General features: G+C 32.7%; 3 protein-coding genes across 5 annotated transcripts; 2 read left to right on the top strand and 1 right to left on the bottom strand.

Annotated features, from left to right (window-relative positions):
• Window positions 1-452: 452 nt before the first annotated feature.
• On the bottom strand, window positions 453-6943 carry LOC112716184 (NAC domain-containing protein 37). Of its 3 annotated transcripts, XM_025768047.3 has the most exons (5): window positions 6736-6943; window positions 3825-4209; window positions 3317-3548; window positions 2584-2855; window positions 453-1414 (listed from the first exon to the last, which is right to left on the bottom strand). In XM_025768047.3, exons 2-5 carry the CDS (start codon window positions 3828-3830, stop codon window positions 800-802), a joined length of 1125 nt encoding a protein of 374 aa, XP_025623832.1. In that variant the 5' UTR covers window positions 3831-4209; window positions 6736-6943; the 3' UTR covers window positions 453-799. The 3 variants fall into 3 exon arrangements, with proteins under 3 accessions (XP_025623832.1, XP_025623833.1, XP_072060132.1); XM_025768048.3 differs by lacking the exon at window positions 6736-6943 and having other exon boundaries at window positions 550-1411; window positions 3825-4095; XM_072204031.1 differs by lacking the exon at window positions 6736-6943 and having other exon boundaries at window positions 553-1414; window positions 3317-3545; window positions 3825-4095.
• Window positions 6944-37080: 30137 nt separating this feature from the next.
• LOC112716183 (uncharacterized) lies at window positions 37081-57898 on the top strand. The gene is made up of 6 exons (XM_072205239.1): window positions 37081-37264; window positions 48387-48517; window positions 49933-50006; window positions 52778-55373; window positions 55847-56839; window positions 56916-57898. The coding sequence occupies exons 4-6, from the start codon at window positions 54785-54787 to the stop codon at window positions 57440-57442; spliced, it is 2109 nt and encodes a 702-aa protein (XP_072061340.1). The 5' UTR covers window positions 37081-37264; window positions 48387-48517; window positions 49933-50006; window positions 52778-54784; the 3' UTR covers window positions 57443-57898.
• LOC140175729 (uncharacterized) lies at window positions 50361-54501 on the top strand. The gene is made up of 3 exons (XM_072204275.1): window positions 50361-52174; window positions 52782-52904; window positions 54384-54501. Exons 1-3 carry the CDS (start codon window positions 50361-50363, stop codon window positions 54499-54501), a joined length of 2055 nt encoding a protein of 684 aa, XP_072060376.1.
• Window positions 57899-72089: the final 14191 nt, after the last annotated feature.

The raw sequence follows: 72089 nt of genomic DNA, 5'->3' as shown, positions 1-72089 counted from the left end.
AAAAATTTTTAAATTTCAAAAAATGCACTCCAATAATATTTACTACATAGTCGTTTTTTTTTCTTTTTCATAGGTTTTAGATGATTCTTTTAATTAATTTTGGAAGTTTTTTTCTTAGATTTTAGATATATTTTTTATATATTTTAGATGTTACTTTTTTTATGTTTTGGATATTTTCTTTTTAGATTTTGGATTTTTTTTAATAGTTTTGGACGTTTCTTTTTTTAGTTTTAAATATTTTTTGAATATTTTGAATATTTCTTTTTATGACGTTTCAAATCTTTTTTTATTAAGTTTTTATATTTATTTTATAATAATTTTAAATGTTTTTTTCATTCAGTTTTAGATTTTTTTAAGATTTTAGATATTTTTTGCGGTTAATTTTAAATGTTTTTGATGATAATTTGAATTCATGTTCCATACAAAAAAAAATTAAAAAAGGTCCAATTCTATTTTTTTTATTTTTTTAATGCTTTTTTTTACTAATTGCCACCTTTAATTGGTTACTTAACAAAGTTATTTTTATTTATTGTTGTTGAATTTTTTGCTACGTAGCATTATTGACTAGCTAGATAAAAGCAATAACATTAAAGAAGTTTCTTAACTGCAAATAAGAACAAGATTCACTTTGATACTGCAAGGTCTCTTTACCTGCATTAAACTTAGAAACACGATAATTAAAAAAAAAAAGGAAAAAGGAAAAAAGTTTTACGTAGTTTAATTATCCAACTTAGCTTATAACACTAAATTATGTATAATAATTAATTAAACAAAATGAAGTAGGGTCTCTCTCCTTTATTTAGTAGGAAGGCCAGTAATTATCAAGATCCATGCAATGATCCATGCCCATAAACCTATTTCCATGACCACCATTTGTGTTGCTTATTTCATTGACGTAACCCACATTCTCAGCACCAAGGGAATTTGTTGAAATCATGTTGGAACTCACATCATGATGAACTTGATGATGAGGAACCATACCCAATGTTTGGGACGGAGGAGTCGGCTGCATGGGCCGCAAAACTGGTTGTGTTGTGGCCACTACTGTTTCGCCTCCTCCGCCTCCTAGATTTAAATTGAGTCCTGAAATTGTGAATCCAATTCCTGGAGACGCAGCCACTGGATAATTTATCTGAGGCTGCATCCCGGGCAGGTTGGTACTGGTTGATCCAGTACCAACACGCAAAACCCTAGCTACTTCTGCTAACTCTGCAGTATTCATATAGTTCCTTCCATAGAGGAAATGAGCGGCGGCGGGGTCTCCGAGTTGCATCATTGGCGGCGGCGGCACAATATTGTGGTGACCTATTTCAAGGTTGAAAGGGTTCATTGCCCTACTTGCATGGTTGGAAGAAGGGTACTTCTTTGCACCGGCACTCTTCTGGAACACACGGCAAACCACCCATTCATCCTGCTGTATATATCACAAAAGGGTGTTAGGGTTTGTTATGTTGAATATTAATGACAGTTAATCTATATCTCCATTAAATTGGTCACCTATAATAATCAAAGGTTGTTAATGTTCATCTAGAATTGTTAATATTGACTATTAAAGACGCTTTTGATGATTGTTAGAAAACATTTTTCTTCCTTCAATAAATAGTCTAAGTAAAGTCTTTGAGGAAATTGATCCATTAACATGGCATAAAGGTGATTAAAATTTAAATATTTAAGAGATAATTAAAAATTATTTTAAATTAGTCAAAAGTAATTTATTTTGTATTCATTAATTATCGTTAGAATAATTAGGAAATATTAGAGGTAATAAATGTGTAATTACAAATATTATATGTATAAAATTATAGATGTTAAGTTAAATAAAATAATTTTAGATTATTAACTCTGTAGCATTAAATTTAAAGCAAATAATTTACAATTTGGTTCTTGTTGATTAAATTCTTGTTTGTATACCGAAATAGGTAAACTCTTAATATATATTAGGAAAAATATGTTTGAGAAAAATTAGTAGATATTCTTAGTGTAAATTAAAACTCGTGTATTGATGTATTAATTGAATGATAAGCCATTAATGAATGTTTATAATAAAATTATTTGTTTATGTGATATAAATTGCTGAAGAGAATAAAACATTTTATCATAGCACCTAATAATGATTCTATGTTCGATTGGGATTAAAGAAAAATGAAACTGACATGGACAAATTTTAAAAGAAATAAAAGGTAGCCAAATAGTGCTACATATTTGAAAGAGACAAAGAATAAAAAAAAAAAAAAGAGAAATAAACCAAGGTAGCTTCCCCTTTGATTCTTCCAAATTTTAAGCCCGAAAAAACTTTAACATAAATAGCATGTTTAAGTAAATATAAAACCACTCGCCATCTTTTCTTAAGGATTAATTAACCCTTAAGTTATGGTTCTTGACTAATAATTGTTTGGTTTTTTGAATTTGCAATATATGATATGATATGCGGACACTTCTTGGAGTTTAGTGGAAGAAGAAGATGGGTAGGGTTTTGTCATAAAAGATACGTTATTTGTATTTGCATTTTACTACATGTTTGAAAGAAAAATCATTTACAGAAATATTAAGTAACTAATATTTTTTCATTATATTTATATATACCTTGGTTGTTCGAAAGGTGGATTTAGAATGAATGCGATATTCATGCATGACCCAATTACTCTTCTCTCCCCTGGGGGCTCTTCCTTTGTAGAAAACCAAAGTTTTCTTCATCCCAATTAGCTCCGATGTAACACTATTAAGGATCTCTTTGTCTTTTCCGGTGGTCTTCCAATACCCGGTGTTCGTGGCTCGGTTCGTTCGCACCCCAGTTGGGTACTTCCGGTCCCTCAGGCTGAAGAAGTACCATTCTTTTTCTCCCATCTTCGCCTTCCCTAATTCATGGAAATTTTTGTTAAATAACTATGAAAAAAAAATAAACATCCAAGGAACATAATATATTAGATTCAATGAGAATCTGTTGTGGTCCTTTTGTTTAATTAGAAAAGTAATAGAAGGTATTTAACAAATGTATATCATTCACTTAAATTAAATCTTATCCAAATCTCTTCTTAATGGACTAAAATATACGTTAGTTAGTAGAATGGGATTAAAATTTGGTGCATCAATTAATTAATTTCTCATAAAAACCTTAGATAGTGTTGAGTAATCTAAAAATAATGATAACATGGATATAAAAATAAGCACTATCTATTAAGAGAATAATTGAAGAAATAAATTAAGAAAATTAAATATCTTGAATTCGATGGATATTTATTTCTCAAATATAAATGAATATGCATATAAAAAAATCAAAGAAATTGAACTAATAATAATAGTTGCAAACTATATGCACCTGGAAGCTCCCATGGCTCACATTTATTGAGATCAACATCAGTTATTGCCCTGCCTGAAAAGTTTGAATCCGAGATCTTGTTTATGAGATAGCAAGTAATGAGTTCTTCGTCGGTTGGATGAAATCGAAACCCAGGTGGTAGGGTTTCCTCCTTTCCATTGCAACCTTCCATTATTTCTATGTCCTTCTTATTAATCCCCTCCTTATTGGTGGTGATTGCTTCCTTTTCCTTCTATAGCATACAAATTTGCACATCATAATGAACTTTCTTAGAGAAAAATTATAGCTAAGCAAAACATAGATTTGTCATTGAAGAAAAAATTAGACAAAGTTCAATTACACATCTAACTCTCCAATTTTCTAATTAAATATATCCACCTCTCAAAAAGAGTCATCAATACCCTTAGGAAAAAAATTTAAATTAAAGGAATTAACTTTGATTTCTTCTTCAAAGAAAAAGCTTAGACAAAAACCCTAAGAAGTAAATAATTAAAGAGATAGAGCTTACTTGCATGGAGAGACAAAACTCTTTGTTCAATTTTGGGTTGAATTTTTGTGATTCACTTTGAGAAGAAAAAACTTGACTTGAGGGTTACCACAAAATAATAAGATCAAATTAAAAGAGAAGGAAGAGTAGGGTGTTTCGTTATCACTGCTACTACTAATCAATCATGCATGAAAGAAACTAAAGTTAATTAGGGTTTAAGTATACAAAGGCAAATGAAGAAAGAAAAACCATGGATAAGTGTGTTTCTCAAGGTTCCACCAAATGTGGGTCTTCATCATCAAGTTGCCACAGGTTTATAGCAAGTTGTAAATTCTAAGGAGACACCTAGCAATGTTGAACTAACTGCAATGACGATTTTAACCCTCTTGATCTGCATGCATCACCACTACAACAATATATATTATTTTTGAGGGTTATAATGTGTAAAAGAAAATTAAAATTTGTCAAAAAAACAAATTTTGACACTATTTTAACTATGAAAACATGTTAATAAAAGTTTTGTCAAAAATAGTATTTTTAATATATAAGTGATTGTGGAAAAAATTTAAATCTTATTTTAATAAATATTGGTTGTCAAAAATAATTTGTTAGAAAATTTTGAGAACATATTTTCTGTGATACTTATTAATTGTCAAAAATACTATTTATTTTGACACTTATTAACTAAAAAATATTCTCAACAAAAAATTTTAACAAAGAATGAGATGTGATCTTGAAACTAAAGAATAAATTGAGATTTTGAAGATAAAGAATGAGTAGTATAATCCTAAACTGAGAGCAGTGTGATGTCAAAATTAATAGAGCCCAAAGAAGAAGAAAAATAGTGGAGTAAATTAAAAACAAATGAGTATTAAAATTGAGGAGTAATTTTCTACGGTCAAATTATTCGTCAAAAAAATATAAAAAATTTGACATTTGTGATATTTGTCAAAAATATATATTAATTTTGACATTTAATTATGGTGTTAAAAAATAAAGTGTTAAAATAACTCTATTTTCTTGTAGTGCACCATATAATGTTACCACATCTTGGTTTAAGAAATTATTTACCAAAAATATTAAACATAGATGGTAGCTATAATAATATAGAAATTATATTTATCAATTGAAAAAGTATAGGTAAACAATGAAAATAATAAATAATGTGAATAATAGATATATCAAATATTTATTTTATTAGGTGTACAGATGATTATTTTAATATTAAAATTTAGATGAATAATTTAAAGGTGTAGTGTGTTCTTATTTGATTGGTGGTTGTTCATGTTGTTTAAAAAAATCATTATTTATCTAACACTCTTCTTACCAATTAAATTTGTTCCTTCATAAATCAATATAATATATAATTACATTATTACTTTTAATAATAACTAAGTAAATTATATTATATAAATTTTTTTATTAAAAAAAATTATTCATTGTCAAAAGTTATAGCTAAATATGTATTCAATATATGTGTATTCAGTATTTATTTATTTGATATATATTGAGTACATACATATGTTTGCTTTATACAATAAAATAAGAGTTTTGTTAATCTATGTTTTTACAAATTGTACTGTTAAGATTTAGTTACAAATTTAAAATTAATCTAAAATTTCAATTAAAAGTTTTTACAAATATAAAAACTTAATTATTATAATTAAAAGAAATTATAAATACTAAGAGAATCTTAATTATTTTACTATTAAGCACAAATATATAATATATAATATCCACATTTATTTCAGCGCCAGAAACAAAAGGCGTCATGCATGTGAATCATTCATGCACACGTGATGCAGTGGGCTCCACTATATACCTAATATTGTTTATAAGCTTATTGTATTGTATAAATTATTGGTGCATTTTTAATTTTTATTCCATTTTATTTAATAATTTAAATTTTTAAAAATAATTTATGATATCATTTTAAATTTTTTACAATTAAAATACATAGAAATAGTTTTTTTATTATTTTAATTTATTTAAATAAAAATAAAAATAAAAATAAAATTTTATTATAAAATAAAATAAACATGCATATACATTACTCATCTAAAAAATATTGGTGGCTACTCCAATAAAAATTTAATAATTATCATTATGTAAAAATATATTATTTTAACCATTAAATAATAAATTATATGACTTAATTTTATTTGAAGTAAAAGTGTTATCTTTATTTAAAATGTTATAAAATAAATAAATTATATTTTTTAAACAAAAATCATCATGAAAAGATGATTTTGATATTTTCGTGGGAGTAACTGCCAAAAAACATTTACTTGATCATCACACATATACTTTTATATATATATATATATATATATATATATATATATATATATATATATATATATATATATATATATATATATATATAAGTCATGACAACAATAAGGTCAAAGGAAAGTAATGCACACAGAAAAATAGAAATTAAATTAAATGTATACGAGAATAGCTAGAAATAAAGAACAAATAATAACATGATATATAATGGTGTGTTTTTATGGATACCACCAACTATCATTAGAAAAAGAAACAAAGAAAATATTGTTTTATGGAAGACAGCTCCACTTTTCCCTGACCAATTTCCAGAAATCCACACCCCTTCATTCTTATTTTATTTCTCTTGATATTCCTATGTGATTATGATTTTACATATTTGTATTTCAGTAATTAAATAATGTGAGATGGTGGTCTGTAACAATATATATAACATTAAAATTTTTTGTTAATTAATGACAAGAAAAAAATTCGGATAATTCACCTTGATAAAATAAATAAAATTTAAAATTATGTAAATGTGTTGAAATAGAATTGGTTTCTTATCTTAAATATTTTTATGTAAATCGAAAACAAAAACGTTAATGTTTAAATCAACCCTACAGTTTCAAGACACCGAAAAAAATTAAATTTGAGAACAAACCTGGTGACCAGGATCCATCTCTTCACTTCCAACCTGGGAGAGATCCAAAAGCGGCATCTCCTATAATCGCAAAATAAACGAACAAATGTACATTCAAGATGGTTACTGTCCCAAGCATCATAATACAGGACGAAACTAAAATGCAAACCTCGTAACAAGTATCCATTTCTTCACTTCCAACCTCAGTAACATCCAATCTTGGCATGGCCTATAATCACAAAAAAAACACCGAAAACTAGATTCATGTAAACTATTTAAATAATCAACTAGCAAATGAGATTTAACAAAATCCTCACCAAACTCCATAGATAAGGATACAGATGTATAACTGGACCGCATTATTCTACCCATATTAATTAGGAAAAAAATGCATCGATATTGATAGAAACTGAATTTATTATTTTATTTAACCTATTATATCATTACCTAGTTTATGAATCTAATGTCACTAAATTAGCATTTTTAATGCATGTGGCATCTATGATTTATACTCATGCATGTATTCGGAATCTAATCATGAATAACTCTTATTATTCTATTCACCTTACATCTACAAGAAAAGACTTACCAATACCAATCCAGTTAGTTTTATGTTATTATATTTCACAATATAATGAACTAATAATATTATACTGTATACATCAAGCACTTCATGGGGGAAAGCCTCTAAACTAACCACTCATCTCGTGTACCAAATACATTGCCTATACATGCGTGTTCAATTTTGCATATTACTAATCCCTAACTAATTAACGCATTCATATCCTGTGCAAAGATGAACATCTAATACATATATAAATAAGCATCTATGGTGATATATTAAACAAACCATTCTCACCTTACACGCCATCAACTCACTGGCACGCGGTGGATGAACGTTCCAAAACAGAGACACTATTAACTCTTTTAACTTGTATGGTGAATAAACCGATTAGACGACGGGAGGAGCCACACGCAGGGAAGGACGTGATGCGGTGCCGCCAGCAGGAGTCACACGCTCGGAATGCGCTTATGGGCGTTCATCGGTGCGGAACTCGACTTCTCCGGGAGAGACTATAGTTGATCACACACGAGTCAGTGAGAAACTGAGATATTAACGTCGGCTGATATGGGTTGCGTCCTTGCTACTGACGGCGCCGCTCAAATAGGAATGATCATGGTTCATGTTATTGTCAAACTGAATCCTAATTTTTTAAACCATTCAAATGAGTAAATCTTCATAATTAATAATTGTAACCATAATTCAAATTTAATTTCAATTAAATCCTCGTAACCCATAACTAAATTTTAATTTCAATTACACCCCTATTGTATGCATTGTATAATAAGAGTATTGGTTCCTCATACTTTTCCTTTCTCCAATAGTCAAAATAGTCTCCAAACTCATTTCTCTATTTGAGGCTAACGGCAAAAGCTGGAGTGGCACGCTTAGTCTCCAACGTGTCTGATAACGTGTACGGACATCATAAAAGGACAATACAGTCTCCATCTTCGTAAGCAAAATTCCATTTTCTTAACCGTCATCGCTGCCATTTTTCCGGTGTCCATTCTCTTAGGATCAATCGCGAATCAAGAACTACTTTGTAAGTGGTCCCCATGCTCCCCTTCCCAAGAAGCTCTGTCGACGAACTCATCAGCTACTCCAACATGTACGGCTGCGCCTCACCGTAGCAGAATATCAACTTCTCACTCTTTTGTGTCTTCTCTATCTCCTCTGTCTTCTTCACCTTCATCATTGAAAGGACATCGTTTTTGTTTTTCCTTTTCCTCACCAATTGTGCATGGTTATTTCTTCTGATTTCAACCTCCAACGCCGTCGTTTTCTCCCTCTCGATTTCTTCCCCGAGCATTCCCACTTGTTGTTTCTATTCTTCTTTCTCGCCATAGCAACCGCCGCAATCCCGGCGCCGAATGACAATACACAGCCGAATCAGCTGCCGTGCCACTATCACTAACATCAAAATTCCCAAACAGTTCTAAATTCAAATCCCAAAAAAAGAAGAAAAAGCACAAAAACAAAGACAAACACAACCAAGAACAAAACAGAATCGCTAGTCCCCAAAGAAAGCTTGACAAGATCCACCCTCAAAACGATGTTGAATCCGATAGGGGAAGAAAAAGCACAAATGCGATTCGGAAGAGAATACAGAGAAAACTAAAGTTGAATTTGTTGATGGAGATGGCAGAGGCGGCCGAGTCATGACTCAGTATTGTTGTCTATGGAGTCCAATCTTTAGCTCTTGTTTCAATGGCGTCACAGGTGTTGACAAGAGAGTTCAATGAAAAGGATATATGAGTGGTGATCGGCGGGAAATGCGTGGGAGGTGGATGAAGGTGATGAAGGGTGGTGCGGCGGCGGAGAGGCATTGTTTTTGAATGGTGGTGGGTATGGGGAGTGGAGATGAGGAAGGTGAAGAGTGAAGGGTGATGAGTGGTGATGAAGGCCAGGAACTGTTTTGTTGGTTAACGCCAGAGACTGTTTTGTCCTCATTGTGCACGTGGACACTTAAGTGCCACGTGTGTGAGTTTACGTGCTAACTCAGCATTTTTCGCTAGTGAGTCATGACCAAAAATGGACGGAGAATTGTTATGTTTGAAGGAGAAAAATATTAGGGAGTGATCTGTATATTAATTTTTTTGAAACTAAAATATCTATTTTTAAAATTTTTGAAGACTAATTTGAATAATTACTCTTATTTTAATGAATACATTTAATATTTAAAAAATGAGAAAAAGATCATAAGATTTTAAAAAATGTAAAAGGGGTAATTATTTTATTAAAACAAAAGGAGAATGTTATAACAGGTTAAAATTTGGTAAATAGCTAAATAGTATATTAAGTATATTGGTTGAGAAAAATTAAATATAAAATTTTGACACTTCTAATATATTATTGATATATTCAATATATTAAAATTTAAAAATATATATTTGTTCGGTTTTGTTACAAAACTAATTTTTTAAGTCATTAATCAATCAATAAAATAGCAAATAAACAAATATTAAGAAGAAGAGAAAAAATTACCTACTAATTATTGGTTAAAAAAAGGTTAACTTTCAATATTTTTATATTTATTTAAATTTATTATTAATAAAATATATAAAAATATTTAATTATATTAAATGTATATAAAAAATTAATTATTTATATAAAATATATATTAAAATATAAAATATATATTAAAAATAAATTAAATAATATATATTCATATATAAATATATAATTATTACTGATTTAATAGTTATTTTTAGAATGTGTATAGCATTTTCGAAAGTATTTTTAGAGTAATTATATTTTAAAAATAATATTTATACACAAAAATTTATTATTAAAATTAATTACTAATATATTATTTGTGCATAATATATATGTAATTGAATATATTTTTATTATGTATTTATATTCTAATATATATTTTATACTAATAAATAATTTTAGTGACTAATATTAATATACATATATAATATATATTAGAATATAATTACGATAAATTTAATCAATTATATAATATTATTTAACATATTTAATATTTATTTTAAAATATCACATTTTTATTATTTAAATTCTCTTAATATCTATAAATACTCTTTCATATTATATCATCTCACAACAACTTGACCTTGACATTTTTTCATTTGGCAGTGTCTTTATCACACGCTTCTTTAAAGGAACCTTTATTTATTAGAAATAAAATCCACACATGCATCTACTACTGAATATTAAATAAACCATATGCATGCTGAATCAAAACCGAAACTTTTGCTGCTGGGTATATAGTAAAAAAGTACGGCTTCTTTATTATTTTATCCGAAGTATGAGTTTTTGAAATTAAAAATTAAAAATTTATGTTAATATCAGAGAGCTATAGCTACTATTATTTCTCGTGTGTGAATAACAAAAGCACGAGTTAGTATATTATTTCTTGTTTCTTGATTTATTTAATCAGTATTGATGAGAAGATATACCCCTTCATTCCACAATAATTTTTTGGTAATAAATTGTACAAAATTCTAAGTTTTAATAAATTTTTTACCTTGTATGTTGGTCTTTATAATTTTTGTTTATCCAGTAATATTTAAAATTTTTTTATTTTAGTTACTACTATTAGATTTTCTGCCAAATATTGTCGTCAGAAGTTAAATGCTAATATGGTGAATCTTTAATTTGCCAAAATTTTATGGATAGAGAAAATGACTATTGTATATAATTATTTTAAGAGTAATTAATTAAATTAGTTTTCTCTGAAAATTTTTAAATTAAAGTAGACATTTTAATTTTTGAAAAAAATTAATATACACATTAATTTTTATTATTTTTTTGACGGTCAAAATAGTCAACAAACTCATTTCTCTATTTGAGGCGAACGAAAAAAGTTAAAATGGCACGCTTAGTTTCTAACGTGTCTAATAACGTGTACAAACATCATAGAAGAACAACACAGTCTCCGTCCTCGTAAGCAAAATTCCATTTTCTTAATCGTCATTGCTACTGTCTTCTTGGTGTCCACTCTCTTAACCATCAGGATCAGTCGCGAATTAAGAACTACCTTGTAAGTGGTCCCCACACTCTCCCTCCCAAGAACCATCAGTTGCTCTAGCATGTACGGCTGCGCCTCATCCTAGCAAAATATCAACTTCTCACTCTTATATGCCTTCTAGATCTCTATCTCCTCTATCCTCTTCACCTTCATCATTGAAAGAACATTGTTTTCGTTTTTCTTTTTCCTCATTAACTGTGCAGGGTTATTTCTTCCGATTTCAACTTCCAATGCTATGGTTTTCTCCCTCTCGATTTCTTCCCTAAGCATTCCCCCTTGCTTGTTTCTATTCTTTTTCCTTGCCACAGCAACCGCCGCAAGCCTAGCACCAAAAGATAGCACACACCCGAATCAGTTGTTGTGCCATCACCAACAGCAAAAACTCCAACAGTTCCGAATTCAAATCCCATAAGAAGAAGAAAAAGCACAAAAACAAAGACAAACCAACCAAGAACAGAACGAAACTGCTAGTCTCAAAAAAAATCTTAACGAGATCTACCCTTAAAACGATGACGAATCCGATAGAAAAAAAGAAGAAGAAGCACAAGCGCGATTCAAAAGAGAATACGGAGAACCAAAGCTGAATCTGTTGATGGAGGAGACGAAGGCAGCCGAGTCATGACTTAGTATTGCTGTCTGCGAGCCCAATCCTTATCTCTTGCTTCAATGGTATTGCCAGTGTTGACGAGAGAATTTGATGCAGAGGATGTGTGGGTGGTGAACGGCAGGGAATGCGAGGGTGGTGGGGGAAGGTGATGGAGGGTGGTGCGGCAGTAGAGAGGCATTGTTTTTAAATGGTGGTGGGTACCGGCCAGGGGGGAGTGGAGATAAGGAAGGTGATTAAGAGTAAAGGGTGGTGAGTGACAATGAAGGCCAGGAACTGTTTTGTCGATTAACGCTATATACTGTTTTGTTTTCATCGCGCACATGGACACTTAACTGTCATGTGTGTGAGTTTACGTTCTAACTCAGCATTTGATTTCCGTTAGTGAGTCACAATAGAAAATAGAGAAAAATTGTTTTGTTTAAAGAAAAAAAGTATTAAAAATTAATTTGTATATTAATTTTTTTAAGAAACTAAAATATTTATTTTTAAAATTTTTGAAGACTGATTTGAGTAATTACTCTTATTTTAATGAATACATTTAATATTTAAAAAGTGAGAAACAGATCCTAAGATTTTAAAAAATGTAAAAGGGGTAATTATTTTAAAACAAAAGGAGAATGTTATAACAGATTAAAAGTTGGTAGATAGCTAAATAGTGTATTAAGTATATACTGGTTGAAAAAAATTAAAATATAAAATTTTGACACTTCTAATATATTATTAATATATTCAATATATTAAAATTTAAAAATATATATTTGTTCGGTTTTGTTAAAAAACTAAATTTTTAAGTCGTTAATCTATCAATAAAATAGCAAATAAACAAATATTAAAAAGAAGAGAAAAAAGTACCTACTAATTATTGGGTACAAAAAGGTTAACCTTCAATATTTTCATATTTATTTAGATTTATTATTAATAAAACATGTATATAAAAAATTAATTATTTATATAAAATATATATTAGAATATAAAATATATATTAAATAAATTAAATAATATATATTTATATATAAATATATAATAGTTGATTTAATATTTATTTTTGTAATGTGTATATCATTTTTGAAATTATTTTTAGAGTAATTATTATTTTAAAAATAATATTTGTATCAAAAATTTTATCAAAGATTTGCCACTAAAATCAATCATTAATGTAATTGTGCAAATGTGCATGCGTATAGGGGTGGTAATGGGGCGGATAAGGGCGGATTTTTGCTCTACCCGACCCCGCCCCGCCGTACAACAAACTGCCTAGAACCCGTCCCGTTTTTATCCGCGGGTAGTAAAACGTTGAACTCTAACCCGTCCCGTCCCTATAATTATTAAAATCCAATAAATAAAATAAAATTTTAAAATTTATATAATCATCATCACATACATAACATAAATTAAAGTAAAAATTTATATATGATCAATATTATTAACCATTTATTAATTATTTTACATGTATTATACATATTATATATTAAAATTATATATATTATATATATAACGTTGTGCGCGCGCGAGCGTTTGCCATCTCTTCGCATGAGAAACTATATATTTTTTATCACCTTCCGATAGTTTGCCATCTTTTCGCACTTTGTCACTTTTCATTAATTTTTCGGCAGTTCACAATCTTTTCAGCAGTTTTTTGGCAGTTGGCCACTCTTGTGGCAGTTCCGTTTACGTTTTTGTCTGCATTTTTTGTGGCAGTACCGTCTGTGTTTTTTTGTGACAATTTCGTCTGCACTTTCTTCCAATAATTTTTTCGGTGCTTCCTTCCGCCAGTTTCGTCTGCACTTTTTTTAGGTAGTTCCGTATGCACCCGTTCTATTAATTTAGAGAAAATTTCACTCTCCTTTTCTAAAAGATGCTAAAATGACACTCTCATCCCCTCTATTTGTAAAATGTACATTTTTTTTCTTATAATTTTTAAAAAACCTCCTCTTTAATCCATTTTAAATTTTGTGTTAACCAATTTTAACTATTCATTTTTTAAGAAAAAATAAATTACTTTTTACAAAAATATCCTTTAACAAAAATTTTATTTTTTGTCATTAAATTTTGTTTATTAAAATATTTTTAATAAATTTTTTTATTGATTAAATTGTAATTTTTACTAAAATATTTTTAAAAAATTAATAATTAAATTATTTTTTTTAAAATATCTTTTAATAATTTTTTAATTATTAAATTGTCATTTTACCAAAATTTTCGTTAACAATTATTTTTATATTTTACTATTAATTTTTCGATATCAATATATATTATTTTAATATTGAATAAAAAAATCTTATTACTGTTAATATTTATAACAATTAATATATATTGATATCGAAAAATAATCTTACCAAAATTTTTTATTTAATGTTAAAATAATATATATTGATATCAGAAAATTAATAGTAAAATATAAAAATAATTTTTAACAAAAATTTTGGTAAAATCACAATTTATAATTAAAAAATTATTGAAGGGTATTTTAAAAAATAATTTAATTATTAATTTTTTTAAAAATATTTTGATAAAAATATAATTTAATCAATAAAAAAATTTTTTAAAGAGTATTTTAGTAAATAAAATTTAATGACAAAAAATAAAATTTTTATTAAGGACATATTTGTAAAAAAAATTATTTTTTTAAAAATAGATAAAATAAAAAAAGAAAAGGTATATTTTACAAATAAACAAAAAGAAAGTGTCATTTTAACTTTTTTCAAAAAAAGAGTAAAATTTTTTCATTAATTTATGTAATTTTTTAATTTTATTTTTTAAATAAATTTTAAACACAAGTCAAGTTATAACTTGAGTTTAAAAAAATGTTAGACTATAATTAAAATTAATTAAATTAATTAATATTATTTAATATATTTAAATATTTATTATAAAATATTAAATTTTTATTATTTTAATTTTTTATATATATATAAATATTTTTTTTTATATTGTATAAATTTTACACCACCGAAATACATACAAATCCTTTTTCTTATGTTCTCCTTACCCTTTATAACGGTATAATTGTTATTATTTTGGTGCGGTAGAGTAAGATCAGGCTAAACAGGTAATTAAGAAAGTAACATCTGAAATGGCGAAAGTCAAAACCGTGCTATGAAGACTCCAAACAGTGTCTTCATTTCTTAGCGTGTATGGAAGAAGGGAACGGTTGGATGAATTAAAATCCCTCAGCCGATGCCAGCTCAGCCTCATTTATTAAAATGGCAGTTGCGTAATTTTGATTCAACAAGAATAAGAAGAAGAAAGAAGAAGAAGAAGCTTCTGACGCTACTCACTATATATATACACTTTATTTCATTCATTGTTGCACCAACACGCATTGTTCGGGTAAATAAATCTTAAGACTCTTCTTTTCTCTTATTATATCAGGTTTTGCTACAATGAGAGTTGTTATTTCGAAGGGCATTGTGGTTTCGTGTTGCTTGGGCGTTATTATTATTGTTGCACTTGCTGCTGATGCAAGGAAACTTGTTGACGATGACAAGCATTTGATCCGTCCAATTCCACCTCATTTGTTCAAGAAAGGGTTTAGGCATGGAAGGTTTGGAGGAGGTGGGATTGGTGGTGGTGCTGGATTTGGTGTCGGTGGAGGGTTGGGGGGAGGTGGTGGTTTTGGTGGTGGTGCTGGATTTGGTGGTGGAGGTGGACTAGGGAGTGGTGGTGGCTTAGGTGGCGGAGCCGGTGGAGGTTTTGGTGGCGGAGCTGGTGGTGGCGGTGGACTTGGCGGTGGTGGTGGCGGTGGTTTAGGTGGCGGTGGAGGTGGAGGTTTTGGAGGAGGTGCTGGTGGTGGGATTGGTCATGGTGGAGGTTTAGGTCATGGTGTTGGAGGTGGCATTGGTAGTGGTGGTGGTGGTGGTTTTGGAGGTGGTGGTGGACTTGGTGGTGGTGGCGGACTTGGGCATGGAGGAGGACTAGATCATGGCATTGGTGGTGGTGTAGGCGGTGGAGGTGGCTTTGGAGGTGGTGGTGGTGATGGACTTGGCGGTGGCGGTGGGCTTGGTCATGGAGGAGGACTAGGTCATGGCATTGGTGGTGGTGTAGGCGGTGGAGGTGGCTTTGGAGGAGGTGCTGGTGGTGGTGGACTTGGCGGTGGCGGTGGGCTTGGTCATGGAGGAGGACTGGGTCATGGCATTGGTGGTGGTGTAGGAGGTGGAGGTGGCCTTGGAGGTGGTGGTGGATTTGGTGGTGGCGGTGGTTTTGGTCATGGAGGAGGACTAGGTCATGGTGGTGGATTAGGTCATGGTATTGGTGGTGGCATTGGTGGTGGAGGTGGTGGTGGAATAGGAGGTGGTGCAGGTGGAGGAGGTGGAGTTGGTGGGGGAGCTGGTGGCGGCATTGGAGGTGGTGGTGGTGCAGGTGGAGGCGGCGGCTTTGGTGGCGGCGGTGGAGTTGGAGGTGGTGTAGGTGGAGGAGGAGGGTTTGGAGCTGGTGGAGGGTTTGGAAAAGGTGGAGGTGGTGGATTTGGCGGTGGTGGTGGTGGCGGCTTTGGAGGTGGTGGCGGTTTTGGGGCTGGTGGCGGTGCTGGATTTGGTGGTGGAGTTGCCGTTGGTGTTGGTGGTGGCCATTAGATATAAATCAAAGATGTTGCAATCAAGGGTATTTTCTTAGAGAAGTATGAGTACTCATTCAAATAATCACGTATATGTTTGTTTACTTATTTTTGTGTGAAGAAAAAACACTGTCAATTGTCAACCTATAATGCATTAATGCCTATCATCATAGTTTTTCTTTTTTTTTTTTAAATATAATCAAGCTAAAGTTGATGTTCTTCTATCGAATTTAATTTATTATATGTCCATATATATATATATATATATATATATATATATAGGTCTTGTTTAATTTTGTTCGTACTATATTGTATAAATATATCACCAGTTATGCATGTGAGAAGTTTGCATTTATATATGCATAGACTCACTCTATCTTCCTTTTATCTTTAAGACAAGTTTGCATTTCCTAATATGATGTGGTTATGACATAAACTTCAATTAAATGGATTAATAAATAACACCCATGCTCATATACTATGGGGCTATGGCTACTCTCTTTTTCTCTCTCGTGAGAAATAGTATGTGATGGCTCTAACATATCCTCTGTTGGTAAAATTTGTGTGTTCATTAATTCGAATTTGACTACTCATGTACGTTGCATTAATTTATGTTGCTACCACGCGACCAAACATATTAATGGAGGAAAAATAATTGACCGTACTCACGTAGTAACGTTAGCTATATAGCCAAACCAAAACTATTAAGACTATATCTTGCTTAGTAGCTTAGCTTGCCTTTAGTTTGGTAGAGACAAGATACATAGGGAGAATGTATATAAAATATAGAGTGTATTTATTGTAAAAAAGAAAAAAAAAAAAAGACTCACGTTGATTTGTCTTTCTCACACTGTATCTCTAGATATATAATAAAATGGTAGGTTTTTGGTGGCCAAGGTTATAGTGATTAAAAATGGCTAAATTTTGACTGATTAATGAACATATGACATATGGAGAGTTGGGTGAAAGTTGTTAGTTAGAGTAATAAGTCTTATTGTTAGTGAGTAGTAGGACAAAAGAGTAAATAAACTGATCAAAATGATGTATATGTTTTGAAGGAAAAAAAAATTTGTTAGTATTTTTTGAGTGGATAATTCCAAAACTTTAATGGTTAGATTTTAGTGTGAAAATTTATTATAATGCTAGATCAATAAAAGGTCATGAACTCGTCCACTTAAGCAAGTGTGGGGTTCGAATCCCGCCTTATACATGCAGCAATCTATTGGCCAGCAATAGACCCTTAAATGGAGTTCAAATCTGCGATGGATTAGTCCTTAACCTGTCAGGTAGAGGAATATCGTGGGAAACAAAAAAAAAAAATAAAAGGTCATGAACTATTAATAATGAGAGAAATAAAAAAAAAAGAACTAAATCATGTAATATTTATGTGAGCTCTAACTATTAATGTATTTGTGGCATGAATTATATGAGAATATAAATTTATAAAATGTTAAAATTTTATAAAAAAATTATTTTTATTTTGAATAAAAATAACTATTAAATAGTATTGTTGATATTGTCATAATTATTATTTTTGTTTTTGTTATTATTGATATTATTATTATTATTAAAGGAGAAATTTTTGAAAATTAGTAATTTTTAGTAGTTTTGTTTATCTTTTAATGAATATAAATACTAAATTATTTTTAACAGATAAATTTTATTAATTTATGTGTTCAAATTCTGAAAATTTTGAGTGCAAACAGTAATAATTCATATGTACAAAATTTTAATAAACATAGGTGTAAATTGTATATTTATTGTGTACAAAATCTCTATAAATATGGGAGTAAATACCCTTTTCGCTCCCTATCCTTTTTGAAAATTGACTAGCCGCACCCTAACCTTTAAAATTTGACGAATCGGCCCCCTGTCTATTCGCTCCATTAGACTCATCGACCTTTCTGTGGCCCCCTTGGTTGAAACTCGACGGAAAACGCTGACCTGTGACGGTGAGCAGGTGAACTGGCATGTACACATCAGCTGAATTTCTGAAGACAATTTGGCCCCTGCCTAGTAATCAAAACGTCGTTGTTTGAAGGAAAGGAGAGACGCGCGTTTTAGTGAACCTCTCCCCCTTTCTCCCCCTCTTCGAACCCTAACTCAAGTAGCAACCATGAGTGACGCAGAGCTATCCTCAGCCGCTCAGACCCGTCGTGGTTGGAGGAAGGGTATGATGGGTTCGAGTAATGCTAGTGGAGAAAAGAAGGTGAAGTTTCAACACCCTAAATGCAAGTATGGAAGTTATACAATCATGCAAGGATCTGCAACTGCCAAGAACTCAGACAGGATCTTTGATAAACCACTATTTTATGGTTTACAATGTGTTTAATTATGCGGTTTTATCATGGTCTTTACCCACTTATTCATATAATTAGCATGCATTTATATTTCCTTCCTAAAATTATTAAATGATTGAAAACTTACTTCCGGGAGACCTTTAATTAGGTATTTTAATCCTCCTTTATTCCATTCGATGCCGTGATCTATGTGTTAAGTGTTTCAGGCTTTATAGGGCATGAATGAGTGGGAGATTGGGAAGGAAGCTTGCAAAAATGGAAGGAATACAAGAAATTGAGAAGATGACCAGCGAGAAGTGACGCGACCACGCGGAAGAGAGAAAATCGCAGTGACGCGGCCGCATGAGTGACACGGACACGCGGATTGGAAAAACAGAAGCGACGCGGAGGCATGGACGACGCGCCCGCATGGAAAAGTAAAATGCCGAATGACGCGTCCGCGTGAATAACGCGTCCGCGTGACGTGCGCGATCTGCAGAATTTCAGAAGTCACTGGCAGAGTTTCTGGGCCGAATTTCAACCCAGTTTTCGGCCCGGAATCACAGATTAGAGCCACGAAACATGCAGAAACGATATACACAATTCATTCTGCATAATTTTTAGTTTTAGATCTGGATTTACTCCTCCCCTAGGTTTTTTCACTCACTTGAGCATTCATAATTAGGATTGGAAGATTTTGGCTTTAGCTTTTGAGAAGAGTCTACCTCCGATACTAGTCATCTTATTTTGTTATTTACTTTTTATATTTATTCTTCCATATTTTTAATCCCTCTAGAGTTGGCATTGGATTATTTCTACAAGTTATTAATATAGACTATTTTTATTTTCAATTAATCCTTCTATTATTATTTATCATGTCTTCTTTTATTTTTACCATTAATTCTGTGGAATTTATAATTATGATGAGTGAGTAGTTCCATGACTTGATTGGGGATGATTGAAAGGAACCCTTGAGTTGAACTACTCAAGAGAGAAATTATAATTGGGTTTATTGTTGAATCACCCTCTAATCATTAACTCTAGTCCTTTCCAAGGGAGAGGATTAGTACTTATGACTAGAAACAGATTTTCAACTTGCTTGACTTTCCTTTACCTAGTAAGGGTTAACTAAGCAGAGTAACTTCCAATTATTAATTAATCTTGAGAGTATTTCAACAAGAATAGGGCTTCCAACTAATCTACCCCCAGTCAAGGCTTTTATTTAAAATTAATTAAATTCTCTAATTTAAATTTCTGTTTATCAACTTAACCATTTTTGAAAACACCCGATTGATGACATAGCACATCTCCTTGCAACTCGTTGGAAGACGACCTGGGATTCGTACTCCCAGTATTTTAATTTTCAATATTGTGACAACCCCTTTTAAATTGATAAGCAGATTTTCGACTGGTTAAGGACTGTACTTGCAACGTGTCCCTATTAATAAATTCTTAACTCGCCAATTTCCGCCACGTCAATCTTCCTCGGTTGTTGTCGCTATCGTGTAAGTGTTCTTCCAGGCTTGATTATTGTAGTTAGTTTGCCTTTGTGCTTGAATGAATCATCTTCATGATAACTACAATTGCAGACAGAATGACCTCACTGCAACTATTTCATGTGGCTGGATGAGCTGATTTCCTGTCATTTTGCACATAAGGAAGACATTGATGTAGATGGAAGAATGTTGATGCTAGAGAACAAGTTTGAGCAATTGGAGCACAAAGTGGATTTGGCAATCGAAGGAAATTCAAAGAAATGGAGTATTGGGTTTAGGGTCTATGTCATGGTAGCCATGTTGATTGTATTAGTAGTAGTGAGATACGCTGTAGTCTAAGCCATAGCTTGTATGTTGTTGCAGATGTATAGTTAATGTTAAAATATGAAAAATTTGCTTTTGGGTATGTAGTTACTATGTTCTATATGGATGGATTGTGAGTTTGTTGTATTAATGATAATCTAACTTTGTGTAATAGTTACGGATCTATGAAATTCTGGACAGTGTGATTTATATCCAAAAGCAAAGGAGTTTCATTCATAATGCTATACACATAGGCATAAAAAAGACCTCTGGTTGTAGTGGTGCAGACTGTGAAAGTGGGATCTCCACTCTTGGTTCTTCTAGTTGTGTGGGGGTGGTCCTCACCTTGGGAAGTTTTTTCTTCTGTTTTTTTGCCTTAGCCTGATAGGGACAATAAAAAAATAAGTGTTTTTCAAGGGGGAGAGGTTCACTAAAACGCGCGTCTCTCCTTTCCTTCAAATGACGACGTTTTGATGACTAGACAGGGGCCAAATTGTCTTCAGAAATTCAGCTGATGTGTACATGCCAGATCACCTGCTCACCGTCACAGGTCAGCATTTTCTGTCGAGTTTCAACCGAGGGGGCCACAGAAGGGTCGATGTGTCTAACGGAGCGAATAGATAGGGGCCGACTCGTCAATTCTTAAAGGTTAGGGTGCGGCTAGTCAATTTTCAAAAAGGATAGGAGTCGGAAAGGATATTTACTCTAAATATGGACACAAATTATTACTGACTAAGTATTGACAAAAAACTGTTAGTAATATAACATTGTTCTTATTAAAAATCATCATAATAGTTTTATTAATAAGATTTACTTGTTTACTTTGTGAATCCACTAAAACTAGCATCCGTAAATCTTGAATTCATAATGTCATACCTTTTATAATTTACTTAAATAAACTAGTTAAAAATTAATCATACTAGATTGTCTTAAAACTGAATTCACTGTTAATTTTTTTTCCCTCTCAATATTTATATAAAATGTGGTCTTTGTATAAAATTTTAAAGAAACAAATATAAAATTTGCAAAACTACCACGATTTGTAAAGTAATTTTTTAGTTTTTTATCAATGTTTATGCTTTTTTAAGATATTAATTTGTTAATTTTTATTTAACTAAAAATTTTTTGTTTTTTAATTTGTATATCCATGATTATACATATTATTTGTTAATTCCATGGTATAAGTTTTAAAACTAAAGAAGAAATAGACATTGACAAGCACGAAACGTAAAAATATAGAACAAAAAGAGCTACTCGTATTTTCTATATTCATGTAAAATTACGATAAAAGATATTTTAATCATAATAGTGTATAAAATATTTTTGTATTTAGATTACCAGAGACGAATCTAAAAATTTTAATATGGAGGCGTCACATTATTGACAAATCTTTTAACTTCTTTTTTAGATTTTTCATTACATAAAAATAATTTAGGAATAATATATAGTTATTGAACTGATTTTATCTAAATATAAAGAAAAAATCTTATAAATTATTTTTTGTATCATTTTTTATATGACAATTACATAAAAGAGACAACAATATCAATAATATATTATAAAATTATAATGGACAAAAAATTTATAGTGTATTTAGTTACAAAAATTATTAATTAAAATTACTTGAAAAAAATCATAAATTATTAATTACTTAAAAAGGTATAATACTGTTATTGTAACACCCCAATTATCCTAAACCTTACCTCTAGCCATAAAGCAAAGGTTAATCAAGGGTTACGACAATTCTAAGGCTTATATTCTAGAAGCCTAATGAAAGAATAAGTTCAAAGACAGATTTACAAAAGCGCGAAACGTTCACACGAAAGTAACACACAAGACACAAGGTTCAGATGAAAAGAATAAAACATGTATATAGATACAATATTATTATAATCAAAGAGAACTAGCCGCAGCTTGCGGAGTTTAAGCCGACTAGTTACAAATAGAACAATACAGAGTTTTGGAGTTTAAAACAGCTTATACAACTTATCTCTCAAATGAGCCTCTAAGGTCATAAAGTTGAATATACAAAAGGTGAGAGAATACTACGACATAAGTAAATTAGAAATAAATAAGGAAAGAACCATACTCCGCTCTGTCACCATGTCCGCAATTTCACCGAGGTGAATCACGACCTGCATCTGAAAAACAACGACAAAGTATGGAATGAGAACCGAAAGTTCTCAGTATGGTAACAGTGTCCAATGATGTAAGATGTAAAGCTCTGGGACGCCGAAGGCAATCCTAGAACTTCACATCACATACTGATATTCAAGTTTAGAACAAACTAAATAAATATATAAAGAACTTAAACCATAAACCGGGTTATCTAAACTTAGGGGGTACACTCTAAAACTAATCACACCGATGTATCCCACAGCCGTCGCCAACCTAACCTCCGTGCAATCCCATCGCCACCGCCTACCTAACCTCCTCAGCACCAGACAATTACAAATTAATACAAACAAGTAAAATACAAGTAGAAGCATATAAAGCAAGTAGTTCAAGTAAGCAAATAGACATGTTATACAATTAGGCAAACTCACGTAATCAAAGAAAACAAGCACATAAAAGATGTATATGATGAATGCATGTCCTATTGGCTCGTGATATCACTTATCGGTCCATAAATGCCAACCCGATACATCCTTTCGGATGTCGCTTTTCCGCCACACCCACGAATATAGTGTCGGACACATTCTATTGACCTACGGATATAGTGCCGGGCACACGCTATTCGCCCACGGATATAGTGCCGGGCACACTCGCATGCATAACCCAAGGATATAGTGCTTGCCACACTCTTGCAGCAGAAAAGATTACCAATCATAATTCAATCCCAGGGACAAAATACCCTGCACACTCTCATACTTAACCCAAGGATATAGTGCCTGGCACACTCTCATCATTCAACAAGATCATTATTCCTCTTTGAGTCCTCAACTCATCACAACCATCAACCATTCATCATTTCCATTCCAAAAATCTTTAGTTCCTCAGTTTCTCAATTCGTTGTCAATACTCACCAAGTTCACTACTCTTCCTTCTCTCTCAACCAAACTCATCCTCCATACACCAGAGACCTAGACCTCCGTCTGCTAATCTTTCCAAATATTATCATCTAAAATCTATAAACTCTTTCCCATATTTTGAATATCCAAAACTAGGCTCAAAAGTCCTAAAATGGTGTTATAGAAGCTTACAACCTTGTTGGGAAGGTGAAATAGTTGAAAACAAAGTTTAAATTTATGAAACAGGGCGTGTGCGTGCGCACAGGGGTGTGCACGCGCACGTCCAGGAAGATTTTGAAAGTGTGCGTACGCATAGGAGTGTGCGTACGCACCGATACTAAAATTTGTAAGCTTGTTCACTCGCACAAGCTGTGCGAGCGCCCCCAACAGACGATCCTTCCCGACTTGTGCATGTACACAGGACTGTATGTATGCATAGGTTGTAAAACTCCATTGGTGTGTGCGTGTGCACAAGGCTGTGCGCACGCATATACCAGAAATCATAAAATTATACAACTCTGCAGAATTTCATATTTCGACACCAATCTTTGAATGATCATAACTTCCTCTACAAAAATCTAAATTTTACAAACCTTATATCAAATCGAAGGGTTTTCAATAATCTTTATTTCTAAACCAAATCCAACAAATTTTGAAAATTGAGACGAAAGTTATGATCAGACAAATTTCACAAAAAAAAAAACATTTTTATCCAAAAACCACATAACCTCAATTTAATCAACTTTCAAACCAAAACCAATCTAAATCATCCCAAATAATACCAAAGCAACATAAAAGTCCATATCACTCCTTCCTCAAGCTCAACCATCAATAATCTCCCATTTACACTACTCAATACCATCAAATTCCTTAATCATCAACATCCAAAACCATCATAAATAATCTTTAACCAACAACAAACATCAACAACCACTCCAAATCCTCATTACTTAACCTCAACATTATCAATCATTATCCACATTCATATTATCACGCTCATCGTAAATACTCACCAACATCAACCAATATCACAATTTATAATTAACACTAACAACATCAATATTCATCTTCAATTATCAACAATACCAACTTCTTTCAACAATATTACATATCAACAATAATCCACCAACCTTAACATAACATCAACCACAAGTTTCATACCCAAAAATCATCATCAACATACATCATATCATCAATATCCTTTATTCCAAACCACCACAAATATTTTACCTTAACTTATTACCTGAATTTCTCATAATCCTCATTATTCACAATATAACTAACCACCATAAATTCTCATCAATACCAATAATTCTCAACAATCATCATTAACCGCATTAATCCCATACAGCCAACAATTATATCAATTCACATATAATTGTTCATACACCAACAACATTCAATCCTATTTTAGGGCCAACTAGCCTAAGTGTCCATGAACATTACATATTACATAAAAGAAACAGAAACCATACCTTGGCCGATTCCCAAACGCGCCAAACACCAAAACGAAGCCACTAAACTTGATCCAAAGCCTCAACCAACTCCAACAAACACCAAAGCTCAAACTAACAACACATATATCACCAAAATCAAAACCTAAGATACTCAAAACAAATAAACACAAGGGTTTAGTGAAACCTTACTTTATTCAACGAGAGTAGGGGTAAAATCCATCAATTACCCGCTACTAGAGATCATCTAAACAAGCAAAACCACAAAATCTACTCAAAACTTATAACCAAAATCACGCTGAATCTTAGGACAGAGAACTGGAAAGTGAGCTTCGAGTTCTTACCAAAAAAACTTAGATAGAAAGGAAGAGCTTGTCGAGAGCTTCGCGTGGCCGCAAATGACTCGTCAATCGGAGGTCCATAACTCAAGTTATGGCTCCCAGAAGTGGAGGATAAATAGTGACACCCTCTTCCTTCTCCCTTCTCTCTTAACCCGTGGCTCTCTCTCCTTTTTGGGCTGGAAATGAGCTTATATATGTTGGGCTTCGGGCCCGATCCAACTCGTTAGTGTTTTTGGTTCATTTTGTCCACTTTGGGCTAAAACCTTTAAGATTAGTGCCCGGTTTTCAATTCTAAATTGTTTTTACTTCTTTCAAAACAATAAATCATTTTTCAAAATATTATTTTCCAAAATACGTGCTACTGGACAGATTAGAGCTGGTACTGCCAGCTTAAGCGCTAGTACGCATTTTTACAAAAACTTTTCGTAGAAGTTATATTTTCCAACTAAGAAAAATTCATTGAAATCAAATCTCATATTTATATTTTCAAATTAAAACTTCTAAATTTTGAATCTATTTCGGGTACTGAAATTATTTTATTAAAACGATTTTACGTGAAAACACAGATTCTTACGGTTATCAAATATAAGATACGAATATCAAAATAAAATGATAGCTGAAATTAAATAAGTTATGATAAAAAAAAAAGGTAGGTAAATTTTTTTCTTTTAAGAATGTAAAATTAAACGAAAAACTGAGTATTTTTTTACAAGAAAATAACATCTAAGATATACAATATAATTACGAGAACTTAATTCTATAAGTCATTACTAATATTTTATATAATAATATAAATATTAAATATGTTATTATTAAAACAACAAATAATTTTTCTTAAAAATAGATATAGAGATAAATATATAAAAACTAATTTGATAAGTACAAAAACTTGAGTGTATGATAATAAATTGGTTAAGTAAAAAATATTAGAGAGCTAAATAATTAAGATATAAACCCATTACATAATAAAAAATTAATACATATAAAGCTACTAACTTCCATAATATTTTTTATTTTTTTAGACATATATCCCATATGTAGACATAGTTCTTTAAAATTTTTGGATGGTCGAGGCCACTACTGTCTCTTACATGTTACAATAAAAGATAAAAATAGAATAAAAATTAATAAAAACTGAAATTCACATTTTGTATTTGACTGAAACTCATATAAAATTGCATATCTACAAACATATAAATTTAAACCATGAACCATGAATTTTGTTTTCGAACAAAAAAAAAAAACTATATATAACTTTCTAATGTGGCATTTTAGTATAAATTTTTTACATTTTAAATTTTAAAATAACAAATAATTATAATAAAAAATTTTATAAAAGTCTAACCAGATTTATACAATGTGATTCTAAAATTATTAGGGCATTAGTAAAATTATTATTTCTTTTTTAATAATAATAATATAAATAATAACAAGAACAAAAATAATAGTAACTGTGATAATATCAACAATACTATTTAATAGTTATTTTTGTTTAAAATAAAAATATTTTCTTATAAAATTTTAACATTTTATAAATTTATACTAATTTATGCCACAAATATATTAATAGTAAGAACTCACATAAATATTACGTGATTTAGTTCTTTTTTTTTAGATTACTCTCATTATTAATAGTTTATGACATTTTATTGATCTAACATTATAATAAATTTTTACACTAAGGTCTAATCATTAAAATTTTGCAATTATCCACTCAAAAAATATTAACAGATTTTTTTTTCCTAAAAAAAATGGCCATATGATATATACATCATTTTGGTTAGTTTCTTTATTCTTTTGTCCTACAATAATCACTAACAATAAGGGCTTATCACTTTAACTAACAACTTCCATTCAACTCTTTACATGTCATGTGTTCATTGGTCAATCAAAAATTACCCATATAAAATATGTATAGAAGCAATCACCTTTAGTTTTAATAAAATAATAATATAAATTTCTCTAACGAATTAATGTATTTATATCACCACAGTAATGCTAGGTAAATACTAAAATCAATTATTAAAATAAAATATTATAATTATCGTAATCAAATCAAAATATTAAATTACTAAGTCAGTAATTTAACCGTTGAGTCACCGATCGAACCAATTAATATGCTTTAATTAAACAATTATATAAACTTTAATTATTTTTTCGTTATTATAAGTACTTTTATTTTATCTTGAAAAAAATAATTACTATTTTCAAATTTTAATATTTTATTAATTATTTTATATTTATTGTATTATTATACTACATATATTTATTGAAAAAATAATATTAATAGATATCATATAATTATAAAAAAATAAATTATGATTAATAAAATTTTTTTGTTTATCTTTTTAATTTATATATATTTAATAAAATTTATAGTTAAATAAAATATAATTAATTTAAAAATAAGTGAGCCTTAATTGGCTTTGGAGTCTAAGTTTTAATTCTTTGGAGTCTATATTATCTCTTATAGGATGAACATACCAATGACAAATCAACTAAAGGCATTATTGTTTCCCAGGTTCTGATAACTTGGTGCAAAATAACCTTGACAATGATCTTCCTGAGCGTTGCGCTTTTAATTTTATGATTTTTGCTTCACCTATTATATATATATGTGTGTGTGCCACGTCTTTGGTGGCCGTGTCTTTGGTGACTACCGATGCCTATACATTGATCGGAGAATGGAAAATTGACAAGTGGAATGTGTGTATGGAGTGTTAAACTGGATTTGTGAGAGGTATGAATGTCTTTGGCATCTCTTCCAATAATAACAGCCGGAGAACAACAACCTACAAACAACGAGAAAAGAGAATCGATGAAGGAGTTGCGAGGAGGGCATTGCGGAGGAAGTAGATCTATGGGACAACAATGATGACGTTCGGCCAAAGAGAAGGGGATTCCAGAAGGAGATGGTGGCTGAGCTCTATGAACAACCTCATCCAAGTTACACCAGGCAAGTAGCAAACTTGGAATCTATGACAGCAAAGAAACATGGCGGTCAGAGAGCGGAGATGAAAGTTAGACGGAAAACTCGGGAATCATGCTCCAAGTAGTGGCGGATGAAATCGACAGAGAAGTGTAAAGACGATCACCACGGAGGTGGCTAGGAGATTTTCGTCACAACAGCGGCGCCCTTCGGAAGGCTTGGCAGAGGTTATAGAACTAGAACACAACGTAGCTCCATGCGCAACCTCAGGGTATCCTTACCAAGCACAGGGCAGCGCTTAGGAATCATTCGAAGGGAGAAGAAGAACCGAATTGGCATTTTGGTTGTTGATATTGTTTCGGGTTGCTGAGTTGGATTCTATCAAACAAAGTTTATTTGCCGTGTGTTACCTAATTGACAGTGATTAGCAATTTCAAAACAAAAGTCCATAGAGCTCTATATATTCACGTGTCAGTCACATAATGGTTCAATGAAGTTAGTCATTGTTGCCACCAAATTTTCGTTGCTATCATAGACTGCACCATATACATGTATATAATTTTAAAGGTCGTAATACCACATCACCTCTACTTTACGACTTAAGCGTAAAATTTTGTATGGTAGGGTGTTACAAGTAAGCTTTACATTTATAATAATTTTATTGTGCATTTATAATTATTTTGACATATATCTATTATGATATTTAAATTATACTCACTATATTTGCCTTGAACGATTTTAAATTGATTAGAATAATTGATTTAGTAGAATTGAATAATTTGTTTTTGTGAAGTTTATACTTTAGGAACTATACATGAGACCATATATATTTTTTATAAGGTTTTGCATTATTTCAAAATGTTTGATTTTACTTACATATCTATTTTTGAAGCATTAGAGTATTTGTTGGTACTTACTTTAAAATTGTAAAATATGTTTGAATTTTTTTAATTAAAAAAGTATGATTAGAAAAGATTTCTGATGAGAAAAGATTATTTGATTTGATTTGATTCGATACCTTATATATTTAAAAGATAAAAGATTTGTTGTATTTGAAATTATATGTTTTGAATTGGTTTGAGAGGCTCATATTAGAAAACCGTAGCTAACGACGATTATGATGTTAACTTAGATACATCTAACTCAGACTCCAGCTAGTAGGGGTGTTGCTAGGACACACAAGAGGAAAGGCTACCCATAGAGGTGGAGCCGTCTTAGTGTAGACTTTTGATTTGATTTCTCTATGAGAATCCCTTATTGATTCACTTATTCATATAAATTATTATTTTCTAACTAAAATTATTTGTATAATAATGTTTATATAGTCTCATGAAAATTATAGATGTACTATCTAGTTACTGGATTATAAAATTCACTCTGTTTTTCTAAAAAAAATTTTCAAGAATAAATATTTGATTATTTGAGTCTTTCTATTCAAGAGTAATGATCTGTAATGGGTATATATTCTTTGTTGAGTTCTTAGACGTCATCTGCTCTATATGTCACAGGCAAGATCCATCCATATTTATTTATTTTATTTTTGTTTAAAATATAACTTATTCATTCTAAAAAGTGTAAATTTATCAAAAATATTTGCAACCTTCTTATTTATCTTATATTCGAATATGTTAGACTTGTTAAGGAACTATTTTCCTGAGCATCAATCATGACTTATTTTGGGTTGTGACAACATATAAGAGACATATGGTAGGTAAAAAAATGAGAGAAACAAAAAAGAGAGAAAGAAGAAGAGAACTCATTATTTTCTCAAAAAAAAAGATTTCATCTCAATATATAATAACAATGGAGTCAATCATGGCGCATTAAGAGCTACAGCAAAAAGAAAACTATTGCACCCAACCCGCCCCATGAAAGTTACAAGCGGCTGTATTTATATACGCAAAGCTTTCTACCTATGAGATGATTTATGTATCTATTAACATAATATTGGAAGCGCATAAAATCTTGAAAATTCAAATTTTTATCATATTTAGTCTAAAATATTACGCATCAAATAAGAGTTAAGTCTTTAAATATCGTTTAAATTTAGCTACTCCTAGTTTTTAATATTATATTTTTATTTGTAATAAGAAGAAAATGTATGATATAATAAATATATTTTTGATAAATATTGATTACTTCGTATTTTCTATGATCCATGAAAATATTGATTTCATATTTTTTCACTCTTTTAAACAAATAGTTTAAAAATAAACACATTGAAGTATGATAAACAGAATTATTAATTCAATATTTATCAATGGATAATTACCAAAAGAGAAAAATAGTGCATAAATAATAGAAATAATTTGATAAGGGCAATTCACCTCATTAAACCAAATGCATATCAATATTACCTGAATGTCTCAAACCAGAAAATGCAACGTCAAAGTCTCAAAGCACATTTCTATATAAATCGAATCCAATAGATTCAAATTAGGTGAAAACGTTGCTGTTCAAAAATCGAATTAAGTGGATTTGATTTAAGTGCATAGTTAAAATGGTAGCAAATCAAATGTTCTTAATCGGTTTGTTTTAGTTCAGTTCTAATTTCACTCCAAATTTGAACCAAATTGACCCGTGAACACTCTTAACCACAGATTTGAGTTTCAATATTACCAAAATAAAATATTTGAGTTTTAATATTACCGAAATACAACTTTTGCAAAATAGATACCAAAATACAACTTTCTAATAATCTATGTAAACTACGGGAGGGGTCCCACGGATTCCAAATGCATGTAAACTGCTGCACCCCTCCAACGAATTATGTTAAAACAAAATTAGGCCAGAAATCGTGGTAGGAGTCCCGCGGTTTCTGTGGAGTGTGCAATTAGACATATACCATGACAGGGGTTCAGCGGTTTATGCCTGGACCTATTTCGCCTATAAATACCCACCAAGGGGAAGTGGTGTGATGTAAAGAGTCATTTTCACATCTTTAAAAATGAGTGAGGAGACTTTTTTGGTCCTAGTCCACTGCTCTGGAAAAAAAAAGCAAAAGGCACGACATTAAGTTCACTGACAAAGAACCGGTCAGTGTTTTTTGTTCGTATGACAAATACTTTGTCAGAACTAAAGACGAGCATATTGCAAAAGACAGGGTTATGTGGGTCCAAGTGGGTGAAGAAGGTGTTCTACAAGATTCCGATTGCGATTGTTTCAACTGGTGTGCAGTATGAAACATTTGTGATAGGGTCGAACGAAGATATGGAGGTTTTGTTTCATTGTCGACGCAGTTTTTTGGAGGTGAGAATACACGAGCTGTATGCCAAGTTGGAAGATGGTTTTGACAGTTCTGGTGTATCCGCACCGAGTCCTCAGTCGATGACGGTGGGGGTGCATCAACTTCGATGCTTGTCGTTGCAGCTTATGGTCTTTTGGTTGAACCTACATCCGTTCCACCAGCGGCAGCTAGGTCACCTGGTTTGATTCCTGCACTTTTTGGTGAGGGTGAGCCGGATCACATATTGGGAGACAGTGAGGAAGATACTCCCAGGACACCACCAGCATGTCGGGGGCCATCCAGTTCTGGTTCAGGACAACAACCGCCACATTTCTCGACATGGAACTTGGAAGCAATCGGCTAGCAGCCAAACATAGATCCCACCTCCGGAGGCCAGGGGTTACACAAGAAAAATCCTTCTGGAGAATTTCAGATTGGTCAATCTTTCCAGACTAAGGAGGAAGTTGTGTTGAGTGTTAAGGATTATAGCATTCATCGTGGAGTTCAATATCGGGTGATGAAGTCAGATCATCTGAAGTTTCATGGGAGATGCAAGGAGTTTGGGAATGGCTGCACGTGGTTGATTCGCATCACACTTCGACAGCATAAGGGTAATTGGGAGGTTAGAAGGTACAATGGACCTCACACTTGCTTGGCCACTTTGATTTCGAGCAACCACCGACAGCTTGATCACCATATCATTTGTGCAGGATCTTTCCAATGGTTAGGGCAGATGCAGCGGTGCAAGAAGCTACTGAGGAAACCTATGGATTCAGGCCTAGTTATAGGAAGGTATGGATGAAAAAACAGAAGGCAGTTGCACAGATATATGGGGATTGGAAGGAGTCATATGTCGAGTTGCCACGCTGGATCTAGGGGTGGCAAGCGGGGAAGCTCGCCCCGCCCCGCCAGAAGCCCGCCCCGCCCCGCCTAATTAGGCGGTCCTAGAATCCTAGCCCGCCCCGCCTAACTGCGGGCTGGCGGGCTAAGCCCGCCAAAGCTCCTCTTTTTTTTTTTTTACTATTAACTACTAAGTAATATATATAATTTCACAACCATATTAATAAATTTATAATTTCTAATGGCATAAAAAATTATATTTTTTATATTCACAGACATTAAAGTCTTTGTAATTATAAATATCTAATAAATATAATTATAAACCAAATTTTCATTCAAAATATAAGTATAAATATTCTCTCCAAAGCAAAATAAACATAATCCAAAACATAATTATAAATATTGTCTCCAAAATAACATAAACATAATTCAAAACACTCAATTTTTATCTTCATACTCTTGTAAGTTAGGTTGGGGGAAGTTAGGTTTTAGGAAAAAAATTACAAAAATACCCCCTCACTAAAAAAAACCTTAGCCCGGCGGGAAAGCCTGCCCCGCCCCGCCAAAGCCCACCAAAACCCGCGGTTTAAGCGGTGCGGGTTAGACGGGCTTTTGCTATTTGGCGGTCCCGATTTTTCAGCCCAGCCCGCCTTTTTTGGTGGGTTACGCGGGCCGGCCCGGCGGGTTTAGGCCCGTTTGCCACCCCTAGCTGGATCCTAGGGGTACAAGCCACGATGGACGAAACCGTGGCATTATTGAAGACCTCTTCGGTACGTGTTTTGGTGATCAGGTTGATGAGTTTACGAGGTACTTTCATCGTCTTTTTTGGACATTCCCTCCATGCATTGAGACATTTAGGCATTATAAGCCACTAGTTAGCATCGACAGGACTCATCTGTATGGGAAGTATGGCGGGACTTTGCTCCTGGCAATCGTGCAAGATGGAAACTCGAATATCTTGCCCGTTGCCTTTGCACTCGTGGAAGGAGAGAATGCCGAGTCTTGGGCTTTTTTCTTATCCCACTTGCGTCAACATGTGACCCCACAAGAAGGCATTCTGGTGATTTCTGATAGGCACAATGGCATTAAGGCTGCACTGGAGGCAACTGACAGTTCGTGGCTAACGCCTCATGCATATCGAGCGTATTGCATTCGACATGTTGCCGCTAACTTTGCCCTCAGTTTCAAAGGTCAGGATGCGAGGCGGCTGCTAGTGAATGCAGCGTACTCCAAGACTAAGGCAGAGTTTGACTATTAGTTTGATATTATGAGGACTGAGAATTCGGTCATGTGTGATTGGGCCAACCAATTGGAGTATGATAAGTGGACCCAACATCAGGATGGAGGCTGACGGTTTGGCCACATGACCACGAATATATCTGAGAGTGTAAACTTTGTATTGAAGGGGACATGGAATCTGCCGATTACTGCACTAGTGAAGTCCACATACGGGAGGCTGGCAGAGCTTTTTGTTATCCGAGGACAGACTGCAGAGGTACAGGGGGAACACTCAAAACAGCGTCAACTCTGTTTTGCCAATTCAGATGTCACACCTGATAGTAGGTCGGGAACCACCTATCCCCACCCCTACCGTCCTTGGAATGAAGCCAGTCAATATTTGATGCCGTATCAGGCACGTGCTGAACACCACCGAGTTGTGGCAACACCCTATCCACCTGGTGCCACTCAATGACAGCGAAGTAAACCAAACTAGTACATGCGCACCATAACCGACTATGCTCCTCGACTAGAATCTCTGGATGAACAACGGCCAGCATGTCGAGTGCAGCATAAGGCTCCCAAACAATCTGCAAATGTTTATAGCATGATTCGTTAGTCCATTAAATACTTATCATCTAGGAAAAAAGGAGCTAAAATTTGAAACAATAAACACAACTTACATCTCGATCACCTAAGCAGTCCAACGCAAGCCGACACTAGATAACTCTCTCCTCCCTGCGGTCGGATGTCGGTAAATACGTGGCCCGCCAAAACGAAGATAGTGTTATATGAATATGTAAACTGATAACAACTAAGTTAATAACTTGAACCTAAAAAATGAAAACTGAAATGCTAATTGCCCATATATCGATACCTGGAAGCCAACGGAAAAGAAAAATCATCGAATCCACACGGTCTGAGACTAGGGAACCGCCAGAAAATCCATGATTGCAGTAACTGGAGCGGGCCGGTCAAGTTCGTCACATTTATGTTGGCAACCCGGCACATACATCGATATAGCCAAGCTAGTGCTACAGAAGCCCAACTGTAACTGCCCATCTCATTAAGTCTCGCCACAAATGGCAACCACTGAACATGAACCCGGTTTCCACTCTTATCACCGAACAACTGAGTGGATAGCAGCATCATAATATATGCCCGTGCATATATCCGTAAAGTATCCTCAGTAGCATCCTACGGCAGCACCCTGAATCTCTCGTGGAACCAGGTGAAGTGGACCGTAAACTGCTTCACCTTATTCGGCGGGGGAAGCTCGTCAAATAGTTCCTCAAACCACTCCTAAATGGATCTGCCATCCTCCATCAGCTTCTCAAAATCTGTAAGGAACCCGGATACAGGTAAACCATCCACGGGCAACCCTAGTTGGTATGCGACATCCTGCAGTGTGATGGTGCACTCCCCGAATGGCATGTGAAAGGTGTGCGTCTCAAGACGCTATCTCTCAATGAATGCGCTGACGAGGGGCTCATCCAACTAGAACCACCTCGTGTTGAGTCTCGCCAGGTGATACAGACCTGCTCTCTCCAGATACGGTAAAATCCTGTCATGCAGAAGCATGTTCTATTGCCTCTGGACACTAGTGATGCACCTACTAGACTGTAACATGTGAGATAAATATCCAAAACCAAGTGAGATTGCATCACTAACAACCATTCTAAGTTCAATTTAATAAGACTTTGATATAATACTCAAATCTTTAATTCAAAAATAAGCAAATACTAAACGTAACATTATATAATCTAAATCTTAGGTTCAAGAAAGCTAAAATACAAAACTTATAATTTTTAAATTTAAGAATGCAAATATAACCATTAGGTTCAATTTACAAAATTTACTCTTTAAGGTTTCAAAATCTTAATAACCAAGACTATAATACTTGAATTTAAACTTACATGTTTAAAAGTTCAAATTTTGAAACTTAGTTTTCAAACATGAACGCTTAAACAACAACACTACAATTTGAACCCTATGTCTCAAATACAAGAGGAACATCATTCTACTTAAACATTTGAACATATCTCCTAACTTCAAAATCCTAATCCTAGACTATGCGTTCTAACAACAAAATACCAAATACCAAATTTCTCTGTTGATGCTGCCGGCTATGTGCGCAACGCCGTTGAGACGGTAAAGACTACGTTCATCTGCCATGATCCCGGCTCAAGAAAAATCTGAATCACCACACTTTTTCTCTTCCCCCTCTCTCTAGAACGTCACTTTCTCTCTCTAAGGTTTTGGAAGTATAAACCGCTGGACTCCTTCCACGGTTTATGTTCATTTTCACTGCCAATAGAAACCGTAGAACCCCTACCACGGTTTCTGTGCAAACAAGCTTTTGAACGTAAATTGTGGAACCCTACCCATGATTTATATGTATTTAGAAACCGTAGAACCCCATCAGCGGTTTACATAGATTTCTAAAAGATTGTATTTTTGTATCCAAACTGTAAAAGTTGTATTTTCATAATTTTAGAACCCAAATATTTTATTTCCGTAATTTCCTTTATATAAAGACCAATATTAAAATTAACTATTAAAATTAATTATTAGTATAAAATACTTATTTAATATAAAAATATATATAAAAAATAATTTAAATAAAAAATATTTATATATAAATACATAATAATTAATTTTAATAATTAATTTTAATTTTTAAATATCATATATAGTTGCTATAAGGGCTCAACCGTACATTTTTTTAAAATTATTATTTTAATTGCAAAAAAGTCTAACTATCATTTCTAATAAACTTTTAGTAATTTTTTTTAAATGTTTATTTTTAGACAACAAATTAAGCCGTTACAGTTAGCCTCTCTCTCTCTCCTTGTCATCATCTTACTATATAATATTCTAACAGTAATATTCATCGTCTTACTATATTCTAACAGTAATATTTGCAAATATTATTATTTTAAACAAATACTTAATTAACAATAATTTATATTTATATTTATAAAAATTTATATATAAAAAATATATAATTTTCTTTTGTATTATATAAAAATAAAATTATTTTTTTATAATATTATATATATATATTTTTTCATTCAAACATATTTAACAAAAATAAAAATTTACTCAACCTTTTTTTTCTTCTATCTTTTATATTCGTTTTTTTTCTTTCAACCAAATAAAATCTTAATAAAGTCTTGCCGAAGAATTGGAAAACAAAGGGAGAAAACGCCAATGGTCGGCGGTGTTCATGGCGGAGGAGGGAGTAGCTACCGGTTTTGATTAATGAGACGAGGGAAGAGGACTAATTTAAGATATAAGAACCAATTTGCATCCTTCCAAGATATGAGGACTAAAATGCAAATATCACAAAAGTAACTCCTAAGAGAATAATGTTCTTTGTTTCATTTCATCTCACTTTCATCTAAATTAATTTTGTGATATTTTATACTCAACTATGTGACCTCTAAGAATCAAAAAGAGGCATATATTGTTTATTGTTGTTACCTTGTTGCGTACGTACTTCACCTTCCTTAGTGTCTATATTATATATAGTTGTTTCGTGTCTCTGCCTCTCAAGAGTGGTGACAAAAACAAATAAAAAGTGATGCAGAGTCTGCAAGAGAAGGCCGCTGAATGGAGCGGAGTTGAGACCACCCTTGCTTTCGCCATTGACGACAACGGCGGCGGCGCCAATCTCTTTCAGAAATTGGGCCTCCAAACCTTTATTAACCTCTCCACCAATTTCTACGACAGGTACTCTATCTCTTTCTAACTCAATTTGATTCTAAACTCCTTAACTAACACTTCAAAGTTAGTTATGACTTTCACTTGAGGTAAGTGTTAGTCAGTTAGTCAGTTAGCATTGAACAACTTGTACAAGAGTTTCTTTTTCAAAATATTTGTTACAATCTTTATATTTTTTAAACTTAATTTACACTTAAATGAAACAAATTAATATAAATTTGAAGGGAAAATTCTGAAATTGAAGGAGAATTGAGATGGTGAGTGTCAAACAAATTTGGGGATTGTTATACAGGGTTTAGGGTGAGTTTGATTTTGGTGGTGGTGAAGGCGGAAATTGAAAGTGTTTATTTTTGGGGGAAGGGGAGTAGTGACATGAGAAGTTTGTGGCCATTGATGGGGAGACAAATCGACGGCTCTAATGGTCATAAAGTGTGTGATCTGTAGCAGGAGAATGTAGCCAATAGATTTAGTTTGGTAAACAGTTTAATTAAATTATTTTTAAAAAAATAGTTTAACTAATAAATATTTATATTAAAAATAATTTATAAATAAGTTATTTTATATTTGTTTTTTTAATTCTAAAAGTATTTATTTTAAAAAAAATATAATAAAAAAATTTTTATTATAAAAAAAATATTTTTTTTAATTTCTTCACAAACACTGAAATTGCTATATTCGGCAAAGAAAAATTACAGAGATTAACTAAGGATGGAACCAACTAATAAAAAAAGCTTAATTAAAAAACAAAAAAAACTCAAGAGTTAACTTAATTTCACTCACATTTTATTTATGATACAAAAAATAACCACACAAATCATTATCTATTTTCTAGAGCTTCCGCACGTTGCGCCGCTTTCTTTTTATTATAAAACAAGCTGTTTTATTTAGGGGTGAACATGAATCGAATAATATTCGTAAATTTGTGGTATTTATTATTTATAAATTGTGAATATTATTCGATCGGTAGAGTCATTAGATTAGATAAGATTCGATCTACATTATAATAAAATCGGATCGTAGATATTCCATCTGTATTCGCAGATCCAATCCGTAGATCCGCAAAATAAATAAATTATAGATAAATAAAAATAATATATCTATTTTAACATTTAAAAACTCTAATCCTCTTACTCTTACTCTTCTTCCTTGTTGTCATCATTCACTCCTCACTCACTCACCCTTTCCCATTGCCCATTACTTTTGCTTATGTACTTACACGCCCCACCTCACTCACTGATCCCTTACTCGGCTCATTTCACCTCATTTCGCTCCTCCTTGCTGCACTATCGTTCTGCTTCTCTTTTTCTCAGTTCATCATTGCTCGTTGTTCATCATGCTCGTTACTACTCCTCGCTCATTGCTCGTTGTGCGCTCACCGCTGTTCTACACTGTTCACCTTTGCTCCTCGCCACTTGTCGCTTAGATTCTCGTTGTTTGCAATTTTTTCTCTGTTTGTGCTTTTCCATTGTAAATATGTTTTTGCTCATTTCACTTCTACTTCATTTCACTTCTAATTAAGGTTCCAATTCTTTTTTTTTGTTAATTCTTTGATATTTGAAATGCATATTTGTTTCTAATTATTTTTGCTTGATCTGCTTCCATTCATTTCACTTCTATTTAGTATTTTATTGTTTCTATTTCTATTATTAAAAAAAATTGTTTTTAATTTTCTGAATGTATACCTTTGTTATTATTGTGGTGGTTGTAATTGGTATATATTAGTATAAACATTGATGTTAAATTAGGATTTCATTTTTTTTATTTTGTTGATTCTTTTAAAAGTTAAAATATTTTTATTTTTGCAAATATATTCGATCTCCGATTCAAGGACAAAAAATACAGATATTAGATCCGATCTGTAACAGCCATAGTTTTATCACCGGATGTATGTGGAAATTTCGTTTATGAATAAAAATTAAATTTATTAATTATTTTATGTGAAATTAATAGTTAATAACTAATAAATATTAATTTAGACGAGTCTCCAATAAAAATAATTTAGTTAAACATATTAAATTATTTAATATTTTTTAACTAATAACTTCGTATAAAAATAACCACCTCTAAATTTTTACCTTCGTTAAATAATAAGAAACTGATATTTGTCATTTTTTACATCTCCATTTTATACTTTTATGGTGACAAGTTTTTTTTTTAATTCCTTATCAATCACATTTAATACGAATCTAAAAGATATAAAAAAATATACATAAAAATTAAGTTTAATTATTTTGTTGGTTCTTATAATTTTATTAAATTTTAATTAAATTTTTATATTTTTTAATTAAATTTTTATACTAATTTTAATTTTATAATTAGGTCTTTTTTATGTAAAAAATATTGAAATTAATAGAATATTTCTTTTAAAAAATATATGATCAAAGATCTAATTAGATTTTTAACTATGGATACCTTCAATTTGCAGATAAATATTAACTCTAACAATTATACATATAAGATTCTTCAAAATAAATAGTATTTTAATTGGTGAATTCTACCCAACCCCCTCTAAAATAACATGTAAGTTACCCTTCATGATGTGTTACACTCTAATTGGTCAGTATCTTAACCATAGTTAGATTATTTTGTAATTTATAGTTTGAAATGGGTAATGATATAATTTCTTAAAATATTAAAACTTCACTCCCATTAATTGAAGCATATCTTCACTCCTCCATTCTTTTTTTATCATGTAACTTCGGTCCTTCCAAGCATCGTCACCGCGGTGGTGACAAGAAGCAGCACCGACGTCGTTGCGATCTACTGCCTTCTCACGCAATCTCTTTCTTCAATGGATCATTCCTTAACGACGTTGTTGAATTTCCATTGCCTGTTTTTTCCCGTCATCGCTATCTCTAGTCGTCTTCACTCTATCCTTCTTTTTGCCGTGGATCACTTCTTACCAACATAATTAATGGTTAGTTTAGTTATTAAATTTTTTCATTAAAAAATATATTTTTATTTAATTACATGATGAAATATATATTGATAAGTAAAATATAATATAATAAAATAAATCTATTTAGAATACTTAAAAGTATAATTAAAATCGTGAACATATAAATATAATAATAAATTTGTATTCTAAACAAGTAAACATATTTGTTTATCATACATAAATTATTTAAAAATAAATATATTATTAAAATTAATAATACAAATTTAAAATGATAAAATCTAATTTTTTACCGTATTCTTTTTATAGTATTTTTATTCTTTTAATTTTTAATTTATTAGTATTTTATTATTTAATTAATAATTAAAAAAATATTTTTATGAAAAATTATTTTTTGTATTATCTTAAAGAAGAGACTAATACAACAGTTAAAAAAATCTAAAAATGATATTTTAAATAAAAAGTATTTAATATTAAAATTTTTAAATACAAAAATAAATTATATAAATATTTAAGAGATAGAGAAAAAATACATGCCTAAAATAAATAAAACAGATAAAATGAAAGTACTCATGAGAAATAATGAATTATTTTTGTCTGTTTTATTTATTTTAGACATACTCACGAGAAATAAAGAATTATTTTTATCTGTTTTATTTATTTTAGACATGTATTTCATATTTATATCTTAAATATCTATACAATTTGCTTTTGTATTTAAAATTTTTAATATTAACTATTTTTTATTTAAAATGTCATTTTTACATTATTTTTTAAACTGTTATATTAGTCTCTTCTTTAAGATAATACAAAAAATGATTTCTCATGAAAATAATTTGTTTAATTATTAATTAAATAATAAAGTACTAATAAATTAAAAATTAAAAGAATAAAATACTATAAAAAAATATTTGTGAGAAAGTCAAATTTTATCATTTTAAACTTGTGTTATTAATTTTAACAGTTTATTTATTTTTTTAAATAATTCATGTATGATAAAAGAAATGTTTACTTGTTTAGAGTACAAATTTTATTATTTTATTTGTATATTTCTGATTTTAATTATATTTTTAAATACTCTAAATAGATTTATTTTATTATATTATATTTTACATATGAATATATGTTCCATCATGTAATTAAATAAAGATATATTTTTTAATGACAAAATTTAATAACCAAACTAATCATTCTAGGACAAAAAGAGGGATTGAGTGAGAGGACCAGGAGATGACGTTCGCGCTGGCCATTTGGGAAGGACGACAAAGTTACGGAAGAAGGAAATTCAACGACGTCGTTAAGGATGATACACTGAAGAAAGAGAAGAATTTGCGTAATAGAGCACTGAAGAAAGAGAAGAAATTGCGTAATAAAACAGTAGATGACGACTGTCGGTTTTTTGTCACAAACGTTGACGACATGCTTGGAAGGATTTGAAGCTACATGATGAAAAAAGAATGGAGGAGTTGGAAGGGTGCTTCAACGGGAATGGAGTTTTTGATAATTATACTATTACCCATCTCAAGTAGTAATTATAAAATAATTTAACCATAGTTAAGATAATGACCAATTAGAGTGTAACACATCATAAAGGGTAACTTACATGTTATTTTAGAGGGGGTTGGGTAGAATTCACCATTTTAATTTGGCTACTTTTTATTATTTATATAGATTTGCATACAACAAAAAAATATCCACACACATTTTTTTTATCTTCTTTCTTTTTTCCTATTTTCTATTATATCAAAAAGATATAGGAATAGCTTGGTGTTTAAATTATTTTTTAAATGTTTTTCATTATATATAATTTATCTAACTATCATATAAAAAATATATGAAAATAGTTTGGTGTTCAAATTATTTTCTCAAAACACCCTTTACTATATATAATTTATAAGAGAAACATTTTAGTACTTTGCTATATTGGTTAATTTTAAATGTATTATTATAGTACCATATTTAGTATCTATTAATACATATGAGTTGGTATCCAATTTTTTTCCCTAAAATATTCTTCGTTATAGTAATCTATAATTATTTTTTCTTCATGGCTTGAACTAAGACTTTTTGGATAAATTATATATAATTCGCCATCTCAACTAATTCTATTTTCATTACTTCTACATACATTTAATAAATAAAAGTGGATCAATATCCACTAAAGCAATTATAATTTATTAATTAAAGAATGTATCATCTAGAAATATCTAATTATGGCTCCTCATAAGAGGTCATCTAGCCTCGTTTAGTCTTATTTTCATCATGACCAAATTTTTTTAGTAATTAAATTTAACTAAGTTAGCACAATATAATTTATTGGCACAACAAAAGCCACTTAGATAAATGTGTGTGCAAATTGAGGCTCTAAGTAAGATGCGAGTTTTTGTGCATTAAAATGTTTATTAAAATATAATAAGATTTGATTGAGAACTTAATTGGTGTAAACTTCTTAATTAACACACACTTCAAAATTAGTTATGACTTTCTACTTGAGGTAAGCGTTAGTTAGTTAGTTAGGATGGAACAACTTTTACAAGTTTTTTTTTTCGGAATATTTGTTACAATCTTTATATTTTTTGAACTTAATTTACACTTAAATGAAACAAATCAATATCAAATTGTTCTAAATTTTATCTCTATTTTAATACTTTTACTCAAATATTATTAAAGTTAAACTTATTTTTAGATTTAATTTCTTTTTCTTTATAATTTTACATATATAATCTATCCTTTCTAGTTGGATACCGTACCCGCATTTACAGAATATGTTACTTAGATTTAGTTTAATAAAATTTTTTGAAGAGATTTGTGTTTTCAAAAACATAAACTCTTCATTTTGTATTTGGTAAATCAAAAAATGATGTGCTTGTATTTACAGTTTTAAAAAAATAAAAATACTTTTAAAAACATGTAACGAAGAAAAATAGTAGAAAAAAACTGAGGCAAGTAATGATGATAGTTGGTCTAAAATGACAAGCCGTTATCACTAGGGAAAGAGTTAGTTACTGAAACAAGACAGATGGCAATTGATTTGCAATAAAAGGATAGTGAAAAAGGCATGAGAGAGAGAACCTTAAATAGAAAGTTGGAAGGCTATATGTGGTAGCGTTGAGTGGTACTGCTCTCTCCTTCTGAAAATTCTTCTCTGACTTCTTTTCCCTTTTGAATATTGCTTTCTTATTCCTCTTCTTTTCCATCATTCAGGTGTTGCTGTGACAATGGATGAGCAACAATAATTCTCTCTTCCCTTAACACTACCTACGAGACTTCCCTTATAGCATTGATTATGCTTTTTCTTGTCTTCTTTTATACTGTTTCATTGCTATTAGCATTCAATGGTTCTTGTAATACTCCTCTGTGAGGCTTTCATGCTCTCTTAGTTAATACCACGAGATCTTTACCCCTTCCATTGGGTGCTCTCATTGATAATGGCCGACAATATTCGGATGAAGACTATGGAGGCTGACATCAAGCGTTTGTATCAAATGATCGAAGCGGCCACCGAGGAAGGCAGATCTGAACGCGCGCACGCCACAGAGGCTACAGATCTGAAGCTAGAAGCGATCCAGTCCACTCTCACCCATCTTCTCTCTGATCCGAATCGCGGGCATTCCGTCGTGTGTGACTCCCCGCAAGGCTCGAACTCTGGAGCCGATCATCACCAACGACAACTACAACTGTACAGAAGGGTGAGCTTTGATCTCCTGAAATTTGATGGAACGGATGCACTAAATTGGATATTTCCTGTCGACCAATACTTCGATTTCTTTCGAGTTCCAGTGGAAGAACAAGTCAGTCTCGTCGTAATGCACATGACCGGCATGGCAGTGTCGTGGTTTCAAATGGCTCAATGCTTAGCTCCTTTCTGATCATGGGCTCAGTTCAAGCGCGACATTGAGATCGAATTTGGACCCTCTCTCTTTGAGTCCCCGCGAGAACTCTTATTCAAGCTTTAACAACACAGCTCTGTGTCTGATTATTATGCCGAATTTGTTTCATTGGTGAATCGATCCAGCATCGAACCTCAGGATGCACTACGTGATTGTTTTATCAGTGGAGTGCAGGTGGATATTCGCCGCGAAGTAAAGGCACAGTGCCCCCTTCCTTGATGCGAGCTGTCAGTCTTGCGCGCTTGTATGAGGACAAATTCTCGTCCACCACAAGGAACACGCACGACCCTTCTAACTATAGGCCACCTCTTGCTTCGCCCCAACACACGACACCGTTGCGACCACCACCCTGCAACACTCTACCTCCGTTACTACCTACACCACCGTAGCAGTAGATCCCTACCAAGAGTTCTATCAAGCGTTTGACACATGCCAAAATCCAGAGCCGCTGTGACAAGGGATTATGTTACTGGTGTGATGAGCGGTTCTCTGCCACACACAAATGCCCAAATAAACATTTTATGCTCTATCAGGTAGAGCTAGAGCTAGATGCTTCCCCAGGGATTTCAATTGAGGAGGTCCCCAATGGCGGCAAATTGTCGCAACGACTTGATCAACAAGTAATTGAACATCATCTATCTTATAATGTGATGCACGACACTTCTGGACCTGCATCCATTCGAATCAAGGCTCAGATTAGGGGTTTAGATGTTCAAGCTCTCATTGACGGGGGTAGCTCCGATAGCTTCATCCAGCCGCGCATTGCCAAGTTTTTAAACCTTCCGATTGATCCAGCTCCGGGTGTTCGTGTTATGGTGGGTAATTTCGCAATTATGGATGTAGAGGGGCGAATTCCCTCCCTGGAAGTGACATTGCAAGTTTGCAAGATTACCATTCCGGAGGTCTTTGTTCTCCATGTTGCGGGAGGAGATTTGGTGATAGGCACCCCGTGGTTGAGGACTCTGCGAGCTCATATTGTGGATTACGACGCTGCTTTTCTTCGTTTTTGGCACGAGGGACAGTTTGTGACAGTGCAGGGTGAGACTTCTTCAGCCCTGTCTCAAGCTCAATTTCACCATATTGGGCGATTGGTCAACACCGACGCCATAGCGGAGGCATTCACGGTTCAACTTCAGCAAAGTGATGAGAGAGCAGAAACACTTTTACAGCTTCCGGAAGGGTTGAACCTAGAGTTAACCATCCTTCTCCACACTTGTGGCACAGTTTTTGCTCAACCCAAGGGACTGCCACCACAACGGGCGCATGATCATTTGTTTCCTCTGACTAAGGGTGCCGAACCGGTCAAGGTGCGGCCATACCGGTATCCTCATAGCCAAAAGAATCAAATTGAATTGATGGTGAAACAGATGTTGGAGGACAGAATCATCTAACCCAGTAATAGCCCATTTTTCTTTTCCAATTCTATTAGTCAAAAAGAAAGATGGAACATGGCTTTTTTGTACTGACTATAGAACCTTGAATAAAATTACTATCAAATATAGCTTCCCAATCCCAACTGTGGATGAGTTGCTTGATGAACTATTTCGTGCTACTGTTTTTTCTAAACTTGATTTACAGTCCGGGTATCATCAAATCTTGGCGAGACCCGAGGATAGGCACAAGACAGCATTTCGCACCCACCAAGGCCTTTACAAGTGGCTTTTAATGCCGTTTGGACTTACCAATGCCCCAGTGACCTTCCAACATTTGATGAATGATGTCTTTCGGCCTCACTTACGGAAGTTTGTACTTGTATTCTTTGATGATATTTTGGTTTATAATTCCTTTTGGGCGTTGCACCTACAACACCTTGAGATGGTCTTACAAATTCTGCAATGGGAGTGTTTATTTTCCAAGCTCTCTAAATGCCTTTTTGGCACAGCAGAAATCGATTATTTGGGGACATACAATATCCGGAAATGGAGTGCACATGGAGCAAGCCAAAGTGAAGGCTTTTTATGAATGAAAGCAGCCCCAGAATCTCAAGCAGCTTAGGGGATTTCTCACAGGTTATTACCGCAGATTTATCAAGGGTTATGCGACTTTGGCAGCACCCCTTACCGACCTATTAAAGAAAGATGCTTTTCTACGGAGCACTCAGGCATTGGCGGCTTTCCAACGTCTCAAGGACGCTATTTCTTCCCAACCTGTGCTAGCACTACCCAATTTTGAGTTGCCTTTCGAGTTAGAGACGGATGCCTCGGGGATAGGCATTGGTGCGGTTCTGAAACAAGAAAAGCACCCAATTGCTTATTTTTTTAAAAAAATTGTCCTCCACTATGCAGCAACAATCATCTTATGTCAAAGAGTTTTATGCAATTACAGAGGCAATGGTTGAATTTCGACACTATTTATTAGGGAGGCACTTCATTATCCTCTCGAATCAGCAAAGTTTGAAAGCATTGGTTGACCAAACATTGCATACACTAGAATAGCAGAAGTGGATGGCTCCACAAGTTATTGGGTTTTGACTTTGAAATTCAATATAAACCAGGCTGGGAGAACGTTGCAGCTGATGCTCTTTCGCAGTGCTTCTTTGCTACATTTTCTACACCTCAACTTGATTGGGTCACGACTTTAAAGGAGGATCTTCAAGCCGATGATTCACTAAAGGCCCTATTGCTTTAATGCAGGCAAAATCCTCAAGCTGAGGGTAATTACTCTTCAAAGAATGGCCTTTTTCTTTGGAGGAACAGGGTTGTTATTCCTTTAGGCAATAGCTTGATCAAGCTTATTTTAAAGGAATACCATTATAGTATGATCGGCGGTCATTCGGGCATTGCCAAAACAATTGAGCGGATCGCGTCCAATTTTTATTGGCCTAATATGTAGGGGGATATCCGGTGTTATGTGCTAGACTGTGCCATTTGTCAACAAGCCAAAACCGAAGCGAAGCGGCCGGCTGGTTTATTGCAACTGTTGTCCATTCTTGCTCAAGTTTGGGACCAAATTTGTATGGATTTTATCACTGCCTTGCCTCAGTCTCACGGGCATTGGTTATCATGGTAGTGGTGGACAAACTCTCTAAATTTGTCCATTTTATTGTGCTGAAACATGATTTTGATAGTAGGACAGTGGCTGAAGCTTTCATAGAAAACGTGGTTAAATTGCATGGGTTTCCTAACTCCATAGTTTCAGATCGAAATTGCATTTTCATCAGCAAATTTTGGCAGCGTCTATTCAAGTTACAGGGCACTAAGTTAGCTATGAGCTCTGCGTATCACCCTCAAACCGATGGTCAAAGTGAAGTTGTCAACAAAACTCTGAAAATGTACCTTAGATGCTTTTGTTTCGAAAACCCAAGCAAGTGGAAGGACTTACTTTCTTGGGCTCAATTTTGGTACAACACATCGTTCCACAGTATCTTTCTTTTCTGCTACAGACGTTGGAGATTGGGCCGATTCTCCAGCCTTCTAAGATCTTGGATAGCAGAACAGTTATAAAAAATGGGCATGAGAAACTCCAAGTGAAGATCCGCTGGGGTCCAAGTTAGGCAGCAGAGGTAGCTTGGGAATCTGCTGCAGACATTACTAATGCTTTTCCTCAATTTAACCTTGATGGCAAGGTTATGTTTAGAGAGGGAGGTAATGTAACGAAGAAAAATAGTAGAAGGAGGATTAAGGTAAGTAATGATGATAGTTGTGTCCAAAATGACAAGCCGTTATCACCAGGTAAGTAATGATAATAGCGTTGAGTGATATTGCTCTCTCTTTCTGAAAATTCTTCTCCGACTTCTTTCCCCTTTTGAATATTGCTTCTTTATTCCTCTTCTTTTCCATCATTCAGCTATGACAATGGATGAACGACAATAATTCTCTTTTCCTTTAACACTACCTGCGAGACTTTCTTTATAGTATTGATTGTGTTTTTTCTTGTCTTCTTTTATACTGTTTCATTGCTATTAGCACTCAATGGTTCTTGTAATACTCCTCTGTAAGGCTTTCATACTCTCTTAGTTAATACCACGAGATTTTTACTCCTTTCAAAACACTTAAAGTGAAACTTTTTAAAATGACTTGTATTTATCAAAATTAAAAAATCTAAGATAACTTCATATATTAATTAATATCTAAATTTTTATTTTTTATAATAATATCTATTATAATATTTTTAAATTTTTAAATTTATTTTTTCAAATGTATTTATTATTATTTATATTTATTAAAAATTATTTTTGATTTAATTTACCGATACTATAACTTTTTAGAAGTTATTTTTTAAAAGTTAGTTTTTATAAGTTACTTTAAAAAAATAAAAATTTTACTAAAACTAAGTCGTAATGTGTATAAAGCTAATTAAATAGTAGCTAACGGATACTATATTGATTTCTTTAATTTTTCTTCAGGGTTTATAATGATGAGGAAGAATGGTTTCGTTCAATATTTGGTAAGTCTAAGAAAGAAGAAGCAATTCAAAATCAATACGAGTTTCTTGTTCAAAGAATGGGTGGTCCTATTCTCTACTCTCAGAGAAGAGGTAACTTAAAAATCAATATTGAGTTATGTTTCAGTATTTTATATAATGGAAATAGGTGCCATAGTATGATGAGAAATTAAGAGTAGAATAGAGGTGAAGTTAAAACGGTGAGATTGGTGAAAGAAATAGAATGAAAACTTAAAAAATTAGAGGATGGTATTTTTAAAAATAAATGTTATTAAAATTTGTTTTTATTTTTAAAAATTTTAGTTTTTTTATCTTTATTTTTTAAAAATATTAAAAAGACTAAAATTTTATGTCTCAAAATTAAAATTTTAATTTTAGTCTTTGACAAAAAAATAATATTGAATCTCATTCTTTTAATTTTAATTTCAATCTTTAAAAACAAATACTATGTTAGAGTGTGTTTTAATAGTTCTTTATAAATTGAAATTATTTTGATTTGTAAATCAATTAGTCTTTCTCTTACAATAAATATAAAATAAGAATTGATTTGTAAATTTCATTAGATTTTAAGGGAGTTCACTAGCTCTAATAGACGGTGATGATTTGACAAAACTAGAGGCACACAACTAATAGTGGAAGATTGTGTAATATAAATAGAGAGTAAACAATAAAAATATAAAATCTTTTATTAATGATAAATTTATCATGCATTCTATGAACACATGTTAATTAAATTCTTAAATTAATTTAATTCAATTAAATTCTTAAATTAATTTAATTCAAATATAAAAATTAATTATCAAATCAATTTAATTTTTATTTTATATATATCTTTTATAAATATAATCTTTATATTATAATTCAATTCATTTTTTTTTCAAACACCCCCTTACTAATTTCTTATGGAATGCAGGGCATCCTGCTCTCAGTGGCGGATCCACGGGGGGACCTAAGGTGGCCATGGTCCCCCCCAAATTTTTTTAAAAAAAATAGTAAATAGTAATAATTAATAATATTAAATTTTTTTATATATAATATTAAAAAAATATAACTTACAAAATTTTATAAATTAAAAAAACTAAAAACTGCATTATGTATTAGATATTTGAATTATTGTTGTTCTTGTTAACAAATAGCCCATTCTAATAATTAATAAAAATGGTTCTATTATACTAGCCCAAGCCCATACTATTAATTAAAGTAACCCTAGTACATTTTTCAAATATTTGTTTCAAACTATCATAGGCATAGCGCCACTTTTCTCTCTCTTTTAGTGATTCCCAAACTTTTGGTCTTCTACTCTTCTCATTCTAATTTTCTTTCCATACCAAAACAAGACATATGAAGAAAAACCATTGAAGAGAAGTGAACAACAAAATATTAACCATTAAATGCACAACAAAGATTCAAAGAGGTATATTTCAATTTTTTTTAAGTTAATGACAATGTCAAGTATTATTTACATTATTTATTTAAAATAATTAATTTATTTTTTTTATAATGGACAGTGTTCAAAGATTGAAGTGAGGACAAAACTCAATAGAATTATTTTTTTGTGAGACTTGGAACAAAAAATAATCAGGTAAATCAATAACTTTATTTTTGGTTATTATATTTTTGTGTTTCTAAAATTATTTGTTATTGCTCAATAGGTTTAATATTTTTTTTTAAGAAAATAATATATATGCAATTATTTTTGTTTTTTTTTTGTTAGATAGTTCAAGTTAAGTTAAAAATGTCAAAGATGAAAACAATTCACTCATTTTTCAAGAGAAAAGAGAGAATATATGATGAACAAAATTCAGCTTTAGATTCTTTGAGTAATGTTCAAAATATTATTGAACAACCTGTGACACAACTTGTTGAGCAAGATATTCAACCCCCTGCTTCCAAAATAGCAAGGACTGAAATAGATCAAGTTAATATTGATACATTGATGCGTGATCCCGGAAAGCGTCCGCAAATTTGGAATTATCCTATCAATCAACAAGATGAAATCCGTAGAGCATACATAAAGTTTGGACCATATCAATTTATTATGGATGAGTACCCTCTTTCTGGTCTAGAAAGTCATCCTCGTCGTTTCAAAGCTCATTGGTTTAAGAGTTTTTCTTGGCTAGAATATTCGCCAGAAGTGGATGCTGCATTTTGTCTTCCATGCTATTTATTTTCTAGAAAATCAAGTCCATTCACATCAGGAGGATTTCGCAATTGGAAAAAAGTGAATAATGGAAAGGATTGTGCATTTTTATCTCATGTGGGTAAATCTCTTAATTCTCCTCATAATATTGCTGTTAAGTCTTGTAAAGATTTGCTTAATCAATTATGTCACATTGACAAAGTATTGGCTAAGCAAAGCTCACAACAAGTTTTAAGCAATAGATTGCGTCTTAAAGCCTCTATTGATACTGTCAAATGGTTAACGTTTCAAGCTTGTGCTTTTAGGGGACATGACGAGAGTCATGAGTCTCAGAATCGAGGAAATTTTCTTGAAATGTTAAAATTATTAGCTTCTTACAATAAAGAAGTGGATGCAGTTGTTTTGGATAATGCTCCTCAAAATGCAATATACACATCACCTTCTATTCAAAAGGAAATTCTACATGTTTTTGCTAGAAAGGTGCAAAATGAAATTCGCAATGAGATTGGTAATGCAAAGTTTTGTTTGATTGTTGATGAAGCTAGAGATGAATCTAGAAGACAACAAATGGCACTTGTTGTTAGATTTGTTGATAAGCATGGATTTGTCAAAGAAAGGCTAATAGATGTTGTTCATGTCAAAGATACTACTTCTGCTACTCTAAAACAAGAGATTTGTTCTGCATTATCTCATCACAATCTCAACATTCAAAATGTTCGAGGTCAAGGGTATGACGGAGCTAGTAATATGCGTGGAGAGTGGAAAGGGTTACAAGCTTTAATTATTCAAGAATGTCCTTATGCATATTATGTTCATTGCTTTGCTCATCAATTACAGCTAGCTCTTGTTGCTGCGGCTAAAGAAGTTGTTGATGTTCATGCTTTTTTCCAAAGTTTGAGTAATATTATCAATGTTGTGTGCTCTTCTTGCAAACGCAATGATGAATTACGATCTGCTTATGCAACTGAAATTTCCCATTTAGTTGCAACTAATCAAATTGAAACAGGAAGAGGAGCAAATCAAATTGGCACATTAAAAAGATCAGGAGATACCAGGTGGAGCTCTCACTTCAACTCAATTTGTAGCCTTTTACGTATGTTTGGAGCAACAACTTCAGTTCTGGAAGATTTGGCTACTAATGGATCTACATATTCTCAACGTGGTGATGCTACTTATGCTCTTAAATCTTTATTATCATTTGATTTTGTTTTCATTTTGCATATGATGAAAGAAATCATGGGAATCACTGATAAACTTTGTCAAGCATTGCAACAAAAATCTCAAGACATTTTGAATGCTATGCATCTGGTTTCTAGTACAAAGTCATTGATTCAACAGTTAAGAGATAGTAGTTGGGGAGCACTTTTGGAGAAAGTTAGTTCTTTCTGCAATGATCATGCTATTCAGATACCTGATATGGGTGCTTCTTTTAGTGACATAATTCGGTCTCGTCGTAAAAAGGATGTTGTCACTGTTGAACACCACTATCGTGTTGACATTTTTACTAGCGTGATAGATTTTCAATTGAAAGAGCTAAATAGTAGATTTAGTGAGCAAGCAACCGAGCTCCTCATACTGAGTACATCTCTAGATCCTAAAGATGCTTTCAAGTTATTCAGTGTTTGCAACATATGCAATCTTGTAAAGAATTTCTATTCTTTAGATTTTTCTGAGCAAGAAAAGATTCAATTGGATTATGAGTTACAACATTATGAACTTGATGTGGTTAAAGCTCCAGATTTTCAGAATTTGTCTACTCTTGCTGAATTGTGTCAAAAATTGACAGAGACAGGAAAATCAAATATATATCCTTTAATTGATAGATTAATTCGTCTTGTTTTGACTCTTCCTGTGACAACAGCAACAACTGAACGAGCCTTTTCAGCTATGAAGATTATTAAAACAAGGGTTCGAAACAAGATGGAAGATGAATTTTTAGCAGATTGTATGATTGTATATATTGAAAAGGAAATTGCTTCAAAATTCACTTCAGAGATGATAATTGATGATTTTAGTTCCATGAAGCATCGTCGAGCAAGTTTAAAAATATCAAAATCTTAAAGTATGTAGTTGAACATTGACTTTTATATAATATAATTATTTTTTTGATATATATGCTACAAATCATATTTTGTTAATTTTTTGTTATATTTTATATTTAATTGGCCCCCCTCTTATGAAATTTCTGGTTCCGCCATTGCCTGCTCTAATAGCTAGGCATGGAGCATTTGATGTGACACATGAAGCTGCAGAGAGGTGGCTACATCACATGCAACAAGCATTAGATTCCACTTCTGACATTGATGATGAATCTAAGATCAAACTCATCAACTTCTCCAGGTTTCTCTTTTTCTTTTTCTTTCCTTTCTTGTTTTGATTTGAATAACCAGGAAGATAATAAAATAAACAAATATATAGATTTAATCATTCTTAAACTAAAATAGTAGCAAAATTTATACCTGACAAAAATTATAAATTAATAATTTTTTATTTTATTAATTTCATCACTCTAACAAATTTTTTTTTCCTTTTTGATTTGATAATATGAATCACAAACGTACACGAGACACTCGTACTAGAAGTATTCGCGATACGATTTGAATAAGTTTTGAGTCAAAAACTTATTCGATTTGCAAATTAATTTTATTTACGGTGCAATTCAGATTGGATGATTTAAAAAAAAATCTGATTCAATATCAAACGTTTTGGATTGAATTGGATTGAATTGGATTTGTGATTTTGTAAATTATAAAAATTAAATATATATAATAAGTCTCAATATCAAATTTTAAATAATCAACAATAATATAACAATTGTCAACAATATCTTAAAAAATCAATGATAATATAACAATAGAAATAAAATTATAGGTTTATTAAAAAATATAAATAAATCACATTTTGAACATAAAATATTTATTAAATAATAATAATGCACAAATAATATAAAAATGTATAACAAATTGAACATGTTATAAGTATAATTATAAATATAATAATAAAATAATAATATTATAACACATTGTGCTGTTTAAATTGGATTAGATTGGTTATAAAAAGTAGATTCAAAATTCAATCTGATCCAGTAGTTTGTAAAAATAAAATTCAATCAAATATAAATTAATACAATTTTAATCGATTTTTGTTTTAAATTGAATTGAATAAACGATTTTATTTAAGTCAATTTAAATTTGAAAACTCCTAAATTGTATTATACCTGTCTGATGTTAGGAAATAAATAGAATTCTACGGGTATCAAACTAACACAAAAAAAAAAGAAAACGTAATTTGAGTTAAAACATACGTTATTAGACGGCTCATTTTTTTTTTATATGGAAGCTATGTGTGTGTGTTATTTGGATATGGAGGCACGGGGGTGCAATACAGAAATGTGGGGAAGCTTTTTAGGTGAACGGCGGCCGTAACTATAACGGTCCTAAGGTAGCGAAATTCCTTGTCGGGTAAGTTTCGACCCGCACGAAAGGCGTAACGATCTGGGCACTGTCTCGGAGAGAGGCTCGGTGAAATAGACATGTCCGTGAAGATGCGGACTACCTCCACTTGGACAGAAAGACCCTATGAAGCTTCGTGGAAAGGATAATTCGTTCGGATCGACATGAGAGTCCAACCACATTGCATTGCCAGAACCCATGTTGTATATTTGAAAGAGGTTGACCTCCTTGCTTCTCTCATGTTACAATCCTCTTGCCGCTGAGCTCCCTTTCTCCAAACTGTTAATAACTAAGATCTTATTAGTTTATTTAATTCCTATGCATGCGCATTTTCTTTTATATGAGCCTGCTTAGCTAATGGTGTCAGGCCCTACAAGTCGGACCCTGCGACTTGTTTATGTTGCTTGGCTGTCATAGGAAATCGGTTGGTCCGATTTGAGGAGAAAGAATTTTGGAGGGTGGTAATCGTACCCTCCGATTTGTAACCAGTGTTGAATTTTTTTTAGGTGTTGTATTATGAACTCGGAGGGTCCGAGTTTTGTTATTTAAAATTTTTTTGAATTCAAGAAAGCTAATCGCATGGTCCGATTTGGTTGTGAGTTTAAATAAAAGTGGGTGAAAGCTGGACTAGAGCAACAACTCGCATTTCTTCTTCTTCTTCAACGGTACTTTCTTCAGCTGGTTAGTTCCTCTGTTTCGTTCTTCTTTGTCTTCATAACTCAAATTTTAAAACCCAAGTTCACAAGCCTGTTAATGTGATTGAGAGAAATGAGTGATAAAGTATTATTGAAGGTGTATTATTTTGGTCAGATTTTATTACAAACATCTGAAGGAGTAACATTTGTTTGTGAAAATCCATTGGATGTGGTGATTCCTTTCACAATCTCATTTGAAGAGCTTAAAGGTGTGATCTGTGAAAAGATTCATTCTGAGAGGGCAAAAAGAATATCATGTATTCTATATAGATATCCTATACAAGTGTTTGGTGGATTCGTGCAATTTCAAACCAAATATGTAACAGATGAGGCGAGCTTGCAAGATATGTTTTCCATGTATTTTGAAAATCGGAGTCACCTCTCGTTTATCGACTTGTATGTTGAGTTTGAGCAATCTGAGGCCGACCGGAATATTCTACGGGAAGATTATGATAGTGATAGTGAAGAAGAGTTCGAAAGCAACTACGAAGTTGTTGGTTCAGATGGAGATGAGGTTCAAGGTGACGAAGCTATGGCTCCGGATGTGTCTGATGTGGCAACTGCACTGGCAAACGATGTACCGTTTGAGGAGCCATCATTCATGCGAGTGTTGGATTTGGAAGCCATGAATATTCCGGAGTTTTCGGATTATATCAATGCAGGTACGTAGTTCTCCTTATTTATAAGAAAGATTACAATTTTTGATTAATTTATCTTCATAATTGGACCAAGTAGCTAAGTGAGGTGTGAGAATATACTCGATAAGTATTTATTTTTTTTCTGTTTCTGCATCTAACTCTAATATCAATTAGTAAATTAATAAATTACGATGATATAAATTGGTTAATTAATATGTTAGTAAATTATTTCGAATTTACTAAATTATATTCGTAACTAGTAAATTAGTAAATTATTAGTATTTATTAGTATAACATGTAAAGCAATAAAATAATGGAAGTTACAGTAGTATAGAGTTTTTGTTTACCAGTATTTATTATTACTGATTTAGTAAATGATATTAAATATAATTAGTAAATTAGTATTTGTGGATTTTTATCGTAATTGTTTTACCTCTATACACGATGTTTATGTTTTTCTGTTTTTAAAATTGTTTGTATGGCTGTCCTGGTGGCAGAAATTCCCTTTGTCACAGATGGTGAATTTGCCGTTGGGATGGAATTCAGTTCCAGGGAAGCTGTTATTAAAGCGATAAAACAGTATACCATACGAAGAAGCGTAGACTACCGGGTGTATGAGTCTGAGCCGTTGACATTTTATGCGAAGTGTACACAATATGGGTCTGGGTGTGATTGGCTTATTCGGGTTAGTATGATCAGCCGGAAGTACTGTTGGGTTATAAGGAGGTATAATGGCAGTCACACATGTACCAGAGCCACAATTTCTCAAGATCATTCGAAGCTGGATTCGGCCACAATTGCAGAAGCAATTAAGCCGTTGGTTGAGGCTGACCCCGCCTTAAAGGTCAAATCGGTTATAGCAGAGGTGCAATCGAAGTTCAACTACACCGTTAGTTATCGGAAAGCATGGTTGGCAAAGCAAAAGGTAGTGGAAAAAATATTTGGTGGCTGGGAAGCATCGTACGAAGCGTTGCCTATTTGGTTTGAGGCCATGTGTCACAAGGAGCCACCAGCTATTGTTCATTTTGAGACTATGCCTGCATATCAAGGCGATGACTTGGTGACTGATATTCGGGTGTTGCATCGTGTCTTTTGGAGTTATTACCCTTGCATTAGAGCATTCAGACATTGTAAGCCAGTTGTCCAGGTGGATGGGACTCACTTGTACGGAAAGTACAAGGGTTGTCTACTTGTGGCAGTGTCACAGGATGGTAACAACAATATCGTCCCGATTGCGTTTGCTATTGTCGAGGGAGAGACTTCAGATGCGTGGCACTTTTTCCTAAGTAACCTTCGTCAGCATGTAGTCACCCGGGATAGTGTGGGACTGATATCCGATCGTCACGAGTCCATAAATGCAGCTGTTGTCAAGAGCAACGGGGCTTGGTCACCTCCTAGAGCTTTTCACATGTTTTGCATCAGGCATATAGAGTCAAATTTTCTGAGAAAATTCAAGGCGCCGTACTTGCAGAAACTGGTCGTCAACATAGGTAACCATCATTAAAGCAATTAATTTTTCTACAACGTTCCCATCAATTAGTGTGTTGACTTCATTTTATCTTGCAGGATATTCGAGGACGGTGCGAGAGTACAAGATGCGTTACCAGCGTTTACGAGAACGGGGTGCGGCCTACACTGACTGGTTAGACCGTATCCCCCGAGATCAGTACGCGTTGGCCTTTGATGGTGGATATCGATGGGGTCATATGACGACAAACCTAGTGGAATGCATAAATTCAGTTTTGAAGGGTGCACGCAATCTCCCCGTTACTGCCCTTGTGAAGGCAACATTCTACAGGCTTAACGAGTTGTTTACCCGAAAAAGAGCGGAAGCGGAAGCCCGGATTAATGCTGGCCATGTCTTTTCTGAGATCGTGACATCGAAGTTGCATGCAAACCAGCTTGCATCAGGAAACATTCAGGTTAGTTGCTTTGACCGGCAGAATGAGGTATTTGAGGTGCGTGAGATGCCAAGTGGGCTGGAGTTTGCAGTGGACCTACGTGGCCTTCGATGTGACTGTGGTGAGTTCCAGGTGGATCGGATCCCCTGTCGACATGTATTTGCATGTTGTGCCAACCAGCGACTGGATTGACAAGTGTATGTTCATGATGTGTATAAGATGGACCAAGTTCGGCGGGTGTACCGAGCAAGGTTTAGGCCACTAGGTAACCCCACTACATGGCCTGCTTACAACGGACCTCGGTTCATCCCGAATCCGTTCCTGAGACACGTCACAAAAGGTCGCCCCAAAATGACGCGCTTCTTGAACGAGATGGACACACGAATTTTACGTCGTCCTAGGCGATGTAGGCTATGTGGAGCTGAGGGACACAGCTATAGCAGATGCCGTTAGGCAGGTGGTTCAAATGCCGAGAGAGATCATCAGTAGATTCATATTCCAAGATGATATTAAGTATGTGGCATTATATGCTTCAGCATGAGTTGTCCATTTGAGTTAACAACGTATGATATAAGTAACATTGTAACATTGTGGCATGATTTGTTTGATATCATAGAACCTTAAGCTGGTCTATACATCATTATAAACTATGACCATCCTGATTATCCTGAATCTGTAGCAATTTATAATATGACATCAACTAATAATTAGTCCACACAAATAATCGATTCATTAACTTCAACTAATACATAAATACCTTAAACATACCATCCTGTAAAACATAGTCAATAGTCCACATTCTAAATACATAAATGCTCTAAATATAACATACTCCACATTATAAATACATGAATGCTCTAAACATACCATAGTTCACATTATAAATACATAAATGCTCTAAACATACCATAGTCCATATTATAAATATATAATTCCTCTAAACATACCATACTCCACATTATAAATACAAAAATAAGATTGATACACACAGGACAACTACTTTCTCATTGTCCACCTGACATCCTTTACCAAGTTCTTGCATTTTTTGCGGCCTTTTTGAACACAGATGGAGTGTAGCGACTAGCGCTACGACGTGGTGGATCAATCCTCAGATTGTAACCTTTGCCTTTATCATCCGGAGTTTGTGACTGCCCTGTAAATGATTTAGTAAAAATAATTAAATATTGTGACATTAGGTACTCAAACCAACATGGATACAACATATCATTTAGTAAAACAACACAAAGATACCATCTATGAATAGCTAATCGAACATGTAAAGCAAAATACAAAAAATAATACCATCATTGCGGGATTCCTCATCCTCATCAAACTCCTCTATGTCATCCTCTTCATTATCGTCCTCATCATCCGGGTCATCTGCTAGATACTCGTTGGTTTCTTGCTCTAGTGTATTAGCATCTTCTTGAAGAGGTCCCATGGATACACGGTTAGGATTTTGACTATTATAGACTCCGCGTCCATCTACACTTCCACTAGAGTCAACAGATGCAAACCCGCCAGAGGCGACTGATGATGTATGGCATGGGAGCCTCGCATCCAATGAATACCTACCTGGCAGGAACTCAGTCTGGTTGCCATACTGTGATTGTTCTGAATCTGCAGCCATTAACCCAAGCAGTTGACTAAAAGAACCTCCTTCTCCTGGGTCAAACTGTGACAGACCCCAATATTGTTGAGGTGTTGGAAATGACGGGCTGAACTGTGTCTGAGGAACGTACTGGCTTGGGAACTGAGGTTGTTCTTGTGGAAGAGGATTCGGAGTGGACGGTGGCGGCGACTGTGGTTCCAGTTCCTCATTGTCATCATCCATATCCTGATTACCCTCATCCATATCCTGATTATCCTCATTCATATCCTGATTACCCTCATCCATATCATCATTACCCTCATCGATATCCTCATTACCCTCATCACTGTCTTCACCCACAAGATTCGACAAGTTCAAGCGGTGACCATAATTTGACCGGTACCAGTACATGTAAGTTTCCAATGGATGCTGTGAAGGCATGGGAAGCTCAGAAAGAACATAGTTATACCTGTTTGTCCAATGCATCACCCAATTTGAATGACTCGGTGTTGTGGCCCAGTTAAGATTCTTAGGACCAGTCAGAACTTCTCCATGCGCCGTCTCCAAGTTCGTAACCTGCTGAGGAACTCCTTGAATGAAACCAAACTGTCGCCTATACCTATCGGTAGCATGCCACTCGATACATTCGAAGGACACCAACGGAACTATAGCGGTCCATACAATCGACTGGACAAAGATTTCAGGAGGAATTATGTTTGGATCCACGCGATCCACAGCATAGGCAACCCACACGAACTGGAAAAAATAAAAGAATCTCATTATTACCACCCAGAATACCAATAACAATAACAATGCTTCATAATTCCTTGGTTAAAACACACCTGGCCTTCCTGGAGTTCATCAAAGGCCTTCCTAAATTGAGCTAGATTCTGATATCTATATTGTCGATCACCACGCTCCCAGTTACGCCACCTAATATGATATATTCAATTAGCTAAACTGAATTTTAAAGATAAACATACAGGTAGATTGTAAAATAAGATTACCTGTTGGCTAATGGAAAACTGTTGAGTTCCCTGGGAAGCGGCGATAGATAGGGCATTCTCATCCAAGCCCAACAGAGCAGAAGTGTTATTGGACCATCTATTTTCTTACAGTTGTAACGAGATGCCTTGCATCACGCCCTGTAGAGGTGTGCTAGGCATGCGGATCCCCAACTATATTGTCCAATACCGGCAAAATCACGAAGCAAGGGTAGAAACTTTCAGTGAACACCTGCCCCAGATTTATCTCCTAACAAGATCGTTCCAATCAGCAGCATAATGTGACACTTCACATACCTCTGTATACTTATTTCATCAGTCAACTGGAGGTTCTCTTTTAGATCCCGCAGCCAAGTCAGTTTTATGCAGCATCCTCTACACTCCGACTTACGCGGTGCAACTCCAAACTGATGCAAACACTCCGCCTCTAACGCTGAGAAACTACTCATTGTGACCCCAGTAACTAGAAGACCATCCGTCGGAAGACCAAGAATTAAAGCCACATCTTCAAGACTTACGGCACATTCACCAATTGGAAGGTGAAACGTATGTGTATCAGGGTGCCATCATTCGATTAGGGCATTCACGAGTGCTTTCTGATTTTGTACGACACCAATCTGAGATGCATGATAAAAACCAATAATTCGTAAATGGTCCTCCACCCGATCGTTGTACCGATCCGGCGGACCTGGATGGTCACATGTCAACATTCTAAATTTCTACAAAAAACATAACAAAATATTAGTCAACTTATTAACCATCACCAACATTCTACTAGAAGGCAAGAATTTTTTAACTATAGACAATCGTTAACAAAATTTGCACTTCTTTGTCAACAACAAATATTAATTCAAACTAGGCATATGTGATGAATTTTTTGACTTAATTCGACTAAAACAAATAATTAGTACTTCCAAAATGAAATATTAATAACATTAACTAATACATACAGATACACATAGAATCATAATACATACATATACATACATTAATAATCAAATCTAAAAAAAAATTAGTAAATTACAGATGTAGTTTATCTATCTATATATTGGCGATCTAGACATTATTATTTGTAATATTAATTATCTATTACCTATTACTTTAGTAAAATTAAACACATATTTCTAAATTCTTAAAGATATTAATAATTATTGTCATTATCTTTGTTAATTTATTTTCTAATTACAATACTAATTAATTCCCTTAGAATTTTAATTACAATTAACAAAAATAAACTATCACCTTTTTAAATAATTTTTACTTTCCAAACCATTATAAATAACTAAAAATTTATAAAATATTTAAAAAAAAATAAAACGTTGTATCCAAAAATTAATAACAATTCGGTTACATTTTATCATTTGTTTCTAAATATTTTAATTTCTCACTTCTTCTTTTACAATTTTAATAATTATAATAAAAAATATTAAACAAATAAAAAAAACTAATTACATTTTTCCTTTTAAAGTTTTGAACTGCAACTACAATGTTATAATTAATTAACACACTAACTAACAATAATAATAATTAACACAGTAAAAATAATAATTTTTTAACAAAAATTCTGAAAAAATCTAAAAAAAATTAAAAAATAGTCCTAATCATTCTATGCATCTTTCTAACTTCAGATCCTAACAATAATACTAATAACTAAATTTCTAACAATAATAATTATAATTATAAAATCTAAAAAAATTTTAAACAAACTTACATAATCAGAATGACTGATATAGTGCATAATATGAAACTCAAGACGATCAACATCTTTAATTTTATTTTTTTTGGCATTTTTCTATTCTCCCCACCATGCAAAGTAGCAGCAACAGAGAAGTGAAGAGGAACAATGGAGTTTGCTTGAGTTTGAAAGTGAAGGCTCAAACACATAACTCGGATGGTAAGGGTCCTTTTGGTTTGTGGGGCACCGAATTAGGAGAGCTATCTTTGCGAGCCGCGTGTCCACCATGCAACAACTCGCATGGTCCGTCTTGGTTGGCACAACTCGGACCTTCCGTGTTGTTGTTGCTGTCTCGCTCGCCTCAACACGGACCCTGCGTGTTGCTGGCTACATCTCTCTTGATACAAATCAGACCCTCCGTGTTGCACCTAATGTGTCGCACGGTCTGAGTTGTATACATCTGACACCACATCCATGTTTAGCCCCCCTCATTTCCATAATCCAGTTCAACACAACCCCCAACCCCATATAGAAATTAAAAAGCGTTATTAGACAATGATAACAAACAAAATTTTCGTTATGAAATCTGAAAGAGGTATAAAATAAATGATAACTCTATTTGAAAATAAACTTCTCTAATAAAGTTATCAAGGTCACTCTACTTAAATTCAAGTCTCATCATGTAAGAATAAAAGAGTGACAAAGTGGGTAAGTGAAGTAGCATAAAATACTAATCCGCCATATTTTACAGTGGATTAGCGGATTATTTCGCTTAACTTTAAAAAAATAAAATTAAAACTAATATAAAAATAATTAAAAAATTAAATATAAATAAAAAATTTAAAAAATTAATAGTCAAATTGATTTTTAAAAAATAAAATATTTTTTAAATTATTTTAAAAGATTTTTTTTATCAAATTAGTTTTTTAAATATTATGAATTAATCATATCTATCTTTCAATTACTCCACTTATAATTTTTATCAACGATTAATAATGTGAAATATTAACTGATAGCATACATGACACATAACATGTTCAATTGGACGTTGACTAAATATGTTTATGAAAATCTATCAATTTAATCACTAAATCATATTGAGAATACAATTTTTGTGATTGAAAAAAATGACTAAATTAATAAATTTTCATAAACTTATTTAGTCAATATTCAATTAGACATATCAGGTATTATATATGTTATTAATTAACGTTTTACAACATCAATCTTTGAAGAAAATTATTAATAGAGTGACAGGAAGACAAATATGATTAATTCGTAATCTTTAAAGGACCAATTTGATTGAAAAAATCTTTTAAAGATGAATTTGAAGAATGTCTTATCTTTTAGGGACTAGTTTGACTATTAACTCAAAATCAAATTAGTAATATATTTTTTTAATTATCTTTTCAAAAATTTTTAACTTTAATAAAATTATTTAAAATAATATTTGATAATAGAATTATTTTTATTTTAAAAAAAGTCACATAATTTGAACATATATATAAAAATGTAAAATAAAATAAATAAAGTTAATAACTAAAAAAATAAAAAAATTAAAAAAATTAAAAATTATATAATTTTTAACTTTTGTAATAATAATTACTTTTTTATTTAATAATTAAAAAAATTAACCTTTAACCTAACAAGTCAGTCCGTTCTGCTGAGTCGACCCATCCCACCGCCAAAACGCACAGATTTAGTGGTGTGGGTTTGACAAATTTTTTTATTTGACAAATTCTTAAATCCTAGTGCAATTTACCTTTTTTTTTGGTAGATTTCACGAGTCCGGCAGATTCGATTCATTTGCCACTCTACCTAAAAATATCTTATAATATTAATGTGTCTCAACATTTCTATTAGCACTTGAATTTGTATAGGTTTTTTTCTTATATTCATTAGATACAATATTTTTTCTTGTACCCATTGAATACAATCTCCATTATGCCTTATATTTTTCATCAATTTTCAAAATTCTATCTAAATTGAAACGTCGTACAAAATTAATCATATTGGTTAATATTCAAAATCATCTCCAAAATATTCTCATCTATAAACAAATTTGACCCAAAACTCAGTCTTAAACTTTGATACCACTTATTCAAAAAAAAGACCAATTACATGGAGAGACATAATAAAAAGAATCAACGTAGTTCCACGTAAAGCCTATGTCCATTGATAAAGACAACAAACAAATCTTTCATGGATGAATCAACCAATGCCAATAACATCAGGGAGGAATAGAGTCAGTTTTTCATGCCATTATTTAGAGCATATAGAATGCTAAACATAACAAAATCTTTGAAGAGAAGAAGTTCAATATAAAAAAGACAAAATGCGAAAGAAACAGAGTTGATAGGAGATTGCAAATATGAAGGTGTAATTGTTAGTTTCTGTTTGTGATTTCAGAAGAAAAAGTCTTAGTCTTTTTTTTCTTTTTTTGATTCATGATGATAATACTCTACTACTAGCTGTTAAATTTTCCTCACCATCCTATTTAAATCATTGAAAAAAGAAGAAGTGATAACTCATATATAAAGACAAATCTCTAATAAAAGAGATATCAAAGTGGTGACACTATTGAAGCTCAAGTTTAAGATAGACACAAAAATATCTTACAGTATATACTCTTAACTTTTAAAAGAAATGAACAAGAGAAAAATACTTCTCACAAATAGAAACAGAATGTACAAAAATTTAACACAAATATTCTCTAAAAGACAAACCAAACAATATAGTATACAGAATATGAAAATACTCAAATATAACTCTAAAATTAGATGACTTACATTGTAGAATGGTGTAATTTGAAATTCAAAACTAAGCTCAATTTATAGAAAAAAAAAAACCTCCAATAATATACTAACCACTCCACAGCTAACCCAAACCAATTACCAAGCTATCAACCATGACAAATATCATTCAATGGGTACATTGTTGAAAAAATCTTTAAGCTAACCAAAAGTTGAATGAAAAGTTATCAAATTTGATAGAATACAAGTAGGGATGGAAACAGGCCAGGCCAGACCAGGCTTTGCTCTTAACAGGCCTGGCCTGTCATACAGTTGATTGGCCTGAGTCTGGTCTGCAGTCTGTTATAGGCTCTTTATAAAGTACTAGGTCTGGCCTGTTATTCATTCTGGCCTGACCTGAAGCCTGTTAAAAGGCCTAATAATTTTTTTACAAAAATAAAAATATTATTTAAAAAAATTATTTTTTAATAAAAATAGTTATATGTAATATGTCATATATTTAATATTTATAAAAAGTTTTAAACTTTTAACATATTTAAAATATACAAAAATATTTATAATAAAATATAATAAATTTAAAATATCTCATAATTTTATTAATAATAAATAATTATTTATATATTTAATTATATTTTAACAGGCCCAAGCAGGCCTGACAGGCCTATAAGGCTAATTAGTGAGCTTGGGCCTGACCTATTAATGTATTAAGGCTTTTAAAAGAGTCTGGACCTGTACCTATTTTATAACAGGCCAGGCCAGTCCAGGCCAAACACAAATCAGGCTGCAGGCCCCTTGCAGGCTGCCTGGCCTTTTTCCACCCCTAAATACAAGCCACCATTAATGAACTCTCTCCACCTTGATTTGTATTTTTCATCGAGTTTCAAGTTTTCAAAATCATCACCACTAACAAACCTCCGTTTACTTAATCCTTCATATAAAATCAACCACATTGGTTAATACTCAAATTTATTTGCAAAATATACTCATTGTGAATTCGACCTTCTTTATGTCAAATATATTCAAAATAAACTTGGCCTATGAGTTCTGACAAAAGTTGACACAAAATAAATTAACGTGGTTCGGCTTAAAGTCTATGTTCACGTACAAAGACAACAAACAACTAAAATTATTTCTGATTAAATCACAATACTAATTAACAACTAAAATCTAAACTAATTCTAAATTTAAAAAAAATAAAAATAAAAATTTATTTACCAAAGAATGCAAACATAGAGGTAGACAGGAGAATGTTGGTGGTGGCCGGCGCTGTTGGTGGCGGCCGGCAGAAATAGATGACGGCGAGAAGGAGAGGGGCTGCCAGAGAGGATCGGGGCTGACGCACGGTAGGAAGGGATAGGGTTAGAGAGAGTGTGGGAGAAGAAAGGGGAGAAAGACAGATTGAGGAGGCAGTGGCGGGAATGACAGAGCAGTGGGAGGGAGAGGGTTAGAGAGAGTGGGAGAAGAAAGGGTAGAGAGAGAGAGAGATTCGAAATGAAGGGAAAAAGAGTTCGCGCTTCGAATTTAGAGTAAAATTACCGTCAAATTTACTATTGGATAAATCTGACAGTAAACCATTGCGGGTCACTAAAACATAGCCTTTCATTAAATGAGTTTACCAGTAAATTTTTACGACAGTAAATCCGATCCTACATTACGCACCTATTTTTTTGTTTTTCCTCCAATTATTACCAACAAATTTACTCTAAAAAATGTAAATCTACTAGTAATAATTTAACCTGGCAAATTTGACATTTTTACTATCGGTAAATTCACTACTATTTTGTAACGCTAAATTCAACGATAAATCTGACAATACTAAACATTTTTCTTATAATATACATATACATGCATGCGCAAAATAATAATGTTGATACAAAAGGAATTAATGTGAATTGTCTTAAAACCTAAGTCTTTAAGTTTCAGGCAAACAATATGCCATAACTTCACCTAAAGATATATTAAAGTAGTGATATTCTACTACTCAATTCTAGATTCCACATACACCCAATAATAGCAAGTATTAAATTCAACTCTCAAGATACATAAACAAGAACAAAATACTTCTCACTAATACAATAAAGGGAAGATATACAAAAGTCTAATACATGTTTTTTTTTTTAATTTAAGAAGAGACCAAATAATTTGACATACAAAAATAAAAACATAAAAATATAGTTATAAAACTTGATAAATAAAATTGTAGAGTGGCGCATATTAAAACTTAAAACTAAACTCATTTTATAGATTATGTTTTGATCCAGTTTAATAAGAGTCGAAAATTTATTTAGTGAACTACTGATCAGACAGATTTTTGACCCGTATGAACCAAAGTGACTCGCGTGTCATACCATTTTCTAGAAAAGATTTGGACAGTTGGTGAAAATTTCAAAGCAGTTAAGCTTAAGCAAAAGGGTCCAGTCGAGTACAAGGTATTAAAGGGGAGAGACCTACCCATCTTTCAAAGTACGTCATCTTTTTATGCTAATTAACTACTTCATCGTACGGACACTTACTTTAACATCAGAATGTCCTTATAGGTGACTCCACCTACTGATTTACCGACGATCGTAGCCCCATTTTCTCTCACCAAACTTGCATCCAAGTCCTGACTCTCAACATCCCATCATTGCTCCCACCTAGCCGTATAACTGACCACCCGTCCCAGCAAGCAACCGATCATATTCAAAGAGATGGTGATGATGCAACCATTTAACACATACGAAGCCATCAATTTTAAAATATAACTAAATCACTACATTATTTAAAACATATCAACTTTGAATACAAAAAAAATCAAATAAATCCAACATCTGACACGCTTCCCCATTAAAAAAATTGTTACTTGAAAATCCGCTGAATAAGGCTCAAACATATACGCTAAAATCGAAGTTTCCTTTTTTAGTTTTTTGCTATTCTTTTTTGCTATTCTATTTTTTCTTTTGGGGAAATTTCATCAGATCACATCTTTTTGTAATGAAATTTCTAAAATTTTGTATACATATTTCATGCGAGTGTTAGAAACCATTTTGATTTTGGTGTGTCACCATTTTAGTGGCTGTGTCCAAGTTTGAATATTGTAATTTAATATATTTATGAATCAATGCATGTATTTAGAAATATATCTATAAAAATCAAAATAAGTAGAGTAAAAGGTAGATGTTAATTCAGTGCAAAATGATTGCTGACTTGTAAGTTGTAACTAAAAATTTCAATTTTACATTCTTCTTTTTTTTTTTAATCCTCAGGCACACTGCTTATTTTCTTGTAGCGGGAGTTGAGTCAAGGAATCAGAACCAAATGCCATGCAAGAATGCATCTGGAAGTCATCCATGTAAAAACTTTTAGCACAAATCTACTTTTTCAGAATAAAATCTCATATTTATAAATAATTCTAGACAAATATGTATACGTCTGTTGTATTGTATGTGTATTATTTATATGTTGGGAAGGCTAAAAACTAAACTTATTTCAATAGTCTTTTACTTATATAATTATTTTTTCGAATAATTAATTTTGGAACAATCAATTTATGTTCAAACTACTCAATTAAAAACCAGTTTTAAGATAACTCAATTTGTTGTGTTTAGAATGTATAAAAGAAGGTTATTTTTAAGTGATATATATAATTACAAAAAGGTGATAAAACAATTGTTTATACTCTTAACATTTAATACTTGAAGTTAAACTGGTAAAACCATTATATAATCATTGAGTAAATGATTAAATTGGTCCTTAAAAGATCACGTGATTTCTATTTTGATTTGCGAAAGATTTTTTTAATCAAATTCATTCTTGAAAGATTTTAAGTTGGTTATGTTAGTCCTTTCGTCACTTCTCTTATTGCAGTGTTAACAAAAGTTGACATGGCACGTTAAGTTACGTGTCAGAAGACACATGTGAAGCCTAGTTGGCCACTAACATGATAACTTTATAAAATTTGATCCAATTAATCCTTAAATAATAAACCCTAATCCCAAACTAATGCATATATATCCCCTTCTTTTTAAATGAAATTGCAGTGGTTCTTATAGTCAAAGCTTGTGAATTAGAGTAGTTTACTCAATAAGAAAGTATAGGGAGCCAATGAATTTAGTGTTAAATGTGTACAATAGAAATAAAATTAAAATTAACATGAAATGATAAATAAATAATTAATTTTTAATAGTTACCAATTTGAAATTCAAAATAAATGAGAATTTGCAACAGTTACGTAAACCCCAAAAATGGTCTCCCTCTCCCCCATCTGATGTAACTGTCTTCTCGCATAGTCTCTTCCTTTCTCACCGGTGCCACGCCGCCACAGACACCAACCACCATCGCCCATAGCTCCGACTGACGCCGATGTGTGCACCACGAACACCCAACAGCACCGTCGCGCAGTTTGTGCCGTTTCCGCAGTCCCGCATCACGCCAGTCGTGCAGCCCCTCCCCTGCGCCGACGGTTTCTCCCTCCCAACGTCTCTCTCACACTCCTTCTTGCTTTGCAACCAGTGCCGTCTCACTCTCCACCTCCTACGACAAGATGACCTGCCCCCGCGCCCGATCTAGCTCCCACATATGCCCCACTCTCCGCTGGTACGACCTCGTCGCCCTCAGCATTGGCAGCATGGTTGGCGCCGGCATCTTCATCACCACTGGACATGCTACTCATCTCTACGCTAGTCCCGCCGTTGTCCCCTCTTACACAATTGCAGGCCTCTGCGCTGTTCTCTCCCCCATCTTGCGCTTGACAACAGGAATCAAGTACAAAAGTGAAAGCATTTTTTTGTGCAGATGTTCATTACACTAGGTCGGCGGATGGTTATTTTTATGTCTAATGTGAATGGTTATTTACCTAAGTATAAATAAAATAATTTGAATGTTCAATGCAATAGATATGCAGATAGTTGTTTTAATGAGTATTTGAATGATCAGTTTTATATGTAACCGGATGGTTATTTTAATTGGGGGAGTCACGACACTGTTGGGGCTGTTGGGGGTGGATGAGGGCGCTGCTAGGGTTGCTAGAAGGGTGGTCACAGTGCTGTTGGGGCTATTGAGGGGGTTAGGCGTTGCTAGGGTTTGGCAACGGGTAGGAGATGGTTTAAATTTGAAATTGGGAGATAAAAGTTTTTTCTAGAGTTTAAGGGGTATTTCTTATTTTTTAATCCATCGTGAGTCAATAAACCAGCCTATTGTACACATTTTTAATATTCTTCATTGTCTTCCTAGCGAAGTTCTTACTCAATTCTACTGGATCCTAATGATTTCGAAAGAATTGTTGAGAAGATGTTATAAGTAGTTAGCCTCACCAAAAGACCTATCCTGAAACATACTAATTATTCTTAAGGATTGTAGATTTTCTTTAGAGCAAATAAGGAAGATGATTGTTGGATGCTCTCAACCACTCGCTTTAAACATTGACATTATGAAACTTAGCCTTAATTACTTCCAAATAGAGATAAAAGGACCATTCTTCACGTATGGTATGCAGTCAACAGAAAACTAAAGCATAAGATAAATTCACAAATAAAATACAAAAATCTTAAATCAACACACCAGAACAAAAATTCAGCAGAAACAATGAATTTCATTGACACAATACAAACAAATTTCTTTAAAATCCAAAAAACAAAACCATGGATCAACCTTGCTTTACCGAAAAAAGTTAGTCAACATGAACAAAATCTTAGCCCTAAAATTTCATTTCCATTCACGCACAATGAGGAGAAATCCATTTTTACTGGAGTACAATCAAAACAAGAAGCAAGTTTTCAAAAAAAAATCACTACTTTCAACAACACCAAAAAGATGCCGTTGTTCTCATCGTCAACGTGTGCGAAGTCGGACACAATTCTCGCCGGCGAACTCGTAACCTTGGCTGAATGCAACAATCAACGATGAACAAAAGTTCTTCATCTTCTCTTCTGCAAAGTCGAAATGCAGCGATTGATTTTTGTGAGAGTAAAGCGAGGTGAGACCTTGAGGCTGAGAGTGAGAGTAAGAGTAAGAGTGTCATACTGTCATTTGACTAATTGAACCAAGGAATGTATATGGTGCCGTTTCACTCACAGATCCTCACCCAAAACGACATCATGTTAATGCTAATGTGTATTTTAACGTGTCACGTATTTATATAATCTTATATTTATATATAGGGAGGGTATATTGTTATGGTATATTGTAAAACTTAAAAACAAATCTCAAAATAGAAATTGAATTCAACTTTCAAAATTATCAATTTAATATAATTAAATTTATAGAATAAAATCACAAAATAAAAAAGATAGTAATAGAAAAATGAATTTGAATATTCAATAGGAGTAATATATTCAGATTTATAGATTTTATTAATCTATTAAATTTTGAATTTATTCGAAATCCTCTATAAAGATTCTCTTCTCAAATTGAATACTATTTAATACTATTCTATTTATTTATTAACAAGAGAAATGACGGAAAGACTAACGTGACTAACTTAAAATCTGATCTTTCATCAAATCTTTCAGAATCAAAATGGAGATCGCGTGATCTTTCAGAAATTATTTGACCATTTATTCTATAAATCATTAGTTATAATCATTAGTTTTAATCTATTTTAAAGTTTATAATCCAACTTTTTTTAGATTATTATTTATTTAAAAATAAAAATAGTAAAATATTTCTTTTTTGTTTCATTGTTCTCAATTGGTGCTGCTTGTCACGGTAAATTTTAGAAGGTTAGATTTAACAGTATTTATATAATTTTCTGGAGTGTTTGAGAAAGCTCTAGATAGTTTCCAAATATTCTAGAATGTCCTAGAAAGTCCTGAAATACTCTAGAAGCTTCTAGAAGACTCTGTAAAATTATAGAGTATTCTAGAAGAGTGTAGATGTATATAGAAGTATGAAGAGTAGTATGGAAGAATCTACAAGTATTTAGAAAGTTCTAGTAGGATAGATATTTGTAATAAAGGTTCTAGATAATTAATCTGGACCGTTAATTAGATTTAATCCTAACAATTCATTAAGGAGGTGGATGGCTATAAATAGGAGGCGAGAGTTAGTGTGAGTTGTATGTGTGAGTCACTTGTAATAAACACTTGAGTAATAGAGTGTTTTTTCCACCAAAGCTTTTTTTCTCTTGTGTTCTTTTGTATTCTTAGCTTTCTTGCTAAATACTGAGGGTTAGGCTGACTTGGTCTTAACTCAAGAGGTTGAGTAAGTCTAAGTGCCAGCACGGTAGCATTGGAGTGTGTCCAAGGCCGTGACAATTTTGGCATCAAAGCAAGGTTTGAGAGGGAGCACAAGTGATTTATGGGTATGGCTTCTAGTATAACCATGGAGCATGTTGAGTTTCAAAGGAGAAGGGATGCTATTCCTTCTCAATGGGGAGGCAAGAAGATCCGTTCTTCAAGTGAGCCTAGAGGTAAGGACTCTAACTTCTTAGAAGAGAGTTTCTATGTTGGAGAATGTTCTATCCTCTATGGATGAGGATAGAACATGATAAGGAGACCCTTGAGACTCACATGTTAGGAGAATTAGATGATTTCAAAGAAAGCATGCTCCAAATCGAAGAGAAGCTTGAGAATTCCTTGAAGTTATTTGAGAAAGTTCGAGTTTGGTTCGAGGAGGCAAAATATCGACCAACCATTATAAGGGAGACGACAAAGATTGATCTCCCAAAGCCAAAGGAGTTCAAGGGCGTGAGGGATGCTCGAGAGGTAGAGAACTTCTTATGGCAAATGGAGAGGTACTTTGAAGGCCAAGGGATGGTTGAAGAAGCAATAAAGGTACGCACTACAGCTCTCTACCTTTCTGATAATGCTACTTTATGGTGGAGGAGAAAATGCGTAGA

The sequence above is a fragment of the Arachis hypogaea genome, chromosome 10, assembly GCF_003086295.3.
Source record: "Arachis hypogaea cultivar Tifrunner chromosome 10, arahy.Tifrunner.gnm2.J5K5, whole genome shotgun sequence".
Lineage (NCBI taxonomy): Eukaryota > Viridiplantae > Streptophyta > Magnoliopsida > Fabales > Fabaceae > Arachis > Arachis hypogaea.
This window is presented reverse-complemented; position numbering and strand designations above follow the sequence as displayed.

Coding starts and splice junctions, on each gene's coding strand:
- LOC112716184 (XM_025768047.3), bottom strand. Junction 2,856..3,316: donor TGAGCCATGGGAGCTTCCAG/GTGCATATAGTT, acceptor TCCATGAATTAG/GGAAGGCGAAGATGGGAGAA. Junction 1,415..2,583: donor CCACCTTTCGAACAACCAAG/GTATATATAAAT, acceptor TGATATATACAG/CAGGATGAATGGGTGGTTTG.
- LOC140175729 (XM_072204275.1), top strand. CDS start 50,361: ATGCGTGATCCCGGAAAGCGTCCGCAAATTTGGAATTATCCTATCAAT. Junction 52,175..52,781: donor GATCCTAAAGATGCTTTCAA/GTTATTCAGTGT, acceptor TCTAATAGCTAG/GCATGGAGCATTTGATGTGA. Junction 52,905..54,383: donor AAACTCATCAACTTCTCCAG/GTTTCTCTTTTT, acceptor TAATGGTGTCAG/GCCCTACAAGTCGGACCCTG.
- LOC112716183 (XM_072205239.1), top strand. CDS start 54,785: ATGAGTGATAAAGTATTATTGAAGGTGTATTATTTTGGTCAGATTTTA. Junction 55,374..55,846: donor TTCGGATTATATCAATGCAG/GTACGTAGTTCT, acceptor TCCTGGTGGCAG/AAATTCCCTTTGTCACAGAT. Junction 56,840..56,915: donor GAAACTGGTCGTCAACATAG/GTAACCATCATT, acceptor TTTATCTTGCAG/GATATTCGAGGACGGTGCGA.